At 35.8% G+C, this 61,280-nt stretch overlaps 3 protein-coding genes and 2 long non-coding RNA genes across 9 annotated transcripts; 3 read left to right on the top strand and 2 right to left on the bottom strand.

The window, feature by feature from the left end:
- The first annotated feature begins 3,487 nt into the window (after nt 1-3,487).
- LOC114158166 (uncharacterized) lies at nt 3,488-4,421 on the top strand. Its single transcript, XR_003598352.1, has 3 exons — nt 3,488-3,771; nt 3,858-3,882; nt 3,977-4,421. It is a non-coding gene; the product is annotated as an uncharacterized LOC114158166 (long non-coding RNA).
- Nucleotides 4,422-13,347: 8,926 nt separating this feature from the next.
- On the top strand, nt 13,348-23,480 carry znf512 (zinc finger protein 512). 2 transcript variants are annotated; one of them, XM_028040475.1, is made up of 16 exons: nt 13,348-13,620; nt 15,278-15,414; nt 15,496-15,551; nt 15,679-15,737; nt 16,619-17,115; nt 17,205-17,294; nt 17,428-17,526; nt 17,797-17,921; nt 18,774-18,860; nt 19,190-19,288; nt 19,364-19,531; nt 19,638-19,835; nt 19,920-20,021; nt 20,502-20,564; nt 20,803-20,901; nt 22,112-23,480. In XM_028040475.1, the coding sequence occupies exons 2-16, from the start codon at nt 15,315-15,317 to the stop codon at nt 22,715-22,717; spliced, it is 2,448 nt and encodes an 815-aa protein (XP_027896276.1). In that variant the 5' UTR covers nt 13,348-13,620; nt 15,278-15,314; the 3' UTR covers nt 22,718-23,480. The 2 variants fall into 2 exon arrangements, with proteins under 2 accessions (XP_027896276.1, XP_027896275.1); XM_028040474.1 differs by having other exon boundaries at nt 17,205-17,318.
- Nucleotides 23,481-23,912: 432 nt separating this feature from the next.
- Nucleotides 23,913-44,799, top strand: gtf3c2 (general transcription factor IIIC, polypeptide 2, beta). Of its 4 annotated transcripts, none has more exons than XM_028040473.1 (20): nt 23,913-24,564; nt 25,474-25,582; nt 26,340-26,889; nt 27,131-27,249; nt 27,471-27,619; nt 27,927-28,012; nt 28,164-28,241; nt 28,837-28,938; nt 29,034-29,261; nt 29,386-29,497; nt 30,015-30,132; nt 35,403-35,434; nt 35,540-35,669; nt 35,814-35,958; nt 38,549-38,710; nt 39,813-39,891; nt 41,379-41,498; nt 41,597-41,812; nt 42,539-42,646; nt 43,608-44,799. In XM_028040473.1, the coding sequence occupies exons 2-20, from the start codon at nt 25,558-25,560 to the stop codon at nt 43,842-43,844; spliced, it is 2,796 nt and encodes a 931-aa protein (XP_027896274.1). In that variant the 5' UTR covers nt 23,913-24,564; nt 25,474-25,557; the 3' UTR covers nt 43,845-44,799. The 4 variants fall into 4 exon arrangements, with proteins under 4 accessions (XP_027896274.1, XP_027896273.1, XP_027896271.1 ...); XM_028040472.1 differs by having other exon boundaries at nt 23,916-24,564; nt 25,509-25,582; nt 27,924-28,012; XM_028040470.1 differs by having other exon boundaries at nt 23,917-24,564; nt 27,924-28,012.
- LOC114158708 (uncharacterized) lies at nt 29,103-30,100 on the bottom strand. Its single transcript, XR_003598462.1, has 3 exons — nt 29,975-30,100; nt 29,322-29,486; nt 29,103-29,244 (listed from the first exon to the last, which is right to left on the bottom strand). It is a non-coding gene; the product is annotated as an uncharacterized LOC114158708 (long non-coding RNA).
- A 2,196-nt stretch (nt 44,800-46,995) lies between the features above and the next one.
- slc30a2 (solute carrier family 30 member 2) lies at nt 46,996-61,010 on the bottom strand. Its single transcript, XM_028039627.1, has 8 exons — nt 60,599-61,010; nt 54,567-54,778; nt 53,212-53,358; nt 52,314-52,467; nt 51,414-51,633; nt 51,021-51,126; nt 50,163-50,297; nt 46,996-49,330 (listed from the first exon to the last, which is right to left on the bottom strand). The coding sequence occupies exons 1-8, from the start codon at nt 60,679-60,681 to the stop codon at nt 49,185-49,187; spliced, it is 1,203 nt and encodes a 400-aa protein (XP_027895428.1). The 5' UTR covers nt 60,682-61,010; the 3' UTR covers nt 46,996-49,184.
- Nucleotides 61,011-61,280: the final 270 nt, after the last annotated feature.

Raw genomic sequence — 61,280 nt, 5'->3', positions numbered from 1 at the left:
GAAAAAGAGGGGAAAATAAGTTAAATAGAAATGAAAATGCTGCAAAGAGATGCAAAATTACTCAGCCATGCATCTTTGACAAGCAGAAGTGGAGCCTTCTGTACAGCCAACAAAAATGCAGCAGGTGTTTCCTGGATGGGAAGTCAACAACAAAACACTTGTCTTTTCCAGGAGTCATTGAACAGCAGTAAAACCAGCTGGATCCAATTTTGAGTTGCTAGGTGATGGCCCATGCTCAGATGGGGTTGCTAGGTAACAGCGCATTGTGACTCAAATCTGGAGGTTTTTGAAACGGTTTGCTTTCCAGACACCAAGGAAGACTTGTCTAAATAGACATATCTATGAATGTCACAGAAAGAGATGCTGAAGGAAGTTTGTGATTGTAGATTTTTCTCTGTCTTGCACAAATACCAATAAATATTCAGATGAGATACTTTTTAAAAAGTGCTTAATTTTTATTTTATGAAATGCAAATAGAGACCTCTTACATTCACTTTGTTGATTTTATTGATTCAAAACATTTGGTGCAAAAGACGTCATCCTCAGACCTCCATCAGTACATCCCCTGTCTTTCATCCTCCACAATCAACCTTCAGTTTTCTTTGGTAGCTTTCAGCTCCACGTTTCTTTTCCTGCAGTGTCTCTTTGTCGTTAGATGAAGGCAATAATCCAGATATCTTTTTTTCTTAGTCGTGGATCTTAAAGTTTCACTTTGCTGCATTTTATTTGTTAGAGTCAGCTCTACCTTCTCCGTGTCCCTGGAAGCAGGTCAACATTTTGGTTTTTCTCCAACACAGATTCAAGGGGAACTTGAATTTGTTGACTTCACACTGTCCTGTTGTATCTGTCCAGTGGTAAATATCTTTGTCAGAAACTGATGTATTCCCTTAAATTATTAGGACTCATGGAAAATACAGGAGTCAGAAATATATTAGAGAGATAAATAGTAAATAAATTCAAAATTTGGAAAATCCATAAAAAACAGTAACAGGAGTATAAAACCTTCTTTGCAAATTAACAATTAAACAAATACAAATTTTACAAAACAGAATTGATATTCATGTTATGTTGGTTTTTAGGTGTCAGTGTGAACAAGACAAACGTTTACAAAACACTACAAAGCTGATTTTTCAAAGATTTGATTGATTTGTATTGATTTTAACTGAATGTCTTGTTAAGTTAAAGCAGCAGAAATTCTCCAAATGATTACTGGCAATAAAACAATCAAAATAACTGAACAGATGAGGAGAGGAATCTTTAACCCTAAAAGACAAAAACAACACAAGACAAACAGTCACAAATAATAACAGCATTTAACTGGCCATCACTAAAAAACATAATTTAAAGTTAAACATAAACCACTTTAAACTAAATATCTGTGCAATGCTACGATAGTATCACTTCCCAAGATGAATTATGTCACTGTACAGAAGGATAAAAGATTACTTAAGAAAATTTAAAACGTTTCACTTACTATTAAGGATGTTTTTCCACCCAGTGTTCTGAAATAAATAATAAAGACAATTATGACCAGAATGAAGCTTAAATAATAATTCCTATGGGAAATAATTTCATTGTCATGACGATATGTAATCAGACCAACAAACCTTAACAGTTATCCAAGAAACGGGCGTCCCAACAACCCTTTCAATGTCGGTCATTGAGTTATTGTTGCGGTTGCATTTGAGAAGTTTGCCCTCATAAAACAGACAGTCCACAGTAAGGAGGATGTTGGGCTTCTGCACCTGTCTGCTGCTGTCAGCTACAATGAGGCTGGGATTGAAGGTGTGGTGCATTACCACCAGAATGGCTTTTTTAACGTCTGAAATGAAGAAGGGAGGCCAGTGGTTTAGAAACGTTGGTGTAGAAGCTTCCTGTTGCAATGACCAGGTGGATTAATATCATTATCCAGTTTTAACAAACAAGTGAAAAGCTTCTATGTTTCTAAATTTGTATTCTATAATGATTAAGTTCCAGTCAGACACGCTCTCTTCAGCTGTCTTCTGTTTTGTCTCTCTTTAGCTCTTTCCTACAGCTCTCTCACTTCATCTCTGTCTCAATGGAGCAAATTAAAGACCTTCAGCTCTCTTTAGGTCGGCCTCTCTCTTCAGCTCTGTCTTTCTTTTCAGTCTCCAGTTTTGTCTGTCTCTTTGGCTGCTTCAGCTCAATCTCTCTTTTCAGTTGTCTTCCATTTTGTCTCTTTTTAGCTTTGTCTCTTCAGCCCCATTCATCCATGTCTCTCTTCAGCTCTTTTTAGCTCTGTCTCTGTTCAACCATCTCCAGTATTGTTTCTCTTTTGAGCGCCTGTCAGTCCTTTTTGTCCTTAAGCTCCTTCATCTCTGTCTCTCACTTCAGCTTCATTCAGCTACATGTCTCTGTTCACCTCTCATAAGGAACTTCTGGTGAATTCATTCAGTAAATTAGCAGTCACAAGGAACAATAGCTCTTTTATTGTTTTTTGTTTTTCTTTAATATAAAAAGTACTCCTGGATCAGCACTCCTGTTGTTTTGGTTTTTTTTAATGTATTTTCTTAATGCAGTTTATTATAGCCCTAAGCTTTGGTAACTTGAGTATAAAAAAGACAAAGCTGTACCTTACCTGATATTTTGCTGAGGGTCCCATTGATGTCGGTTCCAACACGGGAAGCGATTGGACAGAAAACCAGGAGGTAGTCACATTGATCAAATGAGTCTACCTCAGTTTGGCCGATATCTTTCAGCTTTTTAACTATGGGCTGATGAGCTCCGTTTGTTTTTCCAGACAAGACGACAAAGAATTTTGTTCCCAGAGCTGAAGGAGAACGGACAAGCTTGTTATTCAACTCATTACTGGGATCACGATGGAATAAAATATATATATTACATCAACTACAGATCTAAATAAATTCCAAAAAGGAGTATTTATTCTGTCCTAACTGAAGTTTTCTTTATAATATTACTTATAACAAGATAGAATCAATAGAAGAAAACATATTTATTTTTATAGCTAGCGGTTATTGTATTTATTTTTGAAATAATCTCCACTCCGTTGCAGCTGTTCAGTCAAATACTTTAGTTCTTGTGTACACTTATTATGCAGAGCCACTTATTTCATTTTCTCAGTGCAAGTTCATTCCTGTCTATATCAAACATGGTGTGGAATAAAAAAGGCTGGGTGCTTTCTTACCTACTAGATAATTACACATATTTACTATCACAGCAACTTTATGCTGGTGTTCAGTGAAGCTTATTACATATTTTACAGTTTGCTCAAAATCTGGAGCCATAAAACAGTGTTACTCCTTAAATTGCTGAAGGAAAGAGTGTTAGAAATACAGGATATGTTGTTAGTCACATTGTTTAATAAAAAAATATCTATTTCTTACCTGCATATTTTACGACAGACATGTCCCTGTGGAGAGATAAAGACATTAAAACGTTTATTTCATCACCACAGTGATGTTCAGTCATGAACCTCTTTGTTTTATCTGCTTCATTTGCGTAAAGGTTGGAATGCATATTATAAACACTGAACAAAAGTTGATCATTTTTTTATTTATCTTTTTTGTCTTGTTTTTTTCCCTTTCAGCCAATAAACCAGTGATTCTGGTTGTGCTGCATGAAACCAACAACAGAAACCCGGCTTTAGCAGAAAGCAGCAGACAAGTGCATGACTTGAACGTCGTCCTGACTGTGGATTTTCTGTTTTGTAACGAGCATCTCCTCCAGTGTAGCTGCAATAATAAATCATGGGCTCAGATCCAGAATCATCTTGGACGTTCCAACCAATTGGTATCTAAACTATTAAACATATTGGAAATGATCCATGCAGTAAACTGGAAGCTAAATATTGTCAATTTATCATTTGTTTCTTTCAGATTGGCTTTCAAAACGCTGGAGAATGTAAGTAGAAACTTTGTTTCTAGACCAACTGGTTATGCTCTGATTTTTCTGATAAAATTATATGTGAAATATAAACTGTATGGTTTTTTTTTAGGGTTGAAGAATTTAGTGACAACAAAAAAGCTGAAAATTTTGTGTGTAATTCTCTTTATAGAGATAGTTGTGCTGGTGATTATTATATTGGTTCGTAAAAACAACCAGGTGGAGTGTTGACGTCCTGAAAAACCTTGAAGTAAAATTATTCAGATGCAAATGTTTCTGGGTTGATGATTTATTCACATTTATTCTGTTACAACATGATGATGTAAAGGTATCATTATAAACAGAGTAAGAGTTAATTAAATGTTTTATTTAAAATATTTTAGGGAAACATTGGATATGTTTTAAAGACCTTTTTTATTTCTTAAATGGGATTAATGTCTTTGTTTTGTGATGATAAATAATATGTTGTACCAAGAAGTCTGAAAACTGTCTCTCTGCTGCTTGGGTGAAGCTTCAATAAAAAGAGTTTTATTGTGAATAAATGTTGTATTGTTATACATTTATGTTGCACAGAATTTTATTTCTTATCTTTTAAATTATAGAATCTAATTTGGACGTTTTTCTTAAGTTATTTCAAATAAAACCTAAGAATGTTGTCAGTGAGGTTGGTCTGCACCTGCGGAAATCCACCATCAGCTCCTCAACGTTTTCACTTAAAGCAGAAAATCATCATAATTAACAAAAATAAATGCTTGAAAACATTAATCTGTGTGAAATAAATCTATTTGTGTTTCTCTTAGTGAAATGTGTTACTGAAAAAAACCTAAATATTTAATAACTTAATGTATTCAATAGGTTTGTAATGCATTAAAACATTTTTCTTTTGGAGCTTTATGTTCCACCAACACTTTGCAGCTGTAGAATAAAAGATAAAATTATAAAAAACTATTTTCTCGTTTCTTTGAAAAATCCAGTTCTCTCCATAACACAGCAGAGGAGCTCAACCCACTGATGAAGACAGCAGAGATTTTATTGAATTAAAATAAAATGTAACTTGTTTTATTTTAAATGACATAAATTGGACCTGTTTGTACATTGAGACATTACTATATAAATAAACTGAATCGGAATGAAGGTGTCAATGTCACATTTATTAAAGAATGACTTAGGCTGTAAATTTATACATAGAAAACATAAAACTGATAAAAAATTTTATGTACAATGTTGAGCCATGGAATATGATCCAGAATCATTTCTGACATCCCAAAAAATCGGTAGCAAGTAAGAAAATCTTCTTTCTAGGACAAACACAGACTTTGAAACCATTTAATTGTAAATATGTGAAATTTGATTAACTATCTCTAAACCTTCTCTTTTGCTCTTTCAGATTTAAAGAACCCATCAGTAATAGCAGCAATTTTAGATGTAGCTGCTGTGATAATTGTTATATATACTGGTAAAAAAACATCCTTAAGAAACATCGAGACATTCATGACAGTCTTCAAACTGAGCAGGAAGTGAAGGTGAGACGTAACCTTGATGATCTTCTTTTGTTTTTATCTTAATATCACTATTATGCAGTTGTAGATCTTTCTGGGTTGATGATTTGTTCACATTTATTCTGTTAAATAATAAAGTCAATGTCAGAATCAATTTTATGGTTGAATGCAAAATAAACGAGTAAACAAAATAAATTAATCAAGTGGTAGGTTATCTTTCCTGCAACAGTCTTGTTGCCTCCTGAAAATACATTCAAATAAACTTCTGTTTTTCAGTCTAACGTGTCACAGGTTGTTGCTCCTGTTCAGGGTTGATTAACCAGCTTCCTGTCATGCCTGCAGTTTCAGATTAAAGGGTTCAGTCAAGTTAAGCTTAAAATAAAATAAAAAGAAAACAATTAAATATGTGTTACACTTTACTGCTGATAAAGTGCCGACCAGTGATGAAACAAAATCCACAATCCTGACTGGCTAATGGTGAACATAAATGGCAAAAAGATCAAACTATTTTGTTGAAACAAATTATTTTACTGATGATTGTCTGACTCAGTATGCAGTTTAATTTAAGGAATAATCAGGGTTTTTTGCAAAGTATTTCAAAGTAAAAGGTCAGCAGAGCAGCAAGAAAAGAAAATGAAAAGGGAAAAATAAATAGTTTTACAATTAGCATTTTTTCTAAAAGTGCTTATGATAACAATAACTTAGCTAATATATTTATATTTTTCCAGAGAGTGTCCATTACACATATTGTCTGTTATTTTCTTCTTTGATTCAACTTTTGTTGCTGATACAATTAAACTGTACATTTAACTTACAGGTTTTTTATTAACAATGCAAGAAATCATTACTTCTCTGATTGGATGATTTCAAGTAATAAGTGAGAGTGACATATTATTTATGATGTCAGATTGTATTACTTGTGTCTAAAAGTGTTCTGCAGCCACAGCTTCACTTCTCTTATTTTAACACCTGGATTAAAATATATATAAAGGAAATGAGTTAGTAGAATGCTGCATTTACAAAAACTACAGTGCCACCTTGTGGCCGAAACATGTATTGCTTCTTCTAAGCCAAATGCTTGTGGTTGTGATACTTCTGCATCATTTTCTATTCAACAAAAATCTATTTTTCATGACAAGAAAAGGTTTATTTCCTGGACCTGATTTGTTCTCTATCTTTTGAAACTTCACTGTGAGTCCAGAACTTTAAGAGAAAATAATCAGCTGCTATTGAAAGTCATTCGGACTCGACTTGAGAGAAAAGGAGATGGTGGTTTCGCCGTTGCTGCTCCTGTTCTCTGGAATAAACTACCTTCCCAGGTTAGATCTGCCCAGTCTGGGTCATTTTAAATCGCTTCCTAAAAATTATTTTTATTTGTTGGCATTTAATTGAGACCTAATACTGTAACTTTTCTGTTGTGATGTTTTGTTTTTATTTTATTTACTTATTACATTACAATAATATTAATATTATTGTAATGTTATTTTGTCTCTTTCTCTTTTGATCAACTTATTCTATTGTGTAATTGTTTTTGTACAGCACTTTGGTTCAGTTTTCAACCTGTTTTTAAAAGTGCAACATGAATAAATTAATGCAAACAAACAGCATGATAATGACAATTTGCCTCATCATCCAACACTGAGGCAAAACAATTCTCCAACAAGTCCTACATCAAGTCGGTATTAAATTATGTTCTTAAACAATAATGTCAAGAATTTGCATCATTGTGGTAAATTTTTATAGCATAAAAATATACGGAGAGAATTTTAATACTGTTTATTTTTCTTTTATTGTAGGAGGAGTTGAGTTGTGAGAAGGAAATGGAATAATAGAATAACCACATCAAGCATAACTTTACAACTTTCATTTCTGTTTCATTTAAGAATAACATTTAGATACGGGTGAAACATTCACATGCTTTCTGGGTGTCTCGGCTTTTTAATGGAGCCGAGAACAAAAACTGATTATGAAACCGCTTCTACTTCCTGTTAAAGCCCAAATAATAATGCAAAAAAATAAAATAAAACACAGAGAAAAGTTTTCAGAAATTTTTATTTTTCATTCTTCATTTAGGTAAAAACCGATATAAATACTGCAGATTTCCACTTAGTTTAAACAAAAAATCTGCAGATCTTTGAATATTTACACATCCTAATATTATGACCAAATCCCAGCTGTCGAAGGCATTTAAAAACTTTCTATTTGTTCTTATTAACAAAGATGTAATGTGACCAAATGCATAAACTTTATGCATTAATAAAATCAAACTAAAGCAACATTTACATTAACCTACAAGGATAATTTATTTATTAGGTCATCTTTAGATAAAAATATGTGAAATTAATTAATTTTGTTGCGTTGCAGTTATAAAAAGTGATCAGATTTTCTGCCTTTACATTTCTTCATCCAACTATAAAGTTCTCATCCTATGAAGACGTTTCAGACAAACTAAAAATTTATTAAAGAAAGAATCTAATCAGTTGATGCAGGTCAGGGATATTTATGTGATGCAATCATGTAGATGGACGTCGTGACAACGGCTACAGACACAGCAAGGACAGTGACCATAAATATGGCATTTTTACGTTTCTTTATACCTAAAGGGCAAAAAGAACAAAGAGTTATTTGGTTTGATTCGCATTAAAGAAAAGCAGTTCAAATAAAAACATCACAAAGACTCTACAATATCATGTAATTTTGTTTTATGATCTAACTTCAACTCTTCACAACAAACCAGTGATAAAGTGTAAAATGAAGCTCCTCTAATAGCTAATTTTGACAATGTCACTTATCCGAAACATCATCAGTGACCCCTCACACCCCCACCATGGACTGTTCTCCCTGCTGCCCTCTGGAAAGAGGTTCTGCAGCATCCGGTGCAGGTCCACCAGGTTCTGAAACAGCTTTTTCCCACTTGCCATCAGACTGCTGAACTCTTAACTGGACTGCACTCAAAATCTGGTCTCCACTTTATACCTTGCACATGTACAGAGCTAAATAACTTCTATTTTACTGTCAGTCCTGCACTTTATATTTTATATTTAGATTTATATTCATATTTTATACTGTATTTTATTTTATTCTGGAGTAACCTCACAACATTGGAAGCTCAAAACACTGTCCTGAGCCGTATGCAACGAAATTTCGTTCTGTATACACCCTGTGCATGCAAAATGACAATAAAGTCAGTCTAAGTCTAAGTCTTATCACTTCTTTTAGAAATATCTATTTTTCACACATCTGCGTTTCTTTCACTTCTCTCAACTCCAAGTGTGTTTGATGCTACAAATCTCAAGTTTTGCTCCTTCTTGATCAACATTCTTAACTGGATTGAGATTGAAATCAGCTTTGTAAGAACTTTTTAAGTCAAATTGTAATTATTATTAACTCTTTGCACATTTTAGTAAAGTACTGAAGTGAGACAGAAGAAAAAAACATCGTAATTAATGACAAATTTGTGGTTTCTGCCATATTTACCTTCAACCAGAGATCGCAGGAACGCGTTCTGAAAGAACAGAAAACTGAGTGAGTAAAGTCATCACTCCACTGCACATTATTACATTGAAAAACATCAGAGACAAATATATTTACCCTGGAAATTGGAATGCCGAGAAACCTCTGGATTTCATGCCATGATATGTCATTACGGTTACAGTTGAGGATTTTACTCTGATAGAAAAAGTAATCCACGGTGAGGCGGACGTTCTGGTGCTGCACCTGCCTCCTGCTTTCAGCTGTGATGTGGTTGGGGTTGAATGTGTGATGCATCACCACCAGAATGACGGGTTTATTATCTGAAAACACAGAAAACATGAACATGAAACACTTTTTAAATAACATTGTACTGTAGTTCCTTACAGACAGTTTTACTAGATAAATTTAACCCAGATTAGATACATTTTCACTCATTTGATGAGTTGGATAATTTTGTTGTCATGCAGTCACATGAAATTGGAAAACGTATTACAAATTTTTGTTTTTTCCTACTTTTTAAAATGTTTCAGATCAAGTAAATTTAGAATTAGAAAAAGAAACCCTGAGTAAATACAAAAATACATTTTTAATAATTTTACTTATTAATTCAACCTCACCCTTGTTTGCAGTATTAATTTAGCCACACTGAAGGGTTTTTAGGATGAAGTGCTGCTTTAAAGCCATGTCACATTATCTCAATTAGATTTAAGACTGTACTTTGACTAGGCCACTCCTTTTTTCTCTTTCTTGAGCCACTAACAGATGGAACTTCTGGTGGTTTTTTGGTTCATTTATCTTCTGTGTAAATCAAGTCTGCTTTAGCATAAGGTCACAAACTGATGAGTGAATATTTTCCATTAATGTGAAGCAGTCTTACTCGGAGCCTTGCTGAGAGCCTCTCTGATGTCTGTCTGGACGCGTGAAGCGACTGGACAGATCACCAGGACGTAGTCACAGTCTGTAGGAGAGTAAGCTTCAACTTGGCCCGCGCTCCTCAGCTTGTCAACGATGGAGTGATGAGCCTCGTTGGTTTTACCTGCTACTAAGACGTAAAACCTTCTCCCCAAGCCTAAACATCAACAGAAACAAGATTCAGTTAGAACCAACACTGATTAACACCAACTTTTTATGGTACTTTAAATTGTTTTTGTGTTTTTCACTGTTTGTACTCCAGAGCTGCAATGATTTCTTACCAAAAGTGGATTATGAAATAAGTTTGCAAACAAGAGAATTTCAAGAAACAAATAAGAAATAAATTTATCTTCAACCTTGCACCATCTCTGAGCTGCATAAGGCAAACAGCTAAGAATTTGTTGAGCTCAATTGATATTAAGTTTGCTGTGTGGAGACAGGGCGTTTTCCTCCTTGCATAATATTCCTAGCTAATCCATGTCTGCAAAAACACAGAAACAAACCATTAAAGAGCAAACCTTTAATCTTAATTAAACACCATTTCAGGGCTCGTTTCTGTTTGTGCTTCACTGATCTACTCATGCACTGAATCAAAGGGGAACTGAAACAAACGTGTGATTCTTCTTTGTATTTCTGCACCCATCCACAGCTTTCTAAATGTTTTATAATTTCCCTAAACTTCTGCTAATATCACAGATCAGCTTCAGTTTTCAATTATTGCTCAATTAGAAAGCAATAATCCAGTGAATACAAGCTTTTGTTTGCACTGACCTTCTATCCAGAGGATAGAAACTAAATTAAAGACGTTTTAAATATGTACTGTGAAAAACATCAGCAGGTCATAATCATATTTATAGAATACTTCTTCAGACATTTGTTATTTTTCCTAAATGAAGCTTTTCTGTTCAGTTTGAGGTAATCCAATCATCTGTTTCAGCTGCTAAACTGAATACAGAATACTCAGTCATATCTACAGGTTGGATATTTATTTAAAAGTTCCTCGGTTTTTACAGCCGCCGCTCTGTGTGAACCTGCTGCCTGCTGTGGCTGAAAACTAAAGAGCTCAAACCCTGAAACCAAAAAACGGCAGAAGCCTCCAAAACAGGAAGGAAGCTGCACAGTCATTCATAACAACCTTGACACTTGCGTGTGTTTTGTTCCACCAACAGACGGTCGTTATTTGTATAAAACGTTGTGTGTTGCCCCTGTTCTGAGTTTAATCTGTAAACTAGATCTCCTCACCAGTTTCACGCTGCTGGGACATGTTTCTGGGTAAACAGAAACAGACAAAGTGTCAGTCAGAACTGTTTGACATTTGAAAATGAAAATATGAACATGCATAAGAAACTAAGTACGTCATTACAATCAAAGTACAACCAGCTGCTCTGCACATACATTCACTGAGTCAAACCAGCAGAAAATACCTTCCAGTGGTTCCTCTTTGAAGCATCCAAGACTCAGAACCCCGGATGAGGATTACCCTAAACTATTACAGATATTTACCTAATAAGCAGCCTGATTGTTTCTTGTTTTTCTGATTCGTCCTCACTGAAATAAAGCTAAATCTCCAACCTGTTAGAGAAGCACTTTTACTTTCACTTTGACCAGGCATGTCTTCTAAGTAACTAGAAAGGCAGAGGAGCTGCTTGGGCGGGCAGACCGAGTGTGACAGATAAGAAACAGGAAGTTAGTCTGCTGTACAGTGAAGTGGAAATTACGTGTTAAGATGTGATGAAATCCCCGGGTCTAAAAATATTCTCGGGGATTTCTCTGAGGAGAACATTTTTAGAAAAAGGAAAGCAGCAGGGAAGACTAAAATAGTTATGACAGAATATGCTGGTTGATTTTTAATTCTTTACATCCACCATAAGTTGTTTTTCTAATATTCTTCTTCATCAGTTTAATACAATAAAAAAAATGTTATTTTAAACACGGCAGCAAAGTAAGAGCAGGTTCTGCAGAGAAGCATCTGAGAACCATGACCTCTGTGCTGCTCACTGCTGCTGCTGTCGTCATGATGCATGATCACTTTCACAAACCTTCTCAACATAAACACCACATGAAGTTCTTTTTTTTCACAAGTTCAGCCATTTAATGTTTTTCCCATCATGATTTGTGCTGTAGGGTTTGCATCTCTCTTGCAAATGTGCTACAGTGAAATAAGAAAGCAATGTGGAAAACAGAAGAAGAATGAAACCTAAGACAGAATGCATATCTAGAAAATTAACAGTATCTTGAATTTATATCTTAAAGGTGACCTATTGTGCTTCCTTGAACAGGTTAGGATGGGCTCACACAAAACATGTTCATTACACTTTTTGCACAAAATCATTCTTAGATGAGGAGATTTTAATCTGCTCAGTTCTGCCTATTTTCTGCTGTTTTAGGGCCTCTGTCACTTTAAATCCAAATATGCTTCTGCTGGCCACACCCCCCAACTCAGCATTTACACTCACACATGAAAATAACAGCAAACAGATGCACAATAATGCAACCGTACATCTTTGAAAAGCAGAACTAGACCCTTTGCACAACCAACAAGAAGCAGGAAGTGGTTTCTGAATGGTGAGTCAACAACAACCTGCTTGTTTTATTCCAGCAGCCATTGTACAGCACATATGGAAGTGAAAATCAGCTGACCAAACATCCTAGAGCTCAGACTTGGGTTGCTAGGTAACAATTTGGGCTTTGCTAGGGTTGCTAGGTAACGGGCTGGGACATTACATTTGGAAGGGTTTTGAAACGGCTCATTTTCCAGACACCAAAAAACAACTTATTGCAAAAAATGACTGTTTTTTTTTTAAAGTGCTTAGGCTGTCTTTATAAGCAGGAAAAAACCCAAATCAAAGTACAAAAACAAGCAAAATGTGAATTTTGCAGAATATGGCCCATTTAAGAAAGAGGATCTGAGAGATGCTTTTTCCTTCAGTCCAACATCAAGTTTTCTGCTAGTGATCCAAATTATCTGTCCATAATTTATTAAACCAACATGAGTTCTGAAAAGAAAAATAGTTTTTATTTGACAAGTTTTAGGTCAAAATAAACATAACGGTTTAATATAAAAGTGCTTTACACAGACAGAAAATGATGAGACAGGATAGTTCTTGATTTTCTCCTCGTTCTTACATTTACAGTGTTTCCTTAGCTACTGACAAAGTTTTCTATAGTTTGTCTTAGCTTCTTCAGTTAAATTGAATAAAAACATATATATAGAGATGAAATATATAAACATCCATTATCTAAATCTGCTTATTCTTGCAGGATTGGGAGTGGAGTCCATCACATGGTCATACAGATATAATAAACAGCCATGCATGCAAATACCCACAACTAAGGCTAATTTTGCGGAAAACCACTTGACATGAAAGTCTGGTGGTTTGTGAAGAACTAAACTAAAACTCATAATTCAGTTTTTTTTTTTTTTTTCATAATTTGGACTTTAATTTTCTGAGATCAAACGTCAAAATTCAGAGATGAAAAGTAATAATTCTTAGCTTGAAGTCAGAATGTATTTCTCTTTTTTGTTTCCGGTAAACTTAATCCTCCTCGTAGGGTTTGCATTGCGGTATTTCCCGCAGGCCTTGAACGCAGCAGCAGATGCGGGTCTTATTTGTTCTCTCCAGCAGGAGGAGGGCGTTCCGCTCAACAACACACGCATCCAGTGGCTGCTATATTTCTACGTGTGAGTGCGCTGGTCCATATGTAGGTGCAGCCACAGCTTTAGGTTTTCTCCGTGTTCATCCAGGGACCGGGCCTGTCCTTGATGTTAGCCCGCCTGGCGGCTGCTCTGCCGGGGAAAAGGCGACAGAGGAGGCCGGGCTGGAAGACATGGAGGCTGGCCGTCCTTGCAGAGGGACTGGGCTGTAGGACGGTAGGCTCTCTGGTATTTCTAACCCCGTTAAGAAACAATGAAAGGCGGTCAGGAGTGGCGCCTCAGTATGGGGGGGAAACGCTTATCGGATATCTGACACAAGCTCTGCTTTACTCGTTTTCGTCGTCTGAAATCCAAATCTTTTTGTTTTTTTCTCTCTTTTATCCTCCCTGACACAGATGGTGGTGACCAGAGATCATTTTTTATTATCAGCTTTGCAAAAATGGCTCTCTTTTTTTTTTTGCAGGTTTAGTGTAAAGCGTCATACTATTCACTTTTTTAAATTTAAAAAGAATTTTTTTTTTTTACAATTTTCTTTTACATTTTAATCTTAGTTTTGTTGAAACGGAGCAGACTGGCCTCATATGCGGACATCCGTCACAAACAGCTCACATGTCAGATGGGATGCAAATGCAGAGTGTAAACACAACAGGAGCTGAAAGTGAATCATCAGGCTTTCATCATTCATCACAACTTTTTTCTGAAAGAAATATTATGCCTTCTTTACTCTACTAAATTTACATACAAATACAATTTCCGAAATACTAAAAAAATTAAATATTCTGAGGGAATAATTTGACAAATGAACTTATATAACAATGAATAGTGTGGATTTTCTAAATCTTTCTACACCTCCTTAGTGTCATTCAGCACTCCTTTTGAAATGCAGATTTTGTTTCAATAGAAATTGGATTTTAAATCAAGATGATTCTCAGTTTAAATGTATATCATGACAAATCAAATGTCAAGACATTAAAACATTTATTCTTTTTATTCTATTTTGTAATTAAATATTTTACAAACGTTGCATATTGTCATTTTTTTATATATAAAGTTGCACAGGTGCACCACAATCCTGGTAATCACATGGGGATGGTTAATGACAATGTTAATAATTTAGGGGTTGTTTGTTTTAAATTATTTAAAGATTGAAAGAAAAATAGTTGATTAATTTATTCGAGTCAGTTTCTTGTTCATAAAAGAATGTATTTGCAATAATACAATAATAGGACCATTATATCCTATTGTAATCGTAATTATATGTAAAATGTATTATCAATATTATTAAAATACTTCCAATATGTTTGTAGCCTAACTTTTGACATTAAACCTAAGGAATACTGTTCAATAAAGGCAACTAATTCCTAAAACTATATATTTTTAAAGACATTTATGTCTTTTATAATTCCGATCATAATAACAAGTGAAGCAGGACTTTTAAATTACTTGGATAAATGGAGATTGAACCTTTCATTTATCAGCAGGAGCAGCACTGTTTACAGATGGAGATCCTCAGGGTCCCGTCCTTGGACTTGATTTATTTTGTTAAATGTTCTTTTCAACTGTTTCAACTTGATTCTTTTCTTTCTTTATTCATTATTTAATTAATATTTGTTTTTATTATTACTGTTTGTTTGTGGGTGCCATGAATTTTCATGGAACTATATTTTATAAGGTACTAACTAAATAAAATTGACATTAAAAAAAAAGTATTCCTATTTTATTGAGTTTTCTTTTTGTTTCCAGACTGTATATTCTCTCTCAATAATGTTTCATTATTATTTAATGGTTCACAATTCAAAGTACATTTCCTGCCATATTTTGGGTAATAACAATTGAAGTCCATGAATGTTTCTTCCATTATTTCTGTTTGCAGTGCTGATTTCTTCAGTGGAGCAGTTGGCTCTCGTAGTATGGACCCCGCCCACATCGGAGGGGATATGTCACCTTTGTATGTGCCGAGGAAAAGGAAACCTGTCCAATCACAAGCCAGAAGTTCACCTCCATGTCCAGGTAGAGCGATAAGAAGGAATTTATTTTTATATTCCTACATTTTGTCCAGCTAACTGAACTTATTTTGATTTTTAACATCAGCTGTTCAAAGATTTCCTGACAGACAAGGTGAACTAAATACGTTTGAAAATCCAGAGGTAAGAAAGACAAACGATTGGATCACATTGTTTTTTCTATGTTATCTTATTTATGTTGAAAGTTCTGATTTATGAGTTTGTACGACTGTTCAGGCTTCATCCTCACAGTTCTGTTTGTTTGTTGCAGGATGCAGAGACTCAAGATCAAAACAATGTAAAGATGAAAAGAACTTGCAGCAAAAAAAGGCAAGACCTTTGAAATATAGCCAGATAGCAAATACAAGTGAATTTTTTGCAAGTATATATTTTTTAAATGACACGGATTATATTAATTACTCATCATCTAATTCAGCCAATGTTACTAAAAGTACTCACATTTATCTGGTTACAAACTGAGCACCAATTGAGGAGCCATGTCTGAACACATCAGGTGTATTTTTCTCATATCATAATATGTGCTTGAAAAATTCTGGGTACAGAATATATCACAGGTGGAGAAAGTGAGAAGATATAAAAATACTTAATTTAATTAGCTTATTTAATATATTTACATGAATAATAATTGTTTTTGCTTCCATTTGCGTCTCTACTGCTTCTAAAAATAGCTCAACCTGTTACCTAGCAACTCCAGCGGAACTCCAGTATGTTGCCTAGCAACCCTAGCAGAGTTCCAGCATATTTGCTCAGCTGGTTTTACTGCTGTATGCACAGTACAATGGCCGCTGGTCATGACAAGTGTTTTCTTGACTTATTCCGAAACCACTTGCTGCATTTTTGTTGGTTGTGCAGGAGGCTCCAATTCTGCTTTTCAAAGATGTACAGTTGCATAATAACACATTGGTTTGTAAATGTTGAGTTGGGGGGGCGTGGCCAGCAGCAGCTTATTTGGATTTAAAGTGAAAGTGACAGCTCATTCTGAAAGGAGCTCAAATTAGGCAAAACTGAGTGGACTAAGATGTCATTATCTAAGAATTATTTTGTGCACAAAAGTAATATAATGTTTTGTATATACCAATAGACATTTCCTAACCTGTTCAAGGAGGCATAATATGTCACCTTTTACAAAAAAAAGAGAAAGCATGACATTGTGACAGGTTTGTAGAATATTTATTTTGTTTTCATACCAGGTATGAAGACCTGCAGAATGTTTCCTTGGGATCTGTGGATTATACGACCACCAGCTGCTCTGTGATGTCGTCAGGTGGCCTGGCCAACGGCTCGGATGAAAGATCCGTAAACATGCCTCCAAGAGAGATGGGGAAGGACGTTTGGCCTGAAGGATCGGAGGCGAGTCGGGAGCAGCCGCAGCCTGAGGAACAGACCTGGAGCTCCAGCAGGGAGCGAGGCACTGAAGCCTGGACTCCAGGCAGGGAAGAACCCCAAACATGGATTCCTGACAGAGATAGAGGCCATCAGGCTTGGCTCACGAGCCAGGAGCAAGGTCCCGAGTCTGGATGGGGGGCGGGGAGAAACCAAAGCCAGGATCAGGCCTGGAATGGTGGAAGGGATCCAGGAACAGACGGATCCTCCGGCAGACCAGAGCAAAGGTGGGGAAACAGCCGAAGCCAGGATGAGCAAGTCTGGAGCGACTCAAACAGGGAACGAGGAAACATCTGGAGACCCGGTAATCACTGGAATATGTTTCTCATATGACACAAGAGCTAGCTTGTTACATAAGGTAGCTCAATGTTATTTTCTTATTATATTTCAAAGACATGAACATGAAGAAGGTCCAGAGAGCAGAAGTGGAGCCAGGCCTTGCTGTAAATAACTTCCTTCCACCACCAGAGGGCAGCATGTCCTGTAGGTCTCCGTCCTGTCCAACAGGTTTAACTTTTTACAGAACAAAAGTCTGATTTGGATTCAGCTGAGAACACATTACATTATAAATTTGATGCAGTAATAAAGAAACTTATTTCATGTATCTCAATTTTAGATGCAGTCAGTGTTAGTAGGAGCTCAACTGTCCAAATGAATGAAGATCAGAAACCCATCATTCTTCCAATCAAGAAGGAACCTCCAACCTACCCTCCAGGTGAGAACAGCTTCATTAAAAATAATCTAATTTTTGGTTTTTTGATTAGTATTAAAACTAAATATCACCTGCACATTCAAGTTGCACTGGATCAAGGAAGTAGTCCTGCAGTTTGAGAAATAAACTTGATCATTAAGTGTTGTAAGTGTGTAAAATTATCCAAAACGTTAATACTGTGCATTCATTAGATAATCTGTTAGTTTGGTATTCAGATATTTACGTCTCTGATAGTAAGACTTTATTGTTATTCTTGCTGTGCTCCGTCTCCAGGAAGCCAAGAGGAGCGCTGGCAGCTCCAGATTGTGGCCAAAGGGAGAGTGACGTGTCCCAAATGTAAAAGTGTGAGCAGGAAAACTGTGGAGGGGCTGAAGAAACACATGGAGAACTGCAGACTGGTGAGGCTTCAAACACCACCCTGAAAATTTTATATTATAAATATCATATATATTACATTTATATTCATTCACTTCAAACTGTGTCCCATTCCAACTGAAAAATTCAGTGAATTTTATTGGGATTTCATGTGATACAACAAGAGTAGATCATAACTGTGAGAAAGATGAGAATGAAAAGGATGTAATTTCTGCAAATAGAAATCTGAAATGTGTGGTGTGCATTTGTACTTTTGAAACAAAACATTGCAGGAATTATTCACACCCATGGCAGATTTAAAATTAAAATGATTTTTCACTAAACCAAGAAGTTTACTGATGGGAAATGAGGCGGGCATCTCTCAAAATAAAATTATTACTATTTTACAAGTATTTAATATATGGCAGTGACTTTAACAGACTGATTTTAATTAATTACATAGATGTTAGTTTTTTTGTTTATTCTTTCCACATACTTACACATTTCTAAATCTTTGCACAAGCAATATCTATAAATAGCAATTCAGGATTGAACAGAAGTTTGTGGGATGTTGAGATGATTTTCTAACTTCACCCTTCTTTACATTTTTCCACTTTGCTGCCCTGACCGCTGATGATTTTTAATAAATAATGTTCTCTGACAAACCACTGAAGTCTTTGCAGAAATGTATGAGACACCTTTCAGGGTTTTTTTTTATTATTGTCCTTCCACTTTAACATGATGCACCAATTTATGTTGGTCTACCATATACAATCTCAGTAAAACACACTCCTAAGTATTTATTAAGATCATGTGGGGTATAACCACATTTATGCCTTGTTTAAGTACTTGGTGTAAAGTATTAAGTTTGTTAAAAGTGTCTTGTCAATCTGCAGCAACCTTTTACCTGTCAGCACTGCGGGAAGCAGCTTAAATCCTCCACAGGGATGAAGTATCACATCATGGCTGACCACAGCAACCTGGTAAGATCATTATTTATGTCCCCTTTATTTCTGTTGCAGTGTTAGCAGGGATGCTAGCAGTGCATAACACACAACTTTCCAATAGTAAAACCTGATGTTTTCTTGATTTATTGTGTATTTTAGGCCTCCAAAGTATACTGTCCATTGTAAAGTAAAACTGTTACTGTTCTGTTGCTCAAAAAATAGCATTTTGTTTCATCTGCGGCAGTTTTAAATGTTTGATTTAATCCTTTATAATGCGTACATCATGTGCAACAGGTGTTATTTATAAGTGTGCTGTAATATCTGCAATGCCAGAATCCTGACATTAACTTTTCTAATCTTGAAAGCCATCAGCTGATGACACCAAGGGCCTTGACGACCGCGCCATCAAAGACAAACTGCGTAAAATCCTGAAGAGACTCGGCAAACTGAAATGCTCTAAAGAAGTGAGGTGTTGATCACATTGCAGTTTGGTCTGTTTTAAAACCATAAAAGACTCACAAATACCTTTTATTCCCCAGGGCTGCACTGCTGCCTTCACCAGCATCATGGGCTATGTGTACCACATGAAGAAGTGTGGGAAGGAAGAGTCTGAGCTGGAGAAGTTGCTGCTGAATTGCTCCCATTGTGGGAAAGCATACAAATCCAAGGCTGGTCTGGAGTACCACCTGAAATCAGAGCATGCTCCTGTAAGTTGCCTTTACACATTTACAGTAATTTGTCACTTCTAGTAATTAGCTAGAAACCTACTGCTAATGTTGCATTTTGATCAAGACTTCCATTCGTTCCTTCCAGACGCCCCAGAAGCCTGAAGAGGACGAGGCCCTGAAGGCCCAGAGGGAGGCTAACCCAGAGCGGACGTCCAGCGGCAGAGTGCAGCGCGCCTCTGCACAGGTGGCCAACTTCCACCTGGCTGAGATCGCCAACAATGAACTGCCAAAGGACTGGCCCAAGAGGAAGTTTCAGTCAGACCTTGTGCCTGACGATAAGAAGGCATGAAGAATGTTACTGATCACAAAAATTGGTTTTATGGAAACTCCTAGGCTTTTAATTTTTTCATTTTGTTGCCATTTCCAGTTGAAATACGCCCGACCAGGCCTGCCGGCATTCAGCCAAGAGGTGCTGAGGAAGTGGAAGAATGAGGTGAAGCTGCAGAGGAAAGTTCACTGTCCCAACCAGGTAGGACACACTTTTATTTGACGTTTACCGGAATTACATTTTAAACCTGAACAGTTAATCTGATTTAAAATGAAGTTGATGATTTATTTGCAATCTATTTCGAGCTGCTGTTAGGTACTGCCAGCCTTGACATGCCTTATAGCGTGAACCAGACAATAGAAAGCGTTTACAGGGGCAACAGCATCAAATAGTTTTCTGAGTATACTTTGCGTGTTTTACAGACATTGTATCTCATATTAAAGTCATGGGTTAATTTCGCATGTGGTGTTTTTTTTAATTATTATTGGATTTTTATTAATTTAAACTCAAAGTTCCTCCATCCATAGAAATATCACCATGAAGTTATAGCAGACTTTTGGATTTACACTTCTAAAATGCTTTTTTTTTTCTACTTTATCTATACCAACTTAAAAAAATACATTGTTTCAGTATCAATAAAGTGAAACTCATGTGATGTGTTGCGCTACATTCTTCCCTCAGGGTTGTGACTGCACATACACCAGTGTGTCTGGGCTGAAAGCTCACCTGGGATTGTGCACAAAGGTACATTATCTGTTCTGTGTCTAGAAAGATCATTTCCAGAAAATTCAGTTAAATCTTGGAACAAATGAAATATATCAAACCAACATATTTTTCTGCATTTTCTGTTTTCTATATCCTTAAATAAAAACATAAACTCTGAATTAAAAAGTAATAGGTGTAAGAGCAATTGTTTAGCGTATTTAATAATTTATATATGTGAAAATATTCTTACTTTAAGGTTTGTTTTGTCCTTTTTCAGGGTGAATTTGAGGCTGGAAAATACAGATGTTTGATCTGCAACAAGGAGTTTAATTCTGAAAGTGGAGTGAAATATCACATAAACTCAGTCCACTCACAGGTAATAATAAATTACCAAGTTTCTTGCTTTGGATATGCTTCTTTTGTTCCGTTACGGTCACGCTTTATGCTGATGACTCCATTGTATTAATTTATTCTATTATATTTGTTAATAGGCTCAGAAAGGTACAGAAAATATTTTATTTCTGAATAAAACTTTATGGTCATGTACATATTTATATTTTTGAGAATTAGTTTGGGAAAATAATATGTATCTTGGTTCTTGAAGAAAAGCAGTTCTTCTAGGTAGACTGTTCACTGCAAGAAGCAGATGACATAATATAAAATCCAATAAACTGAGAAGCTTTAGTGATGCAAATTTTCAACAGAGTTAATCTAAAGTTGATCATATCAATGAGCCAACCAGCCATTTTCTTAAAATCTGAGTGTTTTATGGATTAAGAAGACCGGTCATCTTTCCATAATATAAATTGCAAAATCTTAAATAATAAGGTGAATTTAAAAATAGCATCATTAAATTTTTACATTATTTTGTGTCAGCTGTATAACTGAATAAATAGAAAGTTGTGGCCACAAACAGAAAGATGTTCATACATAAATACCGTTTGGTTCCTCCTAAAGGAATGTTACAACTTTGCGCATTAACTCACCACAGATAAAAAAATAAATAAAAAATTAACGTTTATAGACACAATGATTTTTTTGCTATTTTACATTTTTTTCAGCGTTAAGCTGAAAAAGCTGCTCCGTCACGCAGCTCGGGTGAATCAGCGCTATTAAAGTGAAACTTAAGGAACTTGTTTAGTGTTTCTATTTTAAAACAGAACCTCTTAAAGTGCATTTTGCATCCCGCACCGAACTCTGCTTGGACCGTTTCTCTTTGCCGTTCTGGGTTAGCCGCCATCTTTAATTTCTATAACAAAGGCTGGCTAAGGGTGACCATTGGTGCCCTCTGCTGGATGGCGGCCAAATTACAATACTATAAGAAGGCTTAAACGGATATTTAATCGATTGGAACTAATTTTAATCCAATAAAATATTAAATCAAATTGGATTCAAAATTTAAAATACTTTATTGATTCCAAATGGAAATTAAATGTTGTTGTAACTCATATTAATTCAGAATTCTTCAGACTTATTGTAGATAGTGATGTGATGATAGTCAACAGTTAATAGTAATTACTTCCATCCTTAGTTGCTTTACTTACCCATTTTATTTTCACTTATATCTTCGCTTTATGTCCTAACAGGACTGGTTTGTAACAAACAAAAAAGCCTCCAAGAAGTTTGAGAAGTTCCTCAAGAACCAACCAAAAGAGTCAGCCCATGCAAACAAGCACACTGTTGACCAGTACCACTACCACCACCTGCACCAACAGCAGCATCACCATTATCATCATCATCATCACCACCACCACCAGCAGCAGCCCCTGCAGCATCCACTGCAGCCTCTGTATCACCTGCAGCACCAAACCCAGTTTCTCCACCCGGAGCAGCAGAACCTCCACTCACAAGATGAGCCAGAGCTCCACTACACTTCCCTAGAACCTCCAGCGGGACCGGTGTGGTTGGACATGGACCGCAAGGAAGCCGTGCTGGGACCGGAACACATTGACATGCACATGGTGGACGCGATCAAATCAGAGGAGAACAGCGATGAGATAATGGAGCTCAAAGGGAGGATTAAGGGAGAAACGATAGGAGAAACCGGGATGGTGGATGGGAAACAGACGGACTGCTTCGGTTTCGGCAGCAGTGAGGTGGAAGCCAGGCTTCATGGCACGCAGCGCCAGATCGACCAGTGGAACCTGAAACGGCCTGACATTATGGAGCCACATGCTGATGCTGCAAAATGATGGAGAAATGCCTGATAGGATCCTGCATCAGCTGCTAAAATAAATGATGCAACAGACGGCTACTCCTACTAAAGATGAGACGACAACAGGAAGTGTAGTACAAATAAAACTTTGAGCTGATGAAGGACGTATAGCATGAAGTTGTGGACTTAACACTAAATGTAGTCACAACATTTATCTGGGCGTTTTCACCAGTTTTTAATTCTTTCTAATTCTTTTAAAACCTTCCTGTCTTTGTTGTTAACCGTAGAAGGTAAAGTCAGTTCTACACAACGTGAGAATGTCAGCATATTTTATTTGAGAACGTATTTTGTTCTCTCTGACAACACTGTATGCCTCATAAGTTTGATCTGTCTAACCTCATTTTGTTTTATTTACATCTGTGGCTTCATCAGATGAAAGACGGGAGAAATATTAAAGTAGCACCAACTCAGTAACTGTGTTTCTAAAAGTCAAATGCCTTTCTCTTATGTGTAAAATAGACTTTTCCAACCTTTTCATCCCCAACAAATGTGTTATACTTCTGTTTGTGTGGATCTTAATAACAAAAAAAAACACATTAAGTTTTAGTCTTCAATATTTTCAGTGTCAAAAGCACAAAAAGAGATTAAATATGATTGGTTTCTTCTACTCAAACTGATCCTAATATTATATGAAGTCTACAGCTACATAAAGTTCACACACAGCAGAAAATCTGTTATTTTAAACACAAATCGCAAAAACTTTTAGACTGCATGAATACATTTTGTCGACTGATGAAGGGGAAAAAGAATTTAAAATGTCCTGTTTGCAGATTTGTTATTGTCTCCTAATGTATTCCTGATATTGATAGATTAATGTCCATGTTCTCTGCGATTTACATCCACTGTTGTTAGACATGTTTATTTCAGTTATTTCTAGCTCTAATATTTAACAGATTTTTTTTCAGCTGATGAAATGTTAAGTAATGTATTTTCTTCTTGTTTTCTGCCTTTTGCACATTTTTTTTCAAACCAAACTAAAGAATCAAGTCTTGAATTAATTTGTTTTAAGAGCTTCCCACTGAGCATTTTAAATGTTTGTGAGGTGTTGCTTGTGTTTCAAAAAGACAAACCTATCATTTTGACTTTTACATATAACACATTCTCTGCAAAAAGTTAACTTTTTTCCCCCTCTTTCATTTTCAGTGACCTTCTGAATTTTTCATTTCAGATTGAATTCCAGATCTTGAAAACTCACATTTTGAAAGATATGGACCATGTTCTCTTTATTGTAACAACAAAAAAAATTCTAATGAGTTCCTGTGGTAAAGTGAAAAATAATTGTTCAAATTCTTATAGATATAAGGCAAACATTTGATTCTGATATTTAGTCATTTTAAGCCTAATTTATTAGGTGAAACTGTACAAATATAAGCCTAACCTTCTTCAAGTTGGCTATTTATTTAATCTTTGATATAAGCACCAGGAAAAAAAATTAAATAGCCCCTGAAATGGAAAATTTGACTTGGAAATTCCTCAAAATCCAACATGTCTGCCATATGTATCAAACTTTGCAACAGCAGTAGTAATAATGTGTTTGTTTATACTTTGAATATTTTTACTACAAATATGCTACTACAGAAATTACTTTTTACCTTTACTTGAGCAAAAATATATTCAAGAAGTGGGTAGGGACTTCAGAATAAGTGACTGAGGCTACTTGAGTACAACCTTTGGGCACCAGTGATGTGGAAACGAATTTCTTGTAATTCCACTTTGTCCTGACAGGGGGCGGTGTAGACCACCATACCTCTACAGTAACATGGCGGTCTGATGTAATGATATTGTAGGTCTGGTTGATCAGATTCAGCGGGACCGACGCTGGAGGTATTTGCAGATTTTTCTTTCTGACTAAATAGTAGGTAGTGTATCTTTTACGACGGTTTTCGCTCTGCGTAGTCCATCATCATCCACCTGTTTGTTCCCGAGAGCTGCGCTCGGGATTCGATCCCGTGCTGTTGGTGTCCGGTATCCCGAGTTTGGTACGAGGGATTCCAGGCTTTGCCACCGGGGTGGAAGTCCAAGACCCTCTCACGATTGGGTTTTAATGGTGGCAATCAGTGGTGATCACTGGTGATCTTCATTTCCGTAGTATCGAGGTGAAAGTAGCACCACACGCTACTACTATATTAGCCCGTTAGCTTAGCCGTGTGTGTTAGCCAAAATGCGAGGCTCAAAGGCGCTGACTTGCTAGGAAAACAACCGACTTTTATAACTGAAATAACTTTCTATTTTATTTATTTTGCGAATAAAAATGTACCGAAACAATGGGAAACTTGATACAAAACAGCGTGATGATTTTTATTTGTTAATTTCTTGTATGAACTCTGCTAATACTCAGTAAACGCAAAGTATAATTTTTTTCAATGAAGTCTGGTGTACATAGTGACAGTATATCTCCATAACGCCAGAGTTAGCGTCTGGTTCCTATCTTCAGTAAATGTCTATTTTATTGCTTTTCTCTGTCTGTACTGCATTTGATTAACTCTAAATTAGAATCTGAACTTGATAAACTATTATTAGTTTTATATATTTTTATATAGAGCTATTAAACCGCGAACTAGTCCTTTACTTTTACTGAATCAAATGCAATTTGGATTGAATATCTCCATTATATGTGTAGTGAATTGTTTTCTGCTTAAACTCATTGTAGTTATTTCCAATTGTTCTGAAAGTTTCTTAAAAACAAACTAAAAAAATAATGTAATATTACTGAATTATCATGCTCTCATCCAGTGTACAGTAAATCGAAGCTGAACAATGTCCCATAGATGACGGAGCTTATTGCAGGACAACCCTCACATAAATAACTTGGAGCCAATGGATCCCGATGACTCTGGACAAGGTTTGTTAAAGCACACCTGATATGTTTTAGACACATAAAGCGTTTAAAAACACAACTTTTCTTTCCAAAACAGTGTACATTTCTAATTTACTTCTATTGAAACACGCTATTTTGCACTCCTCGAACTGTTTTCACATTATAATCATGAAGGTTAATGCATTTTAATTAGATTTTAAGAAGCAGAAGCAAAAATATATATATGCTTTTTCAAGGGTTTTACAAATACACTCATTTATTGATCACGTAAAATTTGTCAGATGGATGGAGAATGTCTTGAACATAGTTTTGGGTCTTACCTCAGATCAAATATGTCATCAATGCTATATCAATATCTCAAATGACTGGAAAGCAACATTTGTTGGTTATTTCAAGTGTCATGAAATCATGCTTTTACTGGATTTTTAAAAAGTCTTAATTTGCTGATGCATAAAAAACATTTTCGAGAAAATTAAAGGTGTTTGTAATCCTTTACTGTCAAATTAGAACAGTTTGATTTCACAAACAAACAACATTTTGCTTCTGAGTTGTAGGGAAAGTTAATAAAAGGGATTTATTCTTTGCTAATTATGTTTGTTCTCTGACCCTGTAGCATAATCATTGTGTTTTACAATTGGAATGGGGCGTGAACACCATGATGGAAATGTCAGTTTTTCACAATTTTGCATGTGGAGTGCACACCGTTCAGATTTTTTTAATGTTATTTTTTGGAAAAATTGCTTTGCAAATCACTGTAAAATAATTCAACCTCTCCTTGCAGGGCTGGATACGCCATCACAGCAGGATATTTGTTTGTCTTATAGCTTAAGAGGACGACAACGAAAGAGAAATTCTAAATATGTTGATTTTGAAACCGATGACAAGGATATTGTTAAAAGGGTCAAACAGAAATCCTCTCGAAAGTCAGTGGGGAAAGGAGCAACCTCTCGAAAGACTCCCACAAAGCAGAGAAAAACTAAAACACCTGAACAACAGACCACAAATGGAGAAATAGAATCACCACAAACAATTCCTGCAGACTCTGTTGATACAGTAATAACTCCTAGAAAACCAAAAAGACCCAAGAAAACACAATCTGCAGAAACTGCCTCTGCTGCTGGGGACCTGCCGACTGGAAAAACTGGAGGCAGTGTTGTAGAAAATTCTGTTCAGCAGGAAAATGGGTCACTGAAGCCGAAAAGAAAGTATGTCAGAAAGAAGCCTAAAGAGGAAGTTAGAGACCCACCGGATGAAAAGGAACCAGATCCTCCTGCTGAACCTGAAGAGGAGGTCCAGTCAGGGGGCCGTCGCCAGAGAGGAGCTGCTAAAGCGTAGGTCACATGATGTCACTACGGTAGACACAGTTTTGCAGAAATATCCAAAACTCTTAGTGAACTCTTGAATTTATACATAACACTTTGGGGAAATTTATGAGAATTCAGGAAATTTGATGCAAAGTCTGCAAGGAACCATATCATCTACTAGCCATGTGGATTCTCAACTTGCAAATATGAAGTTCTATATTTTTCCAGTGACTCTACAGTGTTTAATACTCAACCAAAAATCTTCCAGGGCACTGAAGTACCTCCAGCTTTTAGCCAAAGAGGTTTTCTCTCATCCCAGAGATGAACTCGGCTCCAACCTGCACGAAGACGAAGAATCCGAACAGAAATCTTCCAAACAGACAAAAGGTACAGTGGATGTCTCCGTCAGATATTATAGCTTCTGTTTGACTAAAACCAAATTCATTTGTAATCAGTGTTGATGAAAAAACGGGTAAAAGAAACTAAAAAATGTGAATTAATGTGTGCATAAATAGAAAGTTTCGTTCCCAAAAAAAGCATATAAACGTGAAGAAAAAATGGCGACTTTGTGTGATGCTACATTTTGTGATTTTATGTTTGTGCTCAAGGTCGAAAGAGAAAACTTGATGACGTTGAGAAAGACTTTGTGCCAGATATAGAAGATGAAGAAGCCGACGAGGAAGAGGAATATCAAGAAGTGTCAGATGCTGAATCAGATTTTGGGGGACGAGAGAAATTTCTTCCAGTTTTTCACCAAGTAAGATGATGTTTAATATTTACTTTCATTAAATACACTGAGTTTGACATTGTAATTTTAATTGTTTAGATACCACTGACTCATTAGTTAATATTTATATGAATTTGACATTGAAATAAAATCAGAGATTGATAGTTTGTCTAAATATTGCTTACTGCTAATTTTACTTCATGGAAACAGATGAAGTGCTACAGTACTTTAATCAAATTTTTGTTGCTTAATAAACCTAAACTTAATTATCAATAAAATAATCTCTTTTGGTGAATTATGTGAAAAACTCATTTTGATTGTTTATGTTCCCCAGCAGAGGAGCCAAAATGGCAAACCTCACAACGGAATCGACTGTAGTATCATGAGAACAATTCTGGATTCTGCTGAGATGACAAAGAAATTGTAAGATTTTCTCACCATGTTTCAGACTTGAATGTTTTTACTTCAATCACAAAATGAGTAGAACATTTTTTTACTGATGCAGCTAGAAACAACATTTGTTTTTGTATATTTACTAAACTTGTTATTTTCGACCATGTTTCTGTGCTTTCAGCCGGGAAGAGAACTACAGCAGCTGGGTGTTTCCAGAATGGGTTCCTTCCTCTAACAACTGGGAGCCTGTACCAGAAAAGTAGATTATTTTCATCTGTTTGCTTTTTTAGCTGAATTATTTACTTGCAATAATAAAAAAACTAGTGGTGGAACTTAATTAAAAGTTTTAATCGAGTTAATTGCAGGGTCTGAAAATAATTAATTAATTAAATTGTCAAATAGACACACAATTTGTAGATGGTTTAATCAACCAACTGATTTGCAGATTATTCTGGACTGGAGTATTTTTTTATAATTATGCAGTGTTTATGCTGAAATTTTGCCCATATTGTACAATATTGTTATCTATTTATTTGATGTTATTGTATGTCACTTTGCTACTGCTGCCCAGAAATTTCCCCATTGTGGGACAATAAAGGATATTTTTGTTCTATTCAATTCTTTAAATTAATAATAATTAATTTATCATTTATTTATTATTTTTGAAAAGGAGCAACAAAAGCAAAGGATGTAGATTAGCAGTTCTTGTCAACAGCTGACGATGTGATCCAGACCATGTTAATGTGGAAATTGTCTCTTCTGCCTGGATTTTAAACTGTTAGCATGTCAGGACAGTCATTAAACTGTGTCATACAGCATTAGCCTTCGCTCAATCTAATTAATTGATTTTTCAGTGAATTAGAAAAATACCTTCCTCAAGAACTGGAGTCAGCTGCCTTCAAAGTGTCCAGAGACAATCTAAACCAGGAAGAGTCTCCTCTGCTAAGACTCAGCAGGTGAGACTGATGAACCTTTCCGTTTATTCAGTGGTTTAAGAGATGAAAGGTTGAGTGAATGTTGAGTTAAGCTAACTTGTTGCTGAACCTGTCAGGTTTGAGGCGATGGCAGCTCACCCGTGCCGCTGGGACATGTTTCTGTTTGCTGGTGGACCCGTCTGGGCCCTGGAGTGGTGTCCCACCCCGGACGGCGCTCCGGCCTCCCAGTACATCGCTCTGGCTTGCCATCGAGGGATGGACGACCTGCACTATGTGAACCAGACCTACTCAGAACCCGGACTGGTCCAGCTGTGGGACTGTGGCAAACTGGAGTACAACAAGAGGTAGATATAAAATATATACATCCAGACTGAACTAAAATCTATTTCCTTTTTCAGTCTTACCGTTCATTAAAAGTCCTCTGTAAATATAGACTGATTGATTATTCTTTGTGTAAATCCTGTGCAGACCAGACTCTCAGCCCTCCCTGGTTTACGGTTTGGCTCAGGACAAAGGCTTCATCTGGCAGTTAAAGTGGTGTCCAGCAGGAGGCTGGGAGCTTCCTGACTCTGTCAGAAAGGTAAAAATAATTAGCATTTTGTGTATTTTTCAGCTACTTAGTTTATTTCAAAATATATTGTTTAGTCAATATACATAATATGATTTCACTAGGCATGCTGTTAAAAATAGATTCATTTTACCAAAAGTTAATGTACAGAAAATGTACATTATTTAATTACCAACTGGTATTATATTTAATAATAGTGAAACATTTTAAAGGACAGATAAAACAATATTATATTATAACAATAACAGCCAACAATATAAATACTTGGTTTCATACTAGAGTTAGTAATGTGTTCAACCTAAAACAAGGTATATTCTGCCATGTTGTCTTCCATATTGTTGTTTTGTTGTTTTGTTTTTATTTATGTTCTAATAATTGTTGTAATGTTGTCAAGAAGTGATGTATGGATAACTGTAAAAATAGCATTGCTGCAGCTAAATGTGGATCCCAAATAAAGTAAACTGAACTCAACTTGTATGTGTTGCGTACCCTTAAAAACATGAAATCTCATCTTTCATTTTGCCTTTAGGCTCCTTTCTTGCCCAGGCTGGGTTTGCTGGCTGTAGCCACGTCCAGCGGTGTGGTCACCATCTACAGCCTGCCTCATCCTGATGCTCTGCTCTCAAACTCAAAACTCACACACTCTGGTAAGACCTGCTCAATTCAAATTTTCTTTTCAATGTAAAGTTGGAAGTTTGCTTGGGTTGCTAGGTGACAGACCGAGTTCCGCTTGCGTTGCTAGGTAACAGGCCGGGCTTCTCTGCATGCTGATTTGAGACGTTACATTTGGAGGGTTTTTGAAGCGGCGTATTTTCCAGACACCAAAATAATATTAACTTATTGTAAAAAAAAAACAATAACAATTGTTAAGCACTCGGACTTTTTGTAAAAGCCTTAAAAACCCAAATGGAAGCACAAAAAGTTGTAAAATGCGAATTTTGCATAACAGGTCCTCTTTAAAAAAAATTTTGTCAGTGTTTGGAGAGATTTAAATTTTTGCCTTTAGCTTTCTTTTAAAGAGCATCTCAATAGAGGTAACATTTTGTGGTGGGAGAAAGCTGGAATCGAACCCACAACCTTCAGATTGTCAAACGACAACTGTTCCCATTGACCCACAGGAAGGAAAACTTTGGTTACCCACAACGTTTTGTTGCTTAGGATGGTTCCTAATTAGGTGAAACTGTTCAGAAGTTGTTTGCTCATTTACAGTGAAATGGAAAATTTTTCATATTTGTTACATTTTAATTTCTGCGTGATGAAACAGAAACTCAGCTTTTGTGGTTCTTTCTTTGAAATACATTTGCAGAATCATTTCAAAATCATGTTACTCAATAAATTGATGCAGAAGTGTTGAAAGATGAAGAATTTTCTTATTAACGTAACTTCACAAGATACGAAACAGTTCTCATTTTAACAGAGAAAGAATGATTTTTCTCATAATATTAGAACTTTATTCTCATATTATTTTGTTTTTATTTTGGTAATATGACTTTGTTCTCATTTTCTTCTTTAATCAGATAATATTATGACTTTATTCTCATATTGCATTTTCTTTAACTAAGCAGGTTAAAAAAATAAAATATTTGCTGTGTCCAGCAGAGGGTGCTGTTGGTTTACTGCAGCCTTAAATTTCTCTGACGTCACTTTAAGTGTTGCAGGACTGCAGTGTAACACCTGATGGATAAATCGCACTAGCTCTGCAAGAAATGTCCCAGGAAGCAGAAGATTTGACTCGACATGAACCAGAACTTGATTTTGATGTTCATCAAGATCCAGATAACATCAAAACTAGGCTAATGTTTAATTAGAAGAAATCTGTGAGTCATTCAGTGCAGATTTATTTCTGCTTGCTGGAGTTCATTCATTTTTGTCTGTGCTCCACCAGGTCCGTTAACCAGTTTCAGGACCCGACCAGAACCCCTCAGTGTAAATTACCTTGAGAAATAATGAGATTTGGTTATATATAAAAGCAGGCTTTAATGCTGAAAAATGATCAAATGTTACAAGCCATACATGTCATAGAAATAGAACAGATACAGAGTTACATTCACCATCCAGCCCTGGGGCCACATCAGCTCACCTTATGGATGGAAGCAAGTGAGGCAAAGACTGTAGCGCATGTTTAGCTTTTTATTCTTTTCTGCAATCTGTATCCTCCGAGGGCTGTCTAATCAGTTTCAGTCTGTTTATGTATGCCTGGCATCAGTCATACAAAAACATGGTTGTACCTGTGGCGTGTGCGTGTCAGCAGATTAAAAAGTAGGCTAAAAGAGGTAGAGAAAAAGATAGAATCTACAACATGCTTGTTGCCTCAAACCTTATTCATGATGTGCTGGAGCATCAAAAAATGTTGTACCATTTTCCAAAAACCCAATCTTACCATGAAGATAAGCAGTTTTCCTTCAGGAAATCATAAACATCAGAATAATTTTTAGAAATTATCCAACATTTTTGTTGATGAAGTAATTGATGAATAGCTTAACCATGTAAGAAGGTATTGTCAGGAGGCTTTCATAGGCAACTAAATGAACTCAATAATTATTTAATCAATCAAACAGCTGGATTATCCATCATATCAGACATGGAGCTCATTAACCGGAGCAAATCTTAGTTAAATGACAAAGCCCTCCGGGGCACTCAGTCTTTTTGTGCCATGCAGCTTTAACAGTGACAGTAGTTAAAAAAAATCTTGTGAAAAAACCGAGTCCATGCTGAGATTATCGATGGTGGAGCCTGTGGTCCAGTCCTGTATGCCGCCTCTGGGGCTCTGCTGGTAGAACGCTGTGTGAATGAGATTAATGACCGCTTTATCTGCAGCATCCATCATATGCAGAATGCCGCTTGTGTCTGCGTGAGTTAGTGTTTTTTATTCCTGTCAGGCGTCTGCCCCGCCGCTAATCTGATTAAACACAACAGCAGTCTGGAATCATCGCATTTCAGAACAAGAGAGACTTGAGAATAAATGGTTTTACACAGAAAGTATATTAAATTCATGTTTTACTGCAGATAAAAGAATAAAGTTTGACTGCGGTTATTCAGTTGGGAAATCCAACATGAAGACACATCTGTTTTTAACTAAAATATTAACACAGTTAGAGTATTGTTATCCTTGTTGTTAAAACTTTAACGCTGCAGTATGTAACTTTTATTAAAAATCAGTTTTTTTTACATATTTGCTGAAACTGTTACCATGTCGTGACTGTTTAGATGAGACAGGTAATCTGTGAAAAATCAAGCTTCTCTGCGTTCTCCCAGTGCTATCTAGAAACAACCAATCAGGGCCAGGAGGCGGGTCTTAGCGCTGTCAATCACCTCTCCGTGTGACGCTCTTTGGTAAGCTGTCATGAATGCTCAGGCTAGTTAGCATGGCCACCGATGACGGCAGTTTTCCTATAACAATAAATTCTTTCTCTGTCATTAGCACATTTAGCAACAAGTACATGAGCTTGATTGACATTGGGGCCGATACATTGATACATCTTGGGCAGGTTTAAATAATAAATTTAAATAAAATGTGAAGTTTGTAATTGTCACTTTATACACCATCACTCACCTACCTTTCTCGAAGAACTTGTTCTCATGTCTTTCCTATTTTGAAGAGAGATTAAGAGAAATCGTCATATTCATTTCCCAAGAAAATGTAAACATATTGCTTAGTAAGTCAAGCTTATTTGTGTAGCAGTAAATAAATGTACTCAAATTAAAGGTTTGAATTTACTAAATTATTCATTGTGTAATTATGCTGCTTCACTAAAAGCTGAATTTTAAGTTTTTTGTCCCATTTTTGCATGATTAATAAACATAAAGGTGCTGTTTATTCTATATTAGCTGATAATTGTAAGAATGATGCAAAAAAGATTAGTTTTAAATTTTAAACTGTATTTGTTTCATATGTTTTTGTTCTTAAAGGAAAATCAATTAACTGCTTGGTCTCAGGCTGGACTCTATTACACATGACTTGGTTTTACAACTAAAGGAAATATACGCGAGTCTAAATTTGGACATAAAAAGCTCTATAAAACCTGACATTTCATTTTTTTACTCTGTCCACTGGTTTCCATTTTATTTTCTTGTCACGGATCATTGGGTTCGGTTTCCGAGATGCTGCTTCTGACCGCTGGTTATAGTTATTGGATAAAACAGTTTCCAGGTCCTCACATTATAAAATAGCAGCAAAACATAGCAGGGGCAATAACTGAGGCAGACTCAGTGGTTTAGTACAGTAGCTTTACATGTTTCCTAGTATGTGATTTGTATGTTTAAGTTTTAAGATCCAGATGAAACTAAAACATTGTGTTTTTGTGTGACTTGAGATCCAACCAAACATTTGCCTTTCTAGATCAGTTTGGATTAATTAATTTCTATTTCCTTTGGGCCAGAATAATAAGAAAGAGAAATCCTAGGTAGCAAAATAACATTTTCAGCATGAATTCAACTTGCACCAAAGATTAGAAGGTATAACAATGAGCAGTTTGAAACCTAGCAAAACCCAGCCCGTCACCTAGCAACCCAAGCTGAATTCTAGCATGTTTGGTCAGCTGGTTTTACCACTATATGCACTGTGCACTGGCTGCTGGAAAAGACAAGTTTAGTTGCTTACTTACCAACCAAAACCACTTGCTGCGTTGTTGTTGGTTGTCCAGGAGACTCCACTTCTGCTGTTCAAAGATGTCTGGTTGTGATGTAGAGTTGGGGGGGCGTGGCCAACTGCAGCTTATTTGGATTTAAAGCGATAAAAGATCCTAAAACAGATCAAATAAGGCTGACTAGACTAAAATCTCTATCTAAGAATGCTTTTGTGCCAAAAAAATTTTATGAACATGATTTGTGTCGCTCATAAATCCACCCTAACCCGTTCAAGGAAGCATAGTAGGTAACCTTTGCATAATTGCAGTGAAACATCCATCATTTACATGCAGAAAGCTATCTCACATGGATCTGGTTGGACGCCATTTCTGTGGGGAAATTGACCCAAACGGGTTTAAACAGAACCTATAAGTGTCTCTGCACTTCTGTTTGCGACAGATAATTGTAAATGGCTTTTGTCGATCCAGTCGCCACAATGACTGAGAGGAGGAGGCCGTTAAAAACTGCAGGACTGGAGCGGGTCGGTGACAATGAGCAGTGAGAATGTGAGGTGTTGTTGGGAGCTCACATAATTTACGGCGCCTTTCTCCATCAGACAAGGATCTATAATTGAAATGACAAAAAAGATGCATCGCCGAGCGGATTATTAGTGTTGGAAGCTATGAATTTTAGCTCTTGTAGCTGACTCGTCTCGTATCGCTGTGCTGTCATTCATCGAGGACTTACTTTGGGCCGAGGGCGACTCAAACTGCTGCGCAGTACACCGGCTTTTTATTCTCTGCTGAAAGCAATCATTGACATTCTTTAGCTCTTGGTCAGAGTTTTTAGTGTCTGAATATTTTTAGATCAGGGTTTGTAGTTTCTCTCCTTCAGAATTTTTTAATGGATTTAATACAGATTTATTTACATAAATAATGATTATTTCAGGGTTCAGGTCTAGTCTTGAGATTTGTAAAGGAGTAGTTTGTGTTTTACTCAGGTTGTGGTGAGGTGATGGATAGTTTGGGTGAATTAACCGGACACTATTGATCTGAACCGCTACGAATCCAAACCGGAGGAGGAGGGAAAACTAATGATCTAGAACAGCCTGATACCTTTTTTCTCCAACCACTAAACACAGAAATGATCACTTAGAAAACCACTGCTGGATGAGAGCCATGAAATCCAGACAGTTTTTATTTTCGCTTTTACCTTCAGTATTTTAATACATCTTGAAGACTTTTTTTTCATCCGTGACATGTCATATTTTCTCGCAATGTAAATTTGCATCTTAAAGATTTCAAAATGGAAATATGTAACTGAATGTGTTGATGCTTTTGTGTCTTCACAGAAAGAAACAATGAAAAACCTCCAATTTACAAGGTAGGCCCCGTTTATACGTCTGTTTGTCATTTAAAGCACCAATACAAAGTCATGAAACTGGTTTGTTTTGTGTGCATTGCATTGTTTTCTTCTCATTTTCTGCAGGTACGAGGTGTGATAACGTTAAAACTTGGCTGCATCAAATCTCTTCGTGAAGAAAGGAGCGGACAGGTTCTGTCTATGGATTGGCTTCCTCAAAAACCACATAACATAATGGCTGTTGGATTCTACGACGGTGCGAATTGATTTTCCAGATTCTGGAAGAACAAATAAATAACCTTGATCTCTCTCCGTTGCTGATGCATTTCTTCTTTGCTGTATTAAATATTTTTCGTCTTTTGCATTCTTCTGTTTCTTTAATCCTTTTTTCTCCTTCCAGGTGTTGTTGGACTCTGGGATCTTTGTACAAAATCTTCCCTGTTGCGAGTCAGAGAGTCAGACCGATCTTTGACTCTGCTGCCCTATCGATCGATACTCGCTCACGACAACGCCGTCAGAGCTCTGGTCTTCTGTCCTGCATCCAGGTGAGCTCTTCTCCCACTGACTGTTGGAGGATGCAAAGATTTTCTAGTTCTTATTGTGCCTCAATGTTTGGGATGCAGCAAAAGTTCAAACTGTCTTTTGATTTTCCTTTCTTTCAGGGGGTAAATAACTTCAAAAAATCAAGTTTTAGTTTTTTTAATCTACTACTTTAAGGCAAAAGTTGGCTGCTAAACCTTATTTTACACAAATGTGGGCTCTTTGAATCAGCTATTCTATGTTCTCTGAACTTGTTCAGCACAATAGCGCAACATCACTCATTGTTGACAAAATTAGCGTTTGATGTTGTAGAGGTCCTAGAATTGGCCTCTGAGGTACTCCATCCCTAACCCTTATTATAAGAGTCTAATAATAATCTTTTTTAATAGGTAACATGTATTTTCTGTGTCCATGCCTCTGAAATATATTCATATTTTCCAGATAAGACTTTTCTTTTGTAAAAATTTTAAATGCTATCAAATTCTGGCACAATTGACTCCCATTAATAGCGAGAGTTAGCAAGAACTAGCGCCTGCAAATAGCTGAAATCAGTAAATACATCAGATCTCCTTTAAAAATGCTTAGAGCTGCCTATTTTAATTGTTCAAACACCAAATATACTTTAATATCTTACCACTACCACAGACGCTAACATCTTCCTTATTTGAGAGGTACAGCTAATCAGTGCTTAGCAAAATGAATGGCGCTCCCCTATTGGCTGCTTTGGAAACGGCAGCCATTATTGTGTTAATTAGCATTGTGCTAAGGTATTTCAGCTTCCCAAGCTACCTTTTGTTTAAAAATATGTTAGATATGCACTAAAAAAATATACAGATATTAAAATGGTCCCCAAATATTTTTTATAGAGTTAAGTTAGACAAAGAAATGCAAAAATACTGAAACGCAATTCTACTTAGAAAAATACCACTCCAGAAAAGACAAAATAAACCTTGATGTTTAGATTTGTAATGTGTAACTTGAATAATAATAACTGTGTTTTGTTGGAAATACAGCAGCTATAGCTGATGATATAAACAAACAGATCTGTGGATGTCTTTCAATATTTCACCTCATTAAGTTGTGCTGCTATTTTCCCATGAAATTGAATCAAATCTCTCAACCGCTTTATTTGCAGTGGAAGGAAAGAAATATTTTCTTTATATGTTAGACACTTTACCTGCTGTCTTATGTTACAACAAAAATGTGGATTTACTGAGATTGCAACAAGAATTTAAGCAATATTTTTCCCTATACTGTCTTCTGACTCTTTATTTCATTACAACATGATTAAGATCAACAGATCTTCTGGTTAAACACGTTAATCTGCAGTCGCTGCATCGGAGCGGCTCGCTCCATCAGTCAGTGAAATTAGTTTAAATTTCTGCAACTGCTCAGTGTGACGGTGTAAAATCTTTATTCTCATTTGCTCAGTGCTAGAAGTGACAAAAAACGATCGAAACTGATGATTATTCAATAAAAATAAAGGGCAGTTTAACTTTGAAGTCTTTTTTCTGTAATTTCTGTTTTACTAATTAGTAGTTAATTTGGCCTTAAATTTAAACAAATTCCAGATACATGATGTTGATGTTAAACTTTTACTAAAATATAGCATATATAAAATATATACCTGTTTTTTTATTTTGATTTTTATTTCTTGTATTTGCATTATCTGTGTGTCGTTTTAGATCAATCTTAGCAGAAAAAAGTATTTAAAAATTGTTATATTTTACTGTGATTATTCTGTAATTGTTCAGTAACAAAAAAAACATAAGAACTATTTAAGGTTTTAAAGTGTATTTGTTTGTAACATTGCAAAAATATTTAGAATATTTTGAATTCTAACTATTTTAACTATTTTATTACCGATATTTTTGTCTAGACTCTTATGTGTTCATTCTTTTAGCTTCATTTTTGTCCTTAGCTGTTAACCTGCAACCATGATTTGCTCACTATTGACGATATTTCATATATTTTAGTATTATATTACTTTCTGTATATTCAGTAATCCTAAAGGAAGTCACATTGATACTTCTGCACCAGCGAATCTAACTTTGTATTCATGTTGCATTACTGCAGCTAGTATGGAAATGTCTGAATAATTAATGGTACCATTAACAGCACAGCTGCACCATTTATATGTAGACAAATCTACAACTAATTAGTTTTGTCTTTAAAAAATCCTAATTTTGTGTTTTTGCACTTCAGCTGCTTGATTTATGTTAAAAAACAGGATATTAGTTGGATTAAAATGAATAGAAAATGTAAAATTGAAAAAGAATATGAAGAATATTGAGCTTTGTTAGTTTGAGTCAAACTTTGCTTTTCTCTGTTCAGATTAAAAATCCTTTTTTGTTCTCAGATATGAAGTGAACAGATTTTCTTTGCACTCTTTGCATTAAAACATATTGATTTCTGTGTCATCAGTTGTTCACGGCAGACAATGCTGGCAGTGTTGATCAATGGGAAGAAAAACGATGAATTCCACGTGAAACTTCACAATATAAATCAAATATTCAGACTTTTTTTGAGCGTTTCACCCAGTAAAAATGCATGGATTCTTCCAAATGAATCATTAATTTCCCAAACTGTTGACAGATACTTGTTGACATCAGCGGGTGAGGACCGCTGCTTGAAGACGTGGGATCTGAGGAGGCTCAGTAACATGGTCAAGGTCCAAAAACGCCACCTGACCACTGAGCTCTGCTGGCCGCTGGACTCACCTGGGGTTCTGGTTGGCCAGGAATCTGCCTTCGTACCGTAAGAAAGTTTCTAACCCAGGTTTTGTTGTCATGGAAACACTGGATACGATTTATTATTGCATGTAAATACATGATGGCAACATAGTTCATTTATTATTATCATGAACATGTGCATGTGTCTTTTTAACAAACTGAGTCATTTCTGTTCCATAAATAGATGATAAAACATTTAAAACAGAAGTTCAACTAAAATTCAAAAAGCTTTTGCTCAAAAATTCAGATCTTGTCAACTTGAGTCACTAAATCTACTTTTGATGACTGGATCCATATTACAGGTATATTCATCTATTTATAAAAACACAGTTTCTTCAGGTAAATAAATGCAAAAGAAATTACTTTTTTTTGTTTTCCAGCTACATCTGGAAATGCGAAAATAACAAAGAACAGATTATTTACGCTGGACAAAGAATATGGGATTATTAGGCTCTTTTCAAATAAAAGAGTTCTGAATTTTTATTGTTTCATCTTTCCAGATGAGAAAGTAAAATAAATGTCAAAAAAGGGAAGAATTTGCAAAAATGTTTGGGTTTCCAGACATTATCTCACTTCAACTTTATTAATCCTTCCATATTCACCAGAAACCCTGATATGTATATTATATAAATAGGCTAAAAAGGACTAAGAAATCTGTGATTTTAAGTCTAGAAAAATAATTACACATTTAGGAATGCCTTGTTGATTTAAAATTAAATGTGTACCTTCAGGTGAAAAATCTGCAGTTCACTGAAAAGCGTAAAAATCGAGAGAAAATATTTTATCCTCCAGAATTTAGATGGAAACAAAAACCAGAAGGCTAGATATTTTCTACTCCTCTACAAACTTAAATAAGATCATTTTACACTTAAAAGTCCCAAAGAAAACAGTTTCATATCTTTTTTCTTCAATATTTTAACTAAGAATTGTTTTGAGTCGTTCTAAGCCAGTGGTTAATTACACTTCTTAATAAATATAGGGCTAAATTTATAGCTTAGAAAAAGGAAATGAAAATGTGTGTTTTCATAACAGGCTAAATGTTGCGCTTGTTCTGAACTTTCATACATCAGAATTTACTTTTATCAAAATGTCCTGGTTGATTTCATGTTTTGCTGATGTTGTTTTAGGAGAAGTTCAGTTGGAGTTCATTACGTTGATCACTACCTGCGCTCCTACTTTGCGATTCCTCGGAGTACATCTGTATGGGTGAGAGAAACTTTCCTCCAAAGAGGATTTGATCAGAAGAGAAAAATATGAGCAGCAGTTGTCTCAGATACTTAATCCATCCACTTTTAATTTTTTTCTTTAATAAAATCTGTCTGGAGCCATGAAACATACTGGGCATGTGGAAAAAAATTAAAACATTTCCTGTACAAGATTGTGGAGGTTTTCTATTATGGATGTTATAAAATTCTAGTTTTATCTTTATTTTGGGGTTTTAGAGCAAAGAAAAACTTCAGACTTTTAAAATGTTTTTAGAGAAATCTGAGGAAGGAGTCACATGCAGTGAGGATAAAAATCTAAATATCTGGGGCGTGCTGTGGTGGCGCAGGGGGTTAGCACACCCCACGTTTGGAGGCCTTAGTCCTTGACGCGGACGTCGCGGGTTCGACTCCCGGTCCCGACGACCTTTGCCGCATGTCTTCCCCCCTCTCGTTCCCCTCCTTCCTGTCTGCCTACTATCGCAAAAATACGAGCCACTAGCGCCGAAAAAAAGAAATAAAAAGTCTAAATACCTTAAAGTGTATGGTCTAAAACGTGAGTTAAGGAGACAAAATTTAACCCACATCATGCCCAGTTTAGTTTGGCTGAGAAAAAATGACTTTAAAAGAAATCCCCTAAAATGGGAAATTGGTTCAGTGTTCCTGCCAACAGCTTCTACTTTTCCCATTTTATTGACTGCTCTTAAAGGGAACCATGACTAGTTCAACATGTTGACCTAAATATGTTGTAATCTTCCTATTAAACTCAAAGTTGTTGTTTGTGATTCATGAAAACTCATATTTACTGTATTGTTATATTCACTGTTTGTTTGTGAACTTAAGGGTATAAACAACACAAGAAGCGAACAAAACGTCTGGGTTGAGGCCCAAATGTTTTCATGAGCCGATGTACATAAAATATCTGTTGAAACAGACAAACGTGATCGTTTTGTGATATGCTGTTTACTATATTAGCAAGAGCTAATGCTGTTAGCATGAGCTAACACAAAATCAAAACAAATAGGAAGACAAAGCATCTTGATGTAAAGCTAAAAAAATCTATTTTACATAATAAACCCTCTTTAAGTCTTTGTAAAACGTCATTCTACTATATCTGATAAAATGTTTTCATGCCTATTCTAACAGTAAACAGGTTGAGTTAGAAATTGGAGCTCTTTCATTGTCCCAGTTTTTTCTGCATTGCACTTTATTTCTTCACACTTTGGATCAAGTTAAAGGAGCTGAACTTTATTCCATATGAATTGCTGTTCTGGTTGGATGAAGCTAGCGCCTTAGCATCTAACATATCTCATCTACCCAGAATGCTTTGCACAGTAAAGAACCTGGTGACATTCGTTTGACAATATTTAATTTATTTTATAAAAACTAAGCATATCTGTCGGTTCAGAACTGTTCAGTTCAGGATATTTTATTTCTTCCATTTAAAACTGAACTTCATGACTGTGGATTGGTTTGTTTGTGTCGCCACAGTCCTTGTCTTACTCTGATTGGCTGCACACCGTGATGTCATCAGATACACTCGGCGATCTGATTCTCTCCATCTTACCGCTGCCCAACTGCTCTGTCAAGAGAACATCCTTGAGACGTTTTGTAAGTTCTAGAAAAAACTATTTTTCCATTTTGATTTTTGATTGATTTTTCAGTTTTAAAGGTGTAGAAAGTTTGTTTTATTAATTATTTTCCCTCAGCCTGCCTACATCACATCTAAGGAGCCTTATGAAGCACAAGAAGGACAAAATAAAGTTGAGGAAGAGGAAGGACAAGAAGCAGGAGAGACAGAAAAACCAATAAACGATGAAGACGAGGGAGGAAGAGTTGGAGGAGATTCTGGTCTTCACCGGCAGTTTCAGACGTACAAACAGGCTGTTAAGAAATACTACCTGCACTTTAAAGACTTGGATATGGTAGGTTGGTGGTCTTTTTATCACAATAGTAATGTTTATTGATTAAAACCAGCAAAAATAACAAAGTGAGTAAAAGTCATTTGAATCAGATTTGAAAACTTTTTATAAAGTGATATTTTTATTTTCTCAAATCTACAACTGTAGAAGATTTTAGTAAAATGTTTTCTTGCATCCAGTTTTTGGTTTTAACTGCCAGATTGTTACCTAATTAGTCATATGTGTGCAGTTTCTTTACAAATATATTCAATATTTGGACAATTAAGAAAAGCTTTGTGCAAAGACAAACGTTTGCATATTAATCTATGGTTGAAGATTACAGTAAAGAGTCGACATGTTCCTATTATCGATTTGCAGGAGCATGGACTTGACTTCTGAGTGGAATAAGAACTTTTTCTTCGATATTAAGGAATTACTGACTTAAAACAAGCTTTTGTAACTTGAAAGTTAGTTTTGTTTTTTCTTCAAGTGTGCGAAGATATTTGTAGTAGATAATAGATCTAAAATACTTTGTAAGATTTTGTGATTTTGCAGTGCAGTGACATCAATAGCCTGGTTGTTAGCTTAGTTAGTCCAAGCTAGCTGCAGGAGAACTGAGCCAAGAGGGATTCATTATTTGTTCATGCAAACCGTCTGAAGAGTTTAGAAACTCGTACTGTTGGAGTAAAGCAGTTTATTGTTTCCATTATTTGAATATTTTGTGCTAATATTCGTCCCTTTGACTTCCAGCGACGCCTTACAGGACTCAATAAGCACGCTTTGTGGAAACACATGCGGAGCACAGAAGTAACAGCAGTTATGAACCTGGATGACATGCCGCTGGCTGCACTCTACAAGGTGCGTTTACAGCACTTTATCTGTCTCTTCACTCTCATTCTGCAGCACATATAGGGAGGAAATGAACAGATAAGTGCCAGAATGAGAGAGAAAGAAATCAAAGGTGGGATCTGCCTCCTTCTCTGATGGGCAGCTATAAAGTCAGGCCAAATGTAATGATGTGGAAAATGAGAAAAATGTCATTCCCAGCAGGAGGAAGGAGGGGGAGATGGAGAGCGGCCATTTGAGGATATGATGTGTTTAATTTTAAGAGGCAGAGTCCAGGGAGCGGCTTTGCCCTTCGGGGTGAAGTGATCGACGGACACTTTATGGGTCAAAAAATCCCTCACAGCTTTTCACTAGTTTGTTCTTTTTTCATCTGAAGGGAATAAATGGTTAAGAATGAGTCAGCAGTGAAAGAAAGAAAGCAAAAGTTAAAACCACTAGGAGGATTTATAAGTGAGGCGTTTTATTCACTTCCTTAGAACGACGGCTGAGTCATTCACAGGGGAGAAAAGTCATAAATAACAGTGTGTTTACTTAAAGAAGAAGGATTTACTATAAATAAAATTAAAGTTTAGCCTGAAAACAGGTTGAAGGTTTAACTCACACTGAGACATCAGCCTTTTTTTTTAAAGTGTGTACAGTGCAGACAAATGATGACAAAAGCTTAAATAATTAAACAGGGAAGCATGGATGGAAGGAAATAATAAATAAATTGTTACATTACTAAGAAAAGAACTAAAAAAAGAAATGAGCAGTAAGGTAAATAATTAGGGATGGAAGAAAATAAGTAGATGAATTAAAAAAGTAATTTGATAAAGTAAAGTACATTTGTGCATACGAGGGTTTATATTTTGACCCCCTCAGCGTGTTTTGATTCTACTGAGAAACTATGGAGATTTGTGTCTTCAACCAAATGATTCAGTCCATTTTGGTTCCTTTTAAGAACATTTTCTGTTGTCTTCACTCTCCTCTCCAGGCCCGGTTCAACCCGAACATGAGCAGCCATGTGTGGGTTGGTTCTGCGGGTCAGACGGGCCTGGTGAGGCTCCACTGTGCGAGGACTTTCATCACCCCACAAGTCAAGACTATGATCAGTAATCATCAGGCCCAGTTCAGCGTTCTGTACTCGGTCCAGAACCACAGCGGCGGCGTCCAGACGGCAGCGGAGCAGCGAGAGCAACACAGTTTACCTCACTGCACTGCCACAAGGTGAAACATTACATCAACCAATCCTGGATCCACAACAAAACCTCAAATAAATCTGTTCTGGTTTTAAATGCATGTGTGAATGTTATGAATCAGTTTGCAATAAATGTCCCAAGCTACATAAATACATGACTACAAATTACAGGTAAAAACAACGGAGGAGGATTAGAGACAGAAGAAAAATAAAACACCTGATTTTTGTCTCAGAATTTAGTTTTTTTTCTTCTCTCAGAATTCTATAATTTTCTCACAATTATGTCTGTTCCTCAGAAGTTTTACCTTTTTCTTATACTTCTGACTTTTTAAAACATCTCAGAAGACTAAAGTCAGAATTCTGAGAAAAAAGTAAGAATTTTCAGTTGAGAGTAATCCTCTCCCAAACAAAGCAGATGAACAGAAGTACAGAATTTAAAGGTCATGGCTGAAATCAAAGAATCTTAAACATTTTTCGGTGTTTATTTTAAACTAACTCTTCACACAAACAGCAGAAATCATAACTCTAAACTCAAAAAACAATCAGTTTGTTGCCCTGTCGCATCAACAAAGACAAATGTTTTTGGGCTCCCGATGTTGACAGTAATTCAGACGATGGTTTCAGTCAGTTTCGTTATAAAAACGCTGCCAGCCTGCAGCTAAGTGCCTTTTGTCCACTTTTGGGTTTTTTTTTAGCAAAAACGTGTATTTTATTTTGGAATGTTGTTTTTCCTGTGGGGTGTTACTATGGAATATGTGAATACTTTTATATTCCAGTTCTTATGAGTTGTACAGAAACATCAACTTGAAAGTAGGTTTTCACTTGCAGCTAATTTTGTCTTGAGCCAAAAGCTCAGGCCTGATGTTTGTATTTTTACAGATTTATTTTAATCTTAATTTATAATTATAAATATGTAAAGCTGTTCATCAATTCTATTTCTACTGGTATTTTTGAAATGCTGCTTATAATAAAGCTTTTTTATATAAACTACTGACTAAAAAAAATTATTTTCTCCTCACAAAAACAGGTTTAATCTCTAAACAGAAACAAAGCCTCCGTTCGTCATATCCACCGTTTTATTCCACTTTACAAAACTTTTTCTGCACATAAAAATGAAACAGGAAATTTCACAGTTATGACATGTTTTATGCCATTTTGCCAGATTTCACGAAGGTCGATTGTACAAGGAACAGAAAATTATTTACACATGTATGCACAAAATTATACACTGAAAATATGTTTTTGACATATTTACAACACGCAGGCGGAGCATAATCGCCACAAACAGCAACAGCACAAAACAGACAGTAAACTTCCATAGCAAACAGACCCAAAGTGCTTTTTTTTCTTCAATAAGAAACTTTTTCAGACAGTAAAGCTGCACCAGAACCTTTACTATGCATGGATATAAAACTTTTCATACATTGGTATCTATGAAATCCAGTGTCATTTTTAATTCTTCATAGCTGTTTTGTACATATATACCATAATTTTAAAAAGAAAACAAATATACATTTATTTTTGAAAATAAAACGATGAATTGTAAAGATTTTATTCTTTAGTTAATCCTCCACATGTGCTGAAATATTCTGACTGGCAGTTGAACAAGAAAAACCTCAGCGTACTTCAATAACAGCGAACAACCATGCAAGCGTTTGCAATGAACAAAATGTTCACAAGGTGCAACACTTGTGCGAAACATCAACATCTAACGGCTTACATTTAAATCGAAAGTGTTACTCAGTGCAGATCATGAGTATTATGTATTATTATGGGTTTTTTTTAAACAGACTGACAGTAGTGGGCACACTTATGCTAGCGCACTAATTATTTTTTGATTAGCGCATTAGCTTCTACAAGAGCAAACTTACATTTAATAAAATAAATGTTTTGTGGTTTGTAATTCTCTTGAGGTTTAAAGAGTCTTGGGAACTGTTCATCCAATTGTCATGCAAATTTGGAGCAACATTTTTAAATGTCACAAAAAGGAAATGCTAATTAGGCTTGTTTCCGTCTCCTGGTTTGGTGCAAAACAAACAGTCCATGCAAAATTTAATGCTATGCATTTAACAAACAAGATGTAGAGTTTGCAAACTAGCATGGGCCGCACATCTCAGAAAAATGTATAAATAGAGATTTGGAGTTTGAAATTTTTCCAAGTTTCATGCCTCTGGTAAGACACAAACTGTCTGGTGGATGGGAGCCTTTGCTGCATCAAAACCAATATGATAAATGAGTTTCCTTCTTTTCTTTAACTCATTTCAGAAAAGCCTAAAAGCACCTCAAGCCAGCGTAAAAACCTTCTTTTGCAAAATTACGGACGCTACTTTGAATGTTGATGCTTTGATCAACTTTTATCCGATGCGATACTTCAAAATGTGTTTGATGCAACAGTCCTGCCGAGCTGTTTGATTTATACGTCAGGATAAATTTATCAAAATTTATACAATTCCTACTTGGGTCTATTTAGACTATTGTTGTGTCTCTGTGTTACAACAAACTAGTAAAACTCTTTCAACTTTGTCACAACTACAATGAAAATTGTACCAATTTTATTATTTTCTCTCAAGATCAAAACCACTGCATTAATCATTTCTTGGATTAAAAAACGCAGGAAACGTGGAGGAAGATAAGGCATTCAGAGTTCCCCGTTCTGCTCCTCCTTCACAGAACTAGTTACATATGAAGTGACAAACATAGTGAGTTGCAGAGACAAAGAGCAGATAAAAGCTCACAGGATGAAGGAGCATTTTGTAGATGGATGAATGCTGGAGCGATGAGCGATGGCTGAGATGAATGTTGGTGTGAAGCTGAAATTAATTGTCCGTTTGCAGAACTAAATCATTTCTGCCCTCCGACCTGGGAGCCGACTGGATGCTACCACAGCGTATCAGGACAGACAAAAACAAAAAAGGAGCAGTAAGTTTCTGTCAAAAAAACCTACAAAATTTGACAGAAAAGAACAAGGACATTTCTCAGTTTGAAAAAATGAAAAAGAAGAAAATCATAAATCAGATTATGATTTTTTTGCAGAAAAAACAAGGAAATTTCTAAGTTTGAAAAGTCAAAGATTTCAACTTCTCAAACTCAGAAATCTTGTTTTTCTAGAAAATTTCTGAACTTAATCTCAGAATTTCTTTTTTTTCTGCAAATCTTTGTCTTTTTAAAGTCAGAAATTTTCTTATTTTTTTCTAACAAATTTCTGAGTTTAGTCATAACCTTTTGGAGTTTTTTGACAGAATCCATTCTTTTTTGATTCTTCTTCAGTTTTCCCTCCTTTCCTTTTATACTTCAATGAACTCCAGAGTATTAGTAAATATCAGGCTTTTAAACTTTTCATTGCTGTAACTTAATTAATTGTCAAATTTGAACCAAATAGATTACAAATTGCCACTAAAATAACCTAAATTAGCTTATAATCTCTCCTGAACTGTTATATTTTAGATGTTAAGAAGTACTAGAGATCAAATTTCTTAAAATATTAGGCTAAAAAGACATTTAGGAACTTAGAGAGGGATTTAGAGAAGGGATCATCACTTCTCTAAATAATGGATAGTTTATATAAAAATCTTTATATTAAATTTTTTTACACACATTCTGTGATGATTGCCCAAAAAACTATGCTCTTAGCAAAAACTGGGGACCAAGGACTGGTTCTATGGTTACAGCTGTGCATATATGCAAAGTTTCCTCAAATAGATAGTATTCACAGTGATTGATCTCAGGAAGGTATCTTTATTTATATGGTACCAACCACATGTAAGCAATAAGCAGATTTAAGCTTTTCTTCCTCATTAACAGAAACTTTGGATGCATTTTTGGTCACTGCCATTTCAATGCCAAATGTAAATAAACATTTATGAGTTTTGAAATTGATTTTTGACTTTGCAAATTTTGTCCAATCTGCAGCAGAAAGCAGGCAAAACCAGACATGATGACATTATTGTTTGTAGATGACTCTTGGTGTTCAAACATCAAATTCAAATTAATTCAGAGTAAATCTGTCATCAGATGCTCAATGCGATGAATAACGTTTTAGGTTCATCTTCTGGTTACGAGTTTATTTTGCCAATAACTTTTCTATTTCTAATTATTTCTTTACTCTACTTTGCTCTCTATTAAAAAAATAACCTTTGGAATCAGCACTTCGTATGGCTTCTGTTGGAACTACGTACGTAGATAATAAAATATCAGTACAAACCGTCTAAAGATATTTTTCACTGTGTTCTCCAAAATTTGAGAGCAGGTTTTACTAATGAACAAGCAGATCTCCTGGGTTTTATTTTTCTGGAACAATAAAAGCTTATTACAATGATTCAAAGCAAAGGAAAAAAGTACTAATGTCATATCAAAGTCTGGAAATTAGTGGTACCTCCAATCCAACAATCTATGGTGTATAAATATCATCAGGCAGTGATTTCCATTGACGAGAACATTGTGTCTGCAGAGTTGGCAGTGGAAAAGTGACAATCATAAGAACTACATACATTTGTATATATTTGATAAAATACATTCTGTTTCTCACACTAACAGGTTGTTTTTTGTAGATTTATGCAATAAAAGCTGTCGATTCTTTACTTTAAATCGATGCATACAGCTCAGCTAGTTAAAATTATTCACTGTTTTCTTTCTACTAATTCTTTTTTCTTGTGGGATATTTTGAGCAAGCATGCTTTCTATGCTTTATTATTAGTGTTTTGCAGTGGTGGGCACACTTATGCTAATTAACGAAAGCACTAATAATAGTTTTTTTGTTTAGCTCTTTAGCATTTTTGCTAACTTTGAAAATATTTAGCACACTTAGTTTCTGCTAAATAAATTTTTTGGGAATAAATTCTAAAGCACTAATTTTTTGTAAACTTTCAGTTGAATAATTGACACATGTGTTGAAGTTTTAGGTTAGTTTAGTTAGTGAGTGAAGACTGTTTACGCAGCAGTTAAGTTTAGCGCTTTCTCATTAGCTTCTGCTAAACAATGTTTTGGTAGCATTTTTGCTTTAGGGTTAGCGTATTTTTAGTTAGCTGCGCCCACCACTGTTGTTTTTTAATGAGGTGAAAAGCAAATGCATCACATCTTTTGTGAAGCTATAAGCTTTAGCACTGCCCTTCAACGTTAGCATGGAGCCCCATCACCATGATCTGCATGCTTTTACAAACACATGGATGAGTTTGATGTCCAATTTCTTGTAACTTTCTGTTCAACACATTGATCTGCCAAAAAAAAAAGCCGGTTCAATTCCTTCACCAGGAAGCTGCATGATGAATGTGGCACAACTGTCAGCAGTGAAGCCCGACCTGTGGAAAATGTTGTGAGCGTGTCTTTGAGTCGTTCCGAGTCCGTTTGGGTTCCTTCCAGTTGATTCGAGTCTGGATGTCAGTCCCTGGGGTCCTGGCACTGGGAGCAGTGGCTCATCTCTTCAGAGTGAAGCTCTACCTGGACGGTGATGTTCTGGAAACCAAACTTGTTGGAGAGCAGCTCTGTGGCCTCCTGAAGCACCGACTGAGTGTCGGCGACTTCCTCTGATGGAGAAACGGAAACAGTGAGAATATTTTACTTGTGTCTCTGACAGTGTATTAGGGACATTGTAGATAGAAATAATGTCCTATTTGTCAATAATTCATCTCAGGAATTTTCTAGAAAAAGCAAAGAAATTTCTGAGTTTCAAAAGTCAAAATGTTTTCATTTAATTACTTTTGAAAATTTCAAAAAATTCCAAAAGTCAAAACTTTCAGACTTTTGAAACTCCTTGTTTTTTCTAGAAAGTTTTCTGAAATTAATATAAGAATGTGAGTTTTCAGTGGAAATTGACTCCTCCCTTTTTAATTCCTATATGCAATTGCCCTAATATGCCATCGTAACAAAAAGTCCCATTAACCATCAAACAAGTGTGATTTTTTTTTGCAAATATTTCTAAATTATCCTCAAAATTAGTGATTTTTATTGCAAAAAATCACAAAAGAAATTCTGGAGGGACTGGTTAGTGTGAAAAGATACTGAATATTATTTCATTTTAAGGAATTATTTCTGAGATTAATCTCAAAGTTTCTGATTTTTTTTCTCACACATTTCCAGCTTTAGAAGCTCAGATATTTTCTTGTTTTGTCTAGACAATTTTTGAGATTAATATCAGAAATTTCTGATTGTTTTGACAGAAATCTATACCTTTTTGTCCATTTACGGTGGCTCTTGTACGCCGTTGTACATGTCTCGCAATGATGTGCATGTACTTTGTGTCAGAAGTGTGTTAAAAATAATACATGTTTTTGATTAGTCCCAATATTCCCAACCCTTTAAATTCGTATTTCTCTCCTTTTAGTTTCACTTTCATGTGTTTGTTCTGTGTTCTGCTACCTATTGCCAGATGAACAGAAACCAGCGACTGTCCCAGAGTCAGGGCCCACAGGTGTAAAGAGTGAACAGACTTCACAGCTTTCACAGTCAGCAGCATTTCCTTCACAGAGTTGAACTCGATTCCTTTAGGCGATCCTGAAAAACAGCAGACTCCTAATTACTGCGATTCCCTCACCGCATAGACCAGGCTACTGTTCACAGTCGGTGTACTGCAAGATTTGTTTTTTTTATTGTTGAATTGACTGCAGCACCATCAGCATGCTCTTGTTGAAGTATCAACTTTTAGATTATTTGTCTTAAGGTTTAGCGACGTGTGAAGACATTTTCAGTCTAACTGCTTCCTCAGGATCTGACCATCTGCTGAGGCTTTGTCCTACATTAACGTGCAGCTGCTTAATGCTGCTTCGCTTAGTTTCTTTAATATTGTTTTATAATGTCATTACTGAGGACGCAAACGCAGAAAAAAGATAGAATGCAATTAATTAAAATAGGTTTTAATTAATAGAACTCAGGAAGAGTCTACTGATAAATAACAGAAAGATAGACAGAAATCAAACTTAAAAGACTAGAATGACCAGAAATACAAACACAAGATTTTCTTAGTTGAGTAGAAAATGTTGTACATAAGTTGCCAAAGTTGAAAGATTGTCCAATTAATAAGTCTTTTAAAAAAATTGCTTTTCAGTTGCTTTTTCTGTTTTGTTAACCTTTTGCTTTGTCTTAATTTATCGCTTTTAGTGACATAAAAAAAAATACATCTTCGGATTTTTAAAGGCTAGAAAAATGTGACAGGTACTTAGTCAGACAGTCTAGTCTCCTAATTCAAAAGCGATTATGTCTCCTAACATGTTCCTCTACCTTCCATGAGTATCCTGAAGACATCCCTGAGGATGGTGAGGGTGGTGAAAAGGACGAAGATAGAGAACAGGAATGTACAGATGGGATCTGCAACTTTATATTCCGGCTGAGAGAACAAAAAGAAAAAGGAAAAACGCATCAGATGGCGTTTCCTGCTGACGTTAGATATTAACACGCTGAAGGCAAGAAAAGAAAAACAAATACTGCTCTGGAGATTTTCCATGCTGTTTTCTTGCCACATAACATCTAATTTGTTGCAATACTATACATCTTTTGCACAATATTAACTTTTAATGCATGAAACTTTAATTTAAATCCCAAGGAAATGTTTTAAAGAGCCGACAGGGTCAAACTGACGTTTCAGTCTCACCCTAACAAGAATCTACATCTGACCCGAAAGTAGATGACGGTCGCTGCCACCGTGACGCCGATGCTCTGCAGCAGGTCGCCAAGCACGTGGATGAACGCGGCACGGACGCTCGTGTTGCCATGGCTACCGAGGAGCGCGTGGGAGTGGCCATGACTGACGGGGCTCTGACCGTCCTCGTCGATCTGCTGATAACCTCTGCCATGAGGGTGGAGGGTGGTGGAGTGGTGAAGGATGTAGGCCATACTGCAGAAACACAGAAAAATCTGCTGTTAGTGAAATCATGTCTAATTCAGCTGCAATTCGGTTTATTTATTACTTTTGCAGTGAAGAGATGTGGTGGACAAAAGGCTATTTAGTTCCACAGTTGGGTTGTAACTAGTTACATTTACTTAATTGAATTTACTTTGGTAACTTTTTGGAGAAAAAAAACTTATTGGAGTATTATAGTTCTGTAGACATTATACTAAATAACCATCATGCTGATATATAGAAGTGGAATGTAATCCTCATTAACTATCCATCAAAATTTGAATATCTGTCTTGAAAAATGCATATTAGTGAAAGTTATAAACCATTTAAAATGCTCACCCTGAACAAGATCAAACCAACTGGATGGGTTTATTTTAAAAATACGGTGATCTTCCAAATTAAGTTAAAATATAATGAAAAGTAAGAAATGGTTTGGATTTTATGTTATTTTTATGAGAAAATTTGTTATATTAAAATGTCCTGAAGATAGTCTGTTTTGTTGAAATTGTATAAATTATTACTTAAACAAACAATAAATTAAACAAAAATGTACAAACTCAATTGCTTCCTATTAATCAATTAGCTGCAGACAGACAAAAAACTGAATTTTGTGACGTTTTAACAGTTTTTTAAAATATATTTGGCTTAAAGCTATTAAACAACCAAGTACTTACACAATATTTACAATGACGGCGAATCCAGAAGTGACCAGCATTACATGGCCCTCGATCTCATAGTCGTTGCGTACAATCCTTTCGATGGCTAAGTAGACGAGCACTCCTGTAACGATCCAGATGGACATGACGGAGATGAACGCTCCCAGGATTTCTGTGAGGAGAGCAGAACCGGGAACCGATCACTTCACTGCACAAAAACCCAAAACTTTACAGATCAGCAAGCGTCTGCCTCAGACGGAAAATCTGGAATATACTGTAAATTAATTTAAATGTGACCTGTTATGCTTCCTTCAACAGGAACTCAACACGTTTAAAATGGCTGCAAACAGATGCGCAATTATAAAACCGTACATCTTTGAAAAGCAGAAAAAGAGCCTCCTGCACAACCAACAAGAATGCAGCGAGTTATTTCTGGTTGGTAAGTCAACAACAAAACAATTGTCTTTTACAGCTTCCATTGTACAGCAAATTCAGGCACGAAACATGCCAGTGTTCTACATTGGTTGCTAGGTAACAGGCAGAGTTTTGCCTTGGTTGCCAGGTAACAGGCAGTTCCGGAAATGCCTCATTTTCCAGACACTAAAAATGTTAAGTAAAAGATGCCAAAAAGATGTTTTTAGAAGCGGTAGATACACAAATGGAAGCACAAAAATGTGCAAAATGTGAATTTTGCATATTTTGCAAAATGTATAAAGTAAGTCCTCTTTCAAAGTTCAAGAATATCAACTGTATTTATTTTTACATTAATATCTAAAGCAGCACTTAATCCTACGGTTGTATTTTTTGCTTCCACTCTTTATTCTTATTCTTATCACCTATTGTGTGTCAAAATCATCATCATCTCCATTTCCAATGAAATTATTTTTTTTTTAAAGCTATTAAAGATTATTCTGACCTGATCTGTGCCAGCCAAAGGTCATGGTTTTGGTGGGCGGTCTGGAGGAGATCCACAGGGAGAACAGGCTCACCATCATGCTCCCAAAGTCGGTGAGCAGGTGGGCTGCATCGGTCATGATGGCCAGGCTGTGAGCCAGGTAGCCTCCTGTTTGAAACAAACTCAGCCTGTAGATGCTTGACAGAATCCTGAGTAACAAACGAAACTTTAAACAACGGCTTCCTTTGGTGATTAAACATGCAGTTTAAGAGCTTCATAATTAGGATGTAGCCTCAGGTTTTACTCTTTTATTGCAAGTCATTTTGAATGTTTCAGCAGTCAGCAAAGGAATGTCAGCCAGTTTACACACTTAACAACAAAGTTAACTTTTTACAGTATTGCACATGCTATCACCTTTAAAATATGTATTTTTCTCATTTTGTCACACAATATGTGCATATTAATATGAACATTTAGTTCATATTAATAAAATGTGTGTCCTTACACAGAATCTAATGCACTGAACAGTTTGTGCACAAAATAAAGATGATCGGAAGCCGTTTCCTTTTGTAAATCAAACTTGTACTCCCAGATTTAAGTGGGACCTGGTGTGCAGAAAATTATGGCATGGATTTGATGCATCTGTAAAAGCATTTTGTATTTTATTTTACAGAGAAAATGCTATTTCCAGTCATATTCAAAGACACTTTATCCTGTTTGGTTACTAACACACAGCTGCTAACACACATAGAAACAAACAAAAACAGCCACAGCCAGCTGTAATTGAAACAACACCAGGCCAGATGGAGCAAAACCAGGAAACCAGTGAAGCTCAACCAATTACCTGTCTGTCAGGACAAGTTCTTTTTGTTAGATTACAAAGATCTAAACCAAGATTATGAAACAGCAAAGTGTTTCTGGACTCCAGAAGCTATTACTGCACTGGGTTTCCACTGGGAGGCTGTCAGGACCAATCCAGCTTTCAGGGAAAGAAGATTTTCGTCTGCTGTGTTTTTATTGGAGAAGAACCTCCACTATTTGTGAGCTAGTAAAGTCAAGCTAGTAAGTAAAGTCAGATTTTTTTTTTACTAAAAAGAAAACAAAATGAATTAAAGTAAACCTATTTCTATTTTTTGTATAAATATGTCTTAAAAACTAAATAAAATCTTAACATTTATATACGTGATTATTTGGACACCGAAATTATTTAATTTTCAACAAAAAGTGACTTCTCTAAAAATATGTATCATGTATTTAAATATACCTTAGCTTAAATTAAAAATTAAAAAGTTACACACCTAATTATTTAGGCATCAAAATTGCTACATTTTCATCAAAATCTTTCAATGTAGTTTCTGAAATTGTAAACTTTTTACCGATGACCTCTCCGATCATGAAGACGAGGCAGACTGCAGAAGCGATGTAGAGTTTCTTCTTGGCCAGCAGCTTGTCACCACTTTCCTCGCCAACCAGAGTTTTGGGTAAATGGCAGTGTGCACCGACGTGCCGCTTCAGCTCCGTAGCACCGGACATTCCTCCGTTTTTTAAAGGGAAGTCTTGGTAGTGCTCTTTGGAGTCTGCAAAGGAGCTAAAAGGATGCAGAAACAGAGTCAAAGCTGTTTGTCTATATGGTTTTGTTTTTAGAAAAGGTTTGGAAAACATCAGTTTATCACAGTGAACCTGTACCAACCTTTGTTATAATGTGTTTGTCCTGTAATGGCAGCAAATCTACAGTGTGTTAGGTGTCGACACCATTGATTTTCTTGAGTAAATGTTGCAGCAGACAGGAGTATCATTTAGAAGAGCTACAATGGATTTCAAACTGGAAACCCGACAGAATCTTCTGCAATCAATGTTTACTCAGATGAATGAATGGTGAATGTAATTCAGGGAGGAAACGGGTCAAATCGACTGATGTTGGCCTGGAATAATAGCAAACGCTCACAGAGTTTGTTTTTCTGAATAAAATTAGCACACACACTCAGGAAATTAATACCACCAAGCTGGGAATACATTTAAGACTGATTGAAAAAAATCTGCAGACAGAAAATCTAAGAGTTGCACCAAACATTCAAATGAATTCACATTTATTCCAGTTAGTTTATGTCTTAGAGCTTCTGCCAATTTTCTGAATGACACATTTTGAACAATTTGCAAGTTGCTCACGTACGGTCTGTGTGTCTGGTACGGCAGCAGCACATCCACGGACAAGAAGGCGCTTCAGAGGGTTGTTAGGGCAGCAGAGAGAACCATAGGCTGCCCCCTCCCCACTTTGGAACAGATTTACACTTCCAGGCTCCACGAGAAAGTTTTGGACATTTTAAATGACTCTTCACACCCTGGCCATGGTCTCTTCCAGCTGCTGCCATCAGACAAGACATACAGAGCAATAAAAACCAGGACAAATCGCCTAAAAAACAGTTTTTACCCGATGGCAATCATGGCACTAAATTCAAAGGCATAAGAACTTCTGCTCTTGACACCACTTTGTTAAAAATGTAAATTCTGTTGCGACACCTCCAGGCGCTGCAACCATCTTCTGATGTTATTTATTTCTCATTTTGTACTATTTATTTCTTTATCTTTGTATATTATGAATATACACATAACCTGCATCTTAACTCGAGTCGAGCAAATCTCAATCTGTAATCTGTTGATGACAATGACAAATAAATCTTATCTTATCTTCTCTTTTATGTTTCCTCATCTTGGTTTTGCTACTTTATATTATTAATTATACTGATTAAACTTTGTCAGATTTTACTATGTTGCAAAGTTTGTAAACAATATAAAAAAAATTTAAGCTTCTTTACAAACAAATATCTGAAAAGTGTGTCTTACGTGTCACCCTCTTTCATTGATACTTCTAAATAAAATCTAATGCAATCAACTGCATTCAGCTGAGATTAAAATCTGAATTATGAGAGAACAAGTCAAAATTTTGTAAAAAACAAAAGCAAGAATTCTGAGATTAATCTCTTCTGTATATATATATGTATATATATATATATCTTATCTATATATATATATATATATATATATATATATACACACTCCTCCATTGCACAGACACACAAACTCTGGTTGCTGGTCCTACCAGTGATGGAGGTGCAATGATGTCGCTAATGAGGTGGAAAAAAACTAATTTGGCCTGACTTGAGATAACCACACACACACTTTAATTCACACACTCCACGTTATCAGTGCAAGCTTTGCATGATTTCCCTTTATCACACACACACTCCTATCAGGGGATGTCCTGAATGAAAAGAACTAGTCAAGCAGAAAACAGATTCTGTTCAATAACACCCACGGGACAAGAAAACACACACTCCATAAACACACACTGAGCTCCACTTGATAGGATGTTGGATTTATTTAAATTATTTTTTACATATGGATGATTTTTCAAGCACATAGCACTCTGTTTTGCAAATTTGTTTTGAGGAAAATGTGATCTAATTAGCATGCTTATCTTCCTACAGAGTTATTGTTTTATTTAAAGAGACAGAATCTTTTGTGGTTATTTATACGCTTAGCAGATTCTGGTTTAAATTAATATTTTAATTTTACAACATGCTTCTTCTGACTGGAAGTAATGTTAATATTTTTGAGCAGTCCAACCAGAGTCCTGACTTTAAGTGAATAGAAAAGTATGACTTGTAGCTAAAGATTAGGGGAATGGCATGGAGGCCCTCCAACCTCCAAATTGTTGAACTACCAGAGGAAACTTAATTTAAGAAAGGTTTAATTGCTGTGGATAGTTTTTTCACATCAATAAATTAAATAACTTGAAAACAACTCTTTGTATTTGTTATGTAGACTATTTGTCTTTTGTTAAATTCTGCTTGATGATCTGATATATTCAGTCAAAAACAGAGGAGGGTAAATTCTTTTTTATTGAGCTGTATATAACTTTACATGTCTGCTGTTGTGTCGTTGCATAACTTGCACTTTGGTATTTTGCAGCTGCAGTGAGGCAGCACTGGCAAAGCCTGCAGGATTCTGCAGAGTGGTCAGAACCAGAACCAGAATTTACCAAGCATCACTTTTTTACAACCAAGAAGCAGAGTGGGAGAAGCCTGTTCGATATTCAATGGTTTTACGTCTTTTCAGAGGCACATTTAGGTAAACTGAAGTGTTTTAAGTGTCACATATTGTTAGTTTGTGTCTCAAATCATTTGGATATTAGATAAATAAACAGGAATCAAAAGATAAACAGTATATATGGTCAGCAATGGTCTTGTTCTATGGCCAAACAGTTTCACACTAAATACAAGTATCCAAAACTTTTTTTAAAACACAACAAGTTGAACATATAGTTGTAGCTTGACTCACAAGTTAATGACCTTTTGAATTAAGTCAAATTACAAATTTAAATTAGTTGACTTGAGTTGGGATTGGATTGCAATGAATAGATATTGCTAGAAAGTGGGCAGATCAATCCAAAATATTGATAATATTGATACCAAGCTGGTATCAGTATCAGATGGATGCTAAGATAAAAACTTTAGTTTGCATTTTGTTCATTTAGAAAATGGTAATTTAATAAGTTACAGGGTTTACTTAAATTACCAAAGAACCATGTGATTGTAAAGATTAAAAACATGAGAATCTCACAGAAAGAAGATTTAAAAAATGGAACATTGACATGTTTTTTTAGTTGCTGCTTTATTTTTAATTGATAGCTGAAAAGGATTTTCATAATAAACGTTCATTTAAACTATTTTGTATATAATTCATAAAGGATGTATTTAAAGTTTAAACAGCAGCTGTAATTAGGTATGAGAATCTTTCTGCTACTGATTGTAAATCTATGAATTCACATTTGATACTTGAAAGGTTGCATCTTAAGATGTGTTTTAGTTTCTAGGGTTGGTTTTGGGACCAGCCCCACCAAAGCTTTCAGAAGTTTTAACTTTGTGCATTTAAACCCGAGAAAAGAGAAAAAACTGTTAAGTTTTCCTTTGCTCCAGTCTGTGTTATTAACACTTCTCTAACCTTTCTCTGAAATGAAATGCATCTTGGAACCATTATTGGGTTTTGATAATCAGTTCTGCTCCAAAATGAACGCAAAGTCAAATAAAAGGCAAAACACAAACCAAAAAATACTTATTTAACAACACAAATGCTAACAACACAAATGCTAACAACACAGATGCTAACAACACAAATACTAACCCTGGTTTATTTTTGGTTGCTGGTTGTTAAAAACTGAACCTTCTGATAAACATTGGTTCTTTTACTTTGGTTTCTTTTACAGTTCATGTTAATGAATTAATTTACAAGGACAAATTAGAGTCTAAACAGCAACAACCTGCAATTCTCTTTAATTTCATATTCATAACAATTTCATATACAGAAGGCCCAGAAAATTTACAGATGGTGTTAATTAAAGCACATTTTTTCCTGTTAGACTTATTTACAGAAAAACACAAAGTTTTTCTGTCTTTCTTAAATAATTATAACGATAAACTACACATTTTTGGGTTTTGGACGACTAGTCAGACAAAGCAAGGGGTCAGGCCTAACTTATGCTAAATAAATTTCCAATTCTCGAAAAACTTATACTGTAACACATCTTGTATTAAGGAAAAAGTCAATATGTTTCTTTTTTCTTCAGTGGCAAAATAATGTCTGCCATTTTTTTCCAGTTTTTAAAGCTGGAAAAATGACTATTATGACCATTGGTTGATCTAAATGAACACTATCAAAAAGCAAAAGATTTTAGCAAAAAACAAGCCAGTTTGCAATATGTTTTCATAAATATAAGTGACTTATTGTAGAAAAAAAATTATCGATTTATTTATCTGAATCATTTTGAAAACAATTTGCAGAGGCTAAAATAGCATGTGCTAACTCATAATCTCAGCTGGTTTTGGCTCAAATATATAATTTTTATATTTAATCAGACCTAAATTTGATCCTCCCACCATAATAATATTTCTAATAAAACTCTGGCTTTTGGTTCAGTTGTGCCACCTTAAAGTTGTTAGTGCCCCTCTGGCCCTTTAAAAACTCTCTAGAAGCGCCCCTGATAAAAACCTTACAGCTTGTTCACGTCTCTGATTCCTGATAAGATTGTGGCCATAATATAAAAATGATGCAACGTTTCCACCTAAATATCATAATAGTTTTCTGTTCTGCAAACTGGGCCTTGATGTAAACACATTAACTCGATTAAAATTTTACTTTATAATTTTTGTCCTTATTTTCCAGGATTTTCTTAATATCATGAGCAGAATTCCGACTCAAATATTTTACGTTTGTTTCGAAATAGGACAGCTTAAACGCATTTCCACATCTAAAAAAATAAATAAATAAAACTATTGGTATTTAAGGATCACTACCAATTAAAGGCAAATATTTGACTTATTGAAGTATGTATTTTAGTCGCCCCATGAACCTTTTTCACCTAACTAAACAAAAACTACAAGCGATGACTCAGTAAAGGCGCATGCAAGCGCGCAGGAATGGCGCAAATGGTGCGTGAAATTCCAAAAGCGGCGCCATATGCTCAACTGTCCACCTCTCTGCACCTCTGCTTGATGTCGACAAACAAGAGTTGATTCCTCTTTTGGGGGCCTCAGTGCTTGCAGAAAAAAATGAAGGGTCTCCTTGTATTATTATTTTTTTTAGGGTAACACAGTTTGTTTTTGGGGAAATAAAAAAGTTAACCGCAACATGAAATAACTGAGCAGGATTTACTTCCAACAAAATAAAACATTTATTGATCAGATGATGGAAACGGGCTCAAGATGAGGCCTGTAAGGAAAAGTGATCGAAACTTGTATTTCCCATTCAAAGATAAACATATTTAAATTAAAATCTCCAGAATATTCTCCGGTTATGTTGAAAATTTTAGGCCCTATTTCATTTTGCGCAGAACAAATCTGACGCTTCTCATCTTCAAAGTCAACTCATTTAATTTCTCCCGCCTCTTTATTTCTTTGTGTCTTTACATCTTAAGCAAAGTGTGGGTTTGCTCCATGCAACCCCCTCCTGCAGTTCTGGCTGACATGCGGTCTGGACGTGCACGGATCCGCCGCATGCAGCGCGCGCCCTCTCTAGCGACAGATGATGAGTTTTTAGCACTGCTCAGTGAACTGGCCCCCCGGGGCCATTTGTCACAGGCTGTCCAGAAACAAGTCAAGCATGGAAATGAATTTGCTCATTCACATCAAACAGCCCGCGTCAGCCACGCTGAACATGCAGCACAGTAACAAACTGCGCACGTTACGCCCAGGCTGCGGGACATTTCCGAACCACGCGCGTGGATTTGGATGAAGTTTTTTTTTTTAAATGTCAAATAACTCTTTCACCATGTCTCACATTTTAAGCAAATATTTTTCAACAAAATGCGTGTAAAATTGGAAATTATTCTGTGGATATTCAGTTATTGTCTCACCTTTGTAATTTTAAGGAATACATCTTCGCGCTCTTCTCGTCTATCAGATGGGATTTCTCTGAATTAGTCGGAGTATTATCCATTTTTCTAAGTTCAGACTTATATTTTTTTTAATGTAAAAATATTTCTTCCTCCTCCTTAGACGAGAATCCGATTTCCCCTGATTTTCAGTCGACGCAGAAAGTCAGCCAACACCTCATATTCTGGGAATCTTCAAGTCTTCAGGACAAGTCCGTAAATTCCTTCATTGCAGCGCTGAAGCACAAGAGAAAACAAATTTTGTTTTGCTTTCTGTGAGTTTTTTTTTTCTCCTTTTAAAAGAAAAAAAAATCTTGCTGGACTTGTATCCTGTAGAAAAAAAAGCCGCAGCAGGACTGAGGAGTGAGGCTCAGCGCGCTGAAGCTGCAAGCTGCTGCTGTTCTGCAGAGCCTGACTGATCGCAGGACACCTGAAGTTAATGGGACAGGCGTCAGCAGGCGCGAGCGTCACTTCTCCACACTGTGATTGGACAAAAACACATCAAATCTACATTCAAAATAAATATTTAACAAATTGCTCAAGTGGCACAAATAACTCAAGAAAATCTGACTTACATTTATATCTATTGTTCCATCAAATGCATGTCATGCTGCATAAACTTAACCCTATTTTTTTTGTTTAACCCCGATTAAATCACCTTGTT

Source organism: Xiphophorus couchianus, chromosome 15 (assembly GCF_001444195.1).
Source record: "Xiphophorus couchianus chromosome 15, X_couchianus-1.0, whole genome shotgun sequence".
Lineage (NCBI taxonomy): Eukaryota > Metazoa > Chordata > Actinopteri > Cyprinodontiformes > Poeciliidae > Xiphophorus > Xiphophorus couchianus.
The sequence above is the reverse complement of the archived record's forward strand: the minus strand, read 5'-3'. Positions and strand labels throughout refer to the sequence as shown.

Coding starts and splice junctions, on each gene's coding strand:
- znf512 (XM_028040474.1), top strand. CDS start 15,315: ATGGACCCCGCCCACATCGGAGGGGATATGTCACCTTTGTATGTGCCG. Junction 17,319..17,427: donor GTCTCCGTCCTGTCCAACAG/GTTTAACTTTTT, acceptor TCTCAATTTTAG/ATGCAGTCAGTGTTAGTAGG. Junction 20,902..22,111: donor TAAACTCAGTCCACTCACAG/GTAATAATAAAT, acceptor ATGTCCTAACAG/GACTGGTTTGTAACAAACAA.
- gtf3c2 (XM_028040472.1), top strand. CDS start 25,558: ATGGATCCCGATGACTCTGGACAAG. Junction 28,013..28,163: donor GCTGAGATGACAAAGAAATT/GTAAGATTTTCT, acceptor CTGTGCTTTCAG/CCGGGAAGAGAACTACAGCA. Junction 29,262..29,385: donor AAACTGGAGTACAACAAGAG/GTAGATATAAAA, acceptor AATCCTGTGCAG/ACCAGACTCTCAGCCCTCCC.
- slc30a2 (XM_028039627.1), bottom strand. CDS start 60,681: ATGGATAATACTCCGACTAATTCAGAGAAATCCCATCTGATAGACGAG. Junction 53,359..54,566: donor CATGATCGGAGAGGTCATCG/GTAAAAAGTTTA, acceptor TGTTTCAAACAG/GAGGCTACCTGGCTCACAGC. Junction 50,298..51,020: donor CTTCAGGATACTCATGGAAG/GTAGAGGAACAT, acceptor GCTGTTTTTCAG/GATCGCCTAAAGGAATCGAG.